At 37.5% G+C, this 72,089-nt stretch overlaps 4 protein-coding genes across 7 annotated transcripts in view; 2 read left to right on the forward strand and 2 right to left on the reverse strand.

Moving 5' to 3' along the window:
• Positions 1 to 1,755: 1,755 nt before the first annotated feature.
• Positions 1,756 to 19,904, reverse strand: LOC133638667 (succinate dehydrogenase assembly factor 2, mitochondrial-like). The gene is made up of 4 exons (XM_062031507.1): positions 19,771 to 19,904; positions 12,328 to 12,551; positions 4,187 to 4,296; positions 1,756 to 2,274 (listed from the first exon to the last, which is right to left on the reverse strand). The coding sequence occupies exons 1-4, from the start codon at positions 19,795 to 19,797 to the stop codon at positions 2,147 to 2,149; spliced, it is 489 nt and encodes a 162-aa protein (XP_061887491.1). The 5' UTR covers positions 19,798 to 19,904; the 3' UTR covers positions 1,756 to 2,146.
• Positions 19,905 to 19,969: 65 nt separating this feature from the next.
• LOC133638633 (cleavage and polyadenylation specificity factor subunit 7-like) lies at positions 19,970 to 38,654 on the forward strand. 2 transcript variants are annotated; one of them, XM_062031437.1, is made up of 9 exons: positions 19,970 to 20,169; positions 20,517 to 20,600; positions 22,382 to 22,582; positions 30,902 to 31,005; positions 31,088 to 31,233; positions 33,206 to 33,527; positions 33,640 to 33,728; positions 35,784 to 35,928; positions 36,004 to 38,654. In XM_062031437.1, exons 1-9 carry the CDS (start codon positions 20,152 to 20,154, stop codon positions 36,176 to 36,178), a joined length of 1,284 nt encoding a protein of 427 aa, XP_061887421.1. In that variant the 5' UTR covers positions 19,970 to 20,151; the 3' UTR covers positions 36,179 to 38,654. The 2 variants fall into 2 exon arrangements, with proteins under 2 accessions (XP_061887421.1, XP_061887412.1); XM_062031428.1 differs by having other exon boundaries at positions 19,972 to 20,169; positions 36,001 to 38,654.
• A 145-nt stretch (positions 38,655 to 38,799) lies between these two features.
• On the reverse strand, positions 38,800 to 43,421 carry LOC133638644 (DNA-directed RNA polymerases I, II, and III subunit RPABC5). Of its 2 annotated transcripts, none has more exons than XM_062031458.1 (3): positions 43,269 to 43,421; positions 41,517 to 41,622; positions 38,800 to 39,053 (listed from the first exon to the last, which is right to left on the reverse strand). In XM_062031458.1, the coding sequence occupies exons 2-3, from the start codon at positions 41,609 to 41,611 to the stop codon at positions 38,945 to 38,947; spliced, it is 204 nt and encodes a 67-aa protein (XP_061887442.1). In that variant the 5' UTR covers positions 41,612 to 41,622; positions 43,269 to 43,421; the 3' UTR covers positions 38,800 to 38,944. The 2 variants fall into 2 exon arrangements, with proteins under 2 accessions (XP_061887442.1, XP_061887433.1); XM_062031449.1 differs by having other exon boundaries at positions 43,263 to 43,411.
• A 19,709-nt stretch (positions 43,422 to 63,130) lies between these two features.
• The window catches only part of LOC133638650 (diacylglycerol lipase-alpha-like), an 84,817-nt gene continuing 75,858 nt past the window's right edge, over positions 63,131 to 72,089 (forward strand). For both annotated transcript variants that reach the window (XM_062031472.1, XM_062031480.1), the window contains exon 1: positions 63,131 to 63,650. The gene's annotated coding sequence lies outside the window, so the exon portion shown is untranslated. The remainder of the gene's footprint in view (positions 63,651 to 72,089) is intronic.

Consider the following 72,089-nt stretch of genomic DNA (forward strand, 5'->3'; position numbering starts at 1 on the left):
TCAGCTTGACGGCATCCCTCACCGCCGGTGTCCACCAACGGGTTCTAGGATTACCGCCACGACCGGCACCAACTACCTTGCGGCCACAGCTCCAATCAGCCGCCTCGACAATAGAGGCGCGGAACATGGTCCATTCGGACTCAATGTCCAGCACCTCCCTCGTGACATGTTCAAAGTTCTTCCGGAGGTGGAAATTTAAACTCTCTCTGACAGGAGACTCTGCCAGACGTTCCCAGCAAACCCTCACAATGCGTTTGGGCCTGCCAGGTCTGTCCGGCATCCTCCCCCACCATCGCAGCCAACTCACCACCAGGTATCGATGTAAAAGACGTGTTCAAAATAAATGTTTTTTTGAAGAAATTCGATGGGAGTAACACAGAAATGTAGAATATATAATATAATACATGCAATTGTTTGAGCAACAATGAAGTCAATGGTGCAAAATGAGTAATATATATATATATATATATATATATATATATATATATATATATATATATATATATATATATATATATATATACACCTGTAAGCCTGTTTCGCAGGTTTCCCTGCTCGTCAGGGGATTTTATTGAAGTCCCCTGACGAGCAGGGAAATCTGTGAAACAGGCTTGTAGGGATGATATAGCCTCTGTGTTTTTTTCCTGACCTAACGTGTGTGTGTGTGTGTATATATATATATATATATATATATATATATATATATATATATATATATATATATATATATATATATATATATATATACACACACACACACACACACACACACACAGAGTCCGGCCCCCGGCGACATTTGTTTAACCCAACGCGGCCCCCGAGTCAAAAAGTTTTGGGACCCCTGTTCTAAACAATTTATACATATAACACTATCAACAATGTAAAATGAGAACTCAATTTAACAAATAAGCAAGATGAAAACTGACATATATCCCATCACACAATATTGATCTGATACTACCAATATTTAGATGTAATCACCCACCACTAGTTCTACTGTGAAAGTAATAAGGTAAACGTGTTTTTGTATCAAATATCCCAACTGTGTTGTTTAATAGAAACCAAGCAAACCTATCCTGGTGTATGCTGTTTATATTAAGACATGCAAATTGAGGTGTGCAAAAGAATGCCCTGTGTATATTTTGCAGCGTTAAAACACCTTGACGTACTTGTTTACATTGTCATTCCACAGGCACACAGAAGCAGCCTTGATCTAATTTAATCAATGTGCACATCTGCCCAGAAGGCTTTTCTCCTCTGCTCTCACTTCAGGGTTACAATGATGAGGTGTGAGGAGAGAGCCATATGTATGTGCCTCTCAGCAAACATTTATGAGCTTCACATGGAAAGACATGCACTTTCGGTTGCGCTTTAGATGCAATATTAAAAAAAACACTTTCACATCCATAAAATATATATTGAATGATCACGTTGGTCATGCTTTAATGTTAGACTTTGAGGATGTTAGTCCAAATAAATAGATTATTTGGATAAATCATTACTTGCCTCTACCATTTGAATAAAGTGGACATTAACCAGACAAAACAACTTCCATTCAAAAGTACCTAGTCGCCATCTGGTGGTTGTAAGTTGACACTGCATTAACACTTGCCTATATGTATACCAAATACTGTATGTATACTCTTCACAAGAACAAAAATGGCTGCCATACATCTTGAGAAGGACAAGATGTCTAAGACTAAGCCCTCTTGTAATTGAACAAAAAGTGATGAGGCTCAGGAGATGAACATTTTATTAAATAACATCACAATTGCGGTTGGCATATCATAATTACAGCACACAAACAAGCTCACCATGCAAGTGTAATATTTTACTAATAATTTGTTTGATGAATTCCTCCAAATTCCTGTATTCATCTTCCACATTCCATTTTTCATCCAAAAGTCAATCTAAATATATACATCACTCCCTCAGCGAGTGCCAGATGATAGTGTCCAGGGCTTTGATAACAATATTTGACAACAATGAAGTGTTACATTGTAACCCACCTGCACACTTCGCTGCATAAAACTGGAGAACTTGATAGAACTGAGTATTCTGCAAATAGGTTCCGTAAATCACCTAGCATAATAAGCACCCCATTTAAAAAAAAAAAAAAAAAGGCACAGGTCATGGGGCGTCCAATTCAGCTTTCTTTTTCCAGGTATTCCAAGCTGGGTGCGTCCAACCTCTGTTCCTGATCGCGATTCTTTGTGAACTCTTTCAGCATTTCTATGACATCTCCTTGGTAAACTTCTGGGGTCGGCTGAGCTTCTGCAAGCAAAAGATGGACTGAGTTTCTCCATTTCAAAACATTACACATGCCCTGTACTGTATTATTTCATCACTAACAATTTACTAACTAAAATATATAGACCGGTTCAAGACTGATCGATCAAGAGGGTTTTTGTTTATGACATGCTTAAGGTACATTGAGGAACGTCACATAATTACACTTGCACAATTCAACAAGTCCAAAAAGGAGTAGGAATTAGCAGAGCTGATGTTGCTGGTATACTTTTAATATGTATATTTAAAAAAAATGTTTATGGTAATATGCTGTTTCATATCATGAGTTTTAAATAGGACTGTCCCGATTCCATATTGATATTGGTCTGATATCAGCAGAAAAATCTAATTGCATCTTAATTTCTCCGATATAAACTACAATACAAGCAGTCCTGGAGCATGTTTACATGTGCAACGCTGGACAGCCAGTTAACTGTCCCTCCAATAAGCACACGAGGTTGGTCTTTTTATCTATTTTAGTCATCTCATTTACAAAAGGTAAACATGGTAGGCTACGGGTAGCTAGCAGCTACACAACAAGCTAAGAATGTAATACAAGACTTTAATTGAACAATATTACAGTCTAAAACATGACATTTGTCAATGTAAAGAAGTATCAAATAATTATAGTTGCACATTACCTACACATACAAAGTCTCCAAGGCAGAACCTTATTAGAAAGTATCCAGCAACAAACGTGTCTGCATCATTCAACTTACTGCATCATGAACTTAATTGATGTGGCCAAAAAAACCAAAACCCTATTACCATTCCACTTCAACCTAATGACAGCATAAGTCGATTTCAAACAGTTAATAATAAATAGGTTAGTGTTGTTCATACTGTTTGAGATATTTCACTTTATCAAGCCTTTTCTAACATTCCACCGTACAAAATAAAAGTATGTATGATTCGTGCTGATATCGTATCGGATTGATACTGGTATCGGCCAATACTCAAGTCTCCAATAACGCTAATGTATTTGAAGTAAAATTGACAATAAAGACTCTTTGATGAGTACTGAAAATTACTAAACTCCACGTGAGCTGGTTTAATAATTGGATACATTAATAATCTAGGATCACTGGGCCTTTTTGTGAGAACACTGTACTATTGATGTTATCTTTATCCTTGCTCATATAGTAATTAATCTGGTTTTAGCTGAGTTTTTTTGATTGATTCCATTTTATCTATTCTTATTCTGGTTTAATTTAGTTGTTCTTTTTATCCACACTTTTATGTCTTAAATTTATTTAAAGTGTGTGTTTTTTTTTTTGTTTTTTTTTAGCTGTATACTGTAGTCTTCTTTAGTTTCGAGGCCTTTTATTATGGGTATGGTGTTACTGTAAATGTATGCATGTTTAAAATAAACTATGATACATCACATTTTTCCAGTTTCTCATTACAGCATGTCCGAAAAGAGGTAGGAAAAGCAGAGGTTATTTAATCCTACCCCTTTTCGTATCATAGCAGTTTTTTAACACATTTGTTTGTACTCAACAGTGAATAAATATATAGACAAATGAGTAAGTAAATAATTGTTAAATACAAAAGTAAACAATATACAAATTTTTCATAAATAAATAGTTATGTAATTTATAGTTATATAAGATGATTTATTATGTCCTTTAAAAATTATTCTGTACAGAACTTTGGTCCATTTTTATAGAATGCTCTACAAATAAAGTTGGATTAGATTGGATTGGTTATGTGTTTTTTGAAAGAAAACAGTAGTTGATAGTAATGGATTATTTTTATATGTCCTTTTGGGACTATGTTCAGAAGCAAATAGACCTCGTTGCAAGACACTACACATGCATCCTTGTAAAAAGGACATACGATGGCAGACAATACCACATTTCGAACAAGAGAGTCGTTGATGAAAAATGTATTTTACCTGTTGCCCAGTAGTAGATATCCCAGTCATTGCTTGGCTCGTTGATCAGTCTGTCATACTGCTTCAGCTGGGTCTCAGTCATTGTGCTTAGGTATTTTTTGGCAAAAAGGCTGCAAGGGACAGAAAACCTCATTTTTATTTCAGTTAGTGTAATAAATATACATATAGTATGTAGGAACTTTCAACAATACAGTTGGTCATGTAATTAATGGTTAAAGTATTCAACCATGCATGAGTGTAGAATGTGTATAGTATATGCATGTACTACACACATATACATGTACACATGTATATGTGTGTAATACATATGGAACAACATACACAGAAGCACCTGCATAAATGTATTGTTACATTAATATCTGGTCAACAATGTTATATTTTGTAAAGTCAGAATTGTTCTGAATTCAATATATTATTTGGTATGTAAATAATAATACAATAATAGAACTATTTCACAACATGTTACAAGGCTCCTAATTTGGCTAGTAGTAGTAGTAGTAACATATTAAATAGTGTACAGTTTTTGTTCCATTTATTTATCTATTTGCTAATTTACATTTATCTGTTTACTTTCTGTTGTAACATGGTTCTATCTACAATTATGTTGAAATGAAAAAAACGTATTCTTCTGTTATTTGATACTCAACATTAGTTTTGGGTGATACTACCACTTTGGGTATCGATCCAATACCAAGTAGTTACAGGTGCAGTATCGGTCATACCAATGTTGATAATGATACTTAGAAAGTTTTGAAGATCAATGAGTGATTCCATTTTTGACAGACAAAAACACAGGATGTAACAATATAAATTTAATATTCACATTATTTCCTACTGCTCTGATTTAAATCTTTAGTTTCTTGCCCTTGAAGTCCTCCTGTGTCCAGGGACTTATTTCTTGAGTTTGTGAACACAAACAAAATCGACAAAATATTTTTTGGGGAATAAAAAATATGACCTAACCACTGTAGTATCGACAGTATAATGATATAATACTTAGTATCATTACTGCCGATATTTGAATCTTGTAGCTCTGCGATTATTGCTCATTTTTGTTTTTTCGTTATGTTTTACTTTTGTAGCTGTATGTTGAAATGGCGCTTGAGGTTTGATTGATTGATTGATATATTTTTATTTCAAATATGCATAAAAACAAGAGCAAGCCTGATCCAATACAGTGCTATAGCCTTAACAGCCATTATAACAAAATGAAAAACAATGGAGAATAAAAAACAAAAACAAATGAGCATTGGACTGTCTTTTTCTTTTCTTTTTTTTTTTCCTTCTTTTTTTTTTACATATTTGAAAAGGAGTGAGAAGAAGTTTACACTTATTTAATCCCACCCCTTTTCTTTAAATCATAAATTACTCTGAGCTAGAACTACCTGTTCACTCAATGTACAAACTCAAAGAACTTGTATATACTGTACATACATCATAGATATATACATACATATGCACACTACACACATACATAGCCACATCATTACCACTAGTGATCATGGAAATGGTATGATGCCACCACAACAACACCACTGCCTCAATGGGCAGCCCCACACTCTTCTGTAACACAAACAACCCAATATCAAAGCCCTTCTTCATCTCTGTACCTCTGGAATACCATGTACTTATACTTCTTTTTAAACTGGTTTATGTTTGGACATTGCTTTAACTCATCCTTCAAACCATTCCATAATTTCACTCCACAAATTGAAATACAAAAACTTTTAATGGTCGTTCTATAACTAAGCATTTTGAAATTTAAATTCCCCCTTAAATTATAACCGCCCTCTCGTGTGCTGAACAATTTTTGAATGCTTCCTGGGAGTTTATTTATTTTGGCTTTATACATTATTTGTGCAGTTTGATACAAAATAATATCATTAAATTTCAATATTTTTGACTGTAAGAATAGTGAGTGAGTATGGTCCAGATATCCAACCTTGTTGATGATCCGTACAGCTCTTTTCTGAAGTATAGTTATTGAATTTAATGAGCTTTTATAATTATTCCCCCAGACTTCCACACAGTAGGATAAATATGGTAAAACTAATGAACAGTAAAGAATGTGGAGTGATTTGTGATCCAGAACCTGCTTTGCTTTATTTATTACTGAGATGCTTCTTGACAGCTTAGATTGTACATGTTTTATATGTGATTTCCAGTTAATTTGATCGTCAATTGTAATTCCAAGGAATTTTATTTCAAAAACCCTTTCAATATCCACTCCATCTATTTGTATCTGCACCCTTGTTTCACGTGTCCTCTTTCCAAACAGTATTAACTTAGTCTTAGTCAGGTTTAATGACAATTTATTATAGTCAAACCAAGTTTTTAGTTTACTCATTTCTTCCATAATGACTTCCTGCAACTGATTTAAGTCATCCCCTGAACAAAAAATATCAGTGTCATCAGCAAATAACACTAATTTCAATAATGTAGACACTTTACATATATCATTGATATACAGGATGAACAGTTTTGGCCCCAACACTGACCCCTGGGGGACACCACAAGCAATATCCAAACATGATGAACAGCAATCCCCCAACTTCACAAACTGTTGTCTCTTATTTAAGTAGCTTTTAAGCCAATCCAATACAACTCCCCTGATTCCATACTTTTCCATTTTATTGATTAATATATCATGGTTAATTGTGTCAAATGCTTTTTTTAGATCAATAAATATTCCCATTGCATATTGTTTCTTTTCTATGGCATTTGTGATTTCCTCTATTGTTTCAACTATTGCCATTGATGTAGATCTGTTTGATCTAAACCCATATTGACAGTCAGAGAGTAATTTATGCTTTTCTATAAATGCATCTAACCTGTTATTGAATAGTTTTTCTAATATTTTAGAGAATTGTGGAAGTAAAGAGACGGGTCTATAGTTTGTGAAGTGGTGTTTGCTCCCAGTTTTAAACAGAGGTATAACTTTAGCTATTTTCATTTCATTTGGAAATGCGCCGGTTTGAAATGACAAATTACAGATATATGTTAATGGTTTTGATATCCCTGTAATGACCTTTTTCACCAATGCCATACTAATGTCATTGGAGTCAGTGGACATTTTGTTCTTACATTTGTTTACAATATCCAACACTTCTTCTTCACCCACTGCATTTAAAAACATAGAATTGGGATTTCTCTCCAACAACCCCTCCATATTTTTACCAGTTGTCCGTGGATCTGGGATTTTTTCTGCAAGTTCAGGTCCAATACTTACAAAGAATTTATTGAAGGCATTAGCCACATCTTCAATATTATCATTTTCTTTACCATCATTTGTGAAATACGTTGGATAGTTATTTGAAGAGGTACTGTTTCTTATAATACTGTTTAATAAATTCCATATTCCTTTGATATTGTTTTTATTATCATCTAGTAATTTCTTATAATAATCTCTCTTATTTGACCTTATAATATGAGTTAATTTGTTTTTATATTTTGTATATTTATTTTCTGCTTCTTTTGTTTTCAATCTTATAAATTCCCTGTAAAGAGTGTTTTTCTTTTTGCAAGCATTTTGCAATCCCTTTGTGATCCAAGGACAATTGGTATATTTTCTTCTACTGGTGCATTCTTTTATTGGGCAATTTTTATCATATAATGACCTAAATATTCTCAAGAATATATTGTAAGCACTATTAACATCACCATTTTCATAAATTACATCCCAATTCTGCTGCAGTAAATCATGTTTAAATGAACTAATGGATTCCTCTGATCTCGTTCTTCTGTATTGGGTTGGCTTTTCTAGTTTTTTTGTCCTGTAGTTTCCATTAAATATCAGAAAAACTGGGAGGTGGTCAGTGATATCTTTGATCAATAGCCCACTTACGGTCTTATTCTCAATATCATTAGTGAATATGTTGTCGATTAGAGTGGCAGAGTGAGACGTAATTCGACTGGGTCTGGTGATTTTGGGATATAGACTCATACTGTACATTGTGTCAATGAAATTATCTATATATTTAGTTTTACTGGGATTTAACATGTCAATATTAAAGTCTCCACAAATGAAGACAGCTTTACTAACGTTACTCTCCTTTGAAAACAGGCATTCCATCCAATCTGTAAAACGTTCTAAGCTTGTACCTGGCGATCTGTATACACAACTAATAATGACATTTCTACTTTTTTCCATACAAATTTCAATTGTTAGACATTCAAGTAGGTTATCAACCACAGTTGTCATATCATCCAGACGTTTGAATCTCAAGGTGTTATCCACATAGATTGCCACCCCTCCACCCCCCTTGTTTTGTCTATTCATATTAATAAAATCATAACCATCCAGTTCAAAATCTGTCACTTTTTCACTGTTAATCCAAGTTTCAGATACTGCAATTATGTTAAATGGTTGTGAAAAGGTGTGTAAATAGTCCTTGATGTCCTTGAAATTCCTGTTTAGGCTTCTACTATTGAAATGGATAATGGACAATTTGCCTTTAGTAATAATATTCTGGTTGTACTGTTCATTGGTGTAGTAGCAGCAGTTCTCATTGATATTGAGGAGGAAATTATTGTCCGGGTCTATATCATGTTCCAAGTCTTGTAGGTGGTGCTCAGTGTATTGAGATGCTTTCAACTGTACATTGTCATATTCACTTACCAACTGAATTATGTGGCTAGTGTCATCTTGCGTTTTGTCAATGTGTGTCATGATTGTGTTTAATCGCTTTTACCTTACATTCCAGTTCATACGTCATATTCGTTCAGATCTTCGATGTTTCTAATCAGCAGCACTTTGGCGTTCTCCGGAGTGCCGTTGAGTTTGATGAATACTTTACAGTTCGCAGTCCAAGTTTGTAGAATTTTCTTCTCTCTCCTCATTTGGCGTGCTTTTCGGGCTATATCAGCATTTCGTTTGGTCAAATGGTCGTTCATGTATACGTTTGTTCCTTTTAGCTTCCTTCCCTGTTTTAGCAACGCGATCTTGTGCTTTCTGTTGACAAATCTCAGAACTACGCTCGGCTTGTCGTTTGTTCCTCTCCTGGGCAAAAGGTGACATGCTTCGATGCTGTTACAGTCCAGTTGTATGTCCTTGGACTGCATGAAGACCGCCACCTGTCGCTCCATCGAAATAACATCCAACTCCGCCGGCTCCCCTCCATTCGCTGGGGCTACTGCTCGTGCGTAAGACCGGGGTTTGATGCTAAGTCCGGTGATGAACACATCATTGATCCTTGTGTACTGCTCAATATCAGCAACTCTGTTCTCCAGAATTGCGATTTTCTTGTCTTTCTCCAAATTGTCAGCCCTCATCTGATCCAGCTGCACAACAAGGGACATGATGGTTTTCTGCTGCTCCTTGATCGTAGCAACTTCCTCGATCAGAGTGTCGATTGACTTTTTAAGTTCGCTATAATCAGCCTTGGGCGCCATCTCGTCTTTGTAACAGCGCACCGGCTATTCACTCCAGACATTCACTTGTTAAATTAATTGCAAACTTTCTCCTTACATTATTAAACTTAAATGTTTGGAGTAAAATTCGCGAGCGCCGGTTCAGCTACCGGAACAGGAAGTAACACAGTAGGTAATTATTATTGTTAGTCATTATCGATAGTGTTATTTATATTGTTGTATTTGTAGTGCAATATTGTTCATTGTCATTTTTATGTTATTACTCTCTGCTTCAAGAACTGGTTCTTTACTATAATTTTTTGTATCATATTTGTACATATCGTATTTGCTGATGTTCTGTTGTTGTCTCTCTGTCTTATCCCCCTCTTGTCCCCATTTTCTTCTTTCGATCCCCTCCTGCCCAGGTCTGGCTGTGCCAAACATTAAATAAATCAATTTAATAAAGTCAAATACAAATAAGGCAACAAGAAAAGTATCCCACACTTCTCTTTTGTAAAGTAAATCTGTACAGCAGATATGGGCATCTACATCAACAATATGATTTATCTGAGTCGTTGAACAGGACAAAAGAATAATAGAAAATAAATGAAGTGATAGCTAATTGCATCAGCTCTCCTTTAATTTATTTTATGTCCTCTGTGCTCTCTGATGTTTCCCTCTTGTTTTCATGCGTTTTTTTTGTTTGTTTGCGATCTCGACAGAGACAAGCGGTAGAAAATGGATGGATGGATGGAAAGTCTACCCTATCCTAGCTTATACTCCAGCGTTTGTTTGCGATCCCGACAGAGACAAGCGGTAGAAAATGGATGGATGGATGGAAAGTCTATCCTATCGTAGCTTATACTCCAGCGGTGTGTAGTGTAGCATGTTTAGCAATAGGGCTGCAACTAACAATTATTCTGATAGCCAATTAGTCAACAATTATTTTAATGATTCGTCGACTAATTGGATAATAAAGCGTACACATATCTAATGGCTCTGATTTTTCAATCCAATGCTAAATGCAGCTTAAGTTATTTTAGGCATGTGCTTACTAACAACAAAGATGATTAATTCATTCATAAATATTTAGTTATACTGCAACTGTGTTGCTCATTCAGCGGTCACAAAAATTTAAATGACTGATAAAATATTGTCCATTTAAAAGAAAGATAAGGCAAAGTGCTAAAAAAAACAATTAACCTTGATTATGTATTTTTTAAAAAACTGTTAAAATAGAAGCAATAAAAACAAACAACAAAACACAAACCTAACTTCCTCGAAAGAAAAAGCATTTTATGATGTTTAAAGGTGACATAAGTAATAATTTCATAGCAAGTCATCATTAAATGGCCCTGATATGTCAAAAGGCAATAATAAATCATGTTGTTTTCAAATACCCCTATAACTGGTAAAAGTAGTTCAGCCTGGATAAGATCATTTCAAAATTAGATTTACAGCCCTGAAATCTTGTTATTGTTTTCATTTCGATGCCCCGCCCTCCACCGTTTGACCAATTAGAAAGTCTGTGAGTGTGACATCCAGGTTGCCAGCTACGTACCGCCCTCTTTGTCTAGCTACTACCATTGGTAAAGTTACTAAACATGTCAGACCTTAGTAAATCTAAAAGGCGTCATTATGATTCTCAACTTATTCATGACAAAGCCAGGAACAAAACGAGGATTTGTATCGGGGATGCCTTTGAAAGATGGAGACGATTGAAGGCCGAGAAGATTTTTTCATCTGACGCCAAACTTGCTCATTTCCTCCTTGATGGATAAGTAAGGCATTTATGTTTTCTTATTACTTGTAATAAATGGAAATTGACATTTTGTATGTAAACTAATATTGTTCAATACAGTCATAGATCTTGTCTAACAAAGCTAGTATGTTCATGCAACCAATGCTTTGGAGCGAAGCCCCATGCTAAGCACGCTAGCCCGGTCAATGACACATCCACATATAGGCTAATGTCGTTATACAACTAATTTTTTTATTTTCATTACTGTCACAAACTTTTCCATCTCTCTGTCAGCTCTGTACACATGTTCCTGTGCACTTGATACTTATACTGGGTAGACCAAGGAGCATGTTGATTAGATTGAGCACTGCTGCCATCTAGCTGCATGGTTATGTATCGTTGTAACATGAATACTAAACTGTAGACATTTCTCCCCTGCTGCTTGCGAGCCCCCTGACACTTTACTATTTGAGAAACACAGTATTGTAGGTTTACAGCCGCCATTATTGCATATCAAACTACCGTATTTTTCGGACTATAAGTCGCCGTTTTTTTTCATAGTTTGGCCGGGGGTGCGACTTATACTCAGGAGCAACTTATGTGTGAAATTATTAACACATTACCGTAAAATATCAAATAATATTATTTAGCTCATTCACGTAAGAGACTAGACGTATAAGATTTCATCGGATTTAGCGATTAGGAGTGACAGATTGTTTGGTAAACGTATAGCCTGTTCTATATGTTAGAGTTATTTTAATGACTCTTACCATAATATGTTACATTAACATACCAGGCACGTTCTTAGTTGGTTATTTATGCGTCATATAACGTACACTTATTCAGCCTGTTGTTCACTATTGTTTATTTATTTTAAATTGCCTTTCAAATGTCTATTCTTGGTGTTGGGTTTTATCAAATAAATGTCCCCAAAAAATGCGACTTATACTCCAGTGCGACTTATATATGTTTTTTTCCTTATTTATTATCCATTTTCGGCCGGAGCGACTTATAGTCCGAAAAATACGGTACAGTATAAGTACATAATAACCTGAGTAATATGCAGTTCTCCAGCATTCCTCTCTTACGACTCTCGTAGAGCAAGCGCCGTCTCTTCGTGTGCGTGGACTCTCCGGGTCTTTCCTCCCAAGGTGGCAAAGGGATCTCAATCAGGTCAGTCTTGACATCATCAGGTGCTTCGCCACGGTAACAGCGAGAAGGTACCAGCCCGGTCAGAGCAGGTCTCCACGCCGTCCGGCACATTCCTGTAACCAGCTGACAGGAAACCAACGTACAAAGTGAGAAAAAAAGAACTGTTTAGCAAAAAAGATAAATATATGTGTATATATTTAACGTGACAGCCACACAATCATACAACACACAATTAAAATGACTTTCCCCTTGAGGGATTAATAAAGTTGTTTGAATGTAATTATCACATTCACACTTGAATGTGAAATTTCACTTAGCTGCCTGTCTGAACCCTGCATTTCGCTTTTTATTGGCTATTGGATTACTTTTTTTAATAGATTAGATATATGATTAAACATTACACTTACTGGCTGTCACCTGTGGGACAAAGCTAATATCTAGGGGTGCACGATAATTATCGGGCTGATGTTAACATTTTTTAAGTCCAAGGATAATCCGATAGCCTCTAAATATAAATTAAAGAACACTCTAATGAGACAAGATTATCTATACTGTGCTGTAGGTGTGTTCGGATGAACAAATCAAGCACTTCTACCTCATTGGCGGTTCCAAACTGCCCCTAAACTCACCGGACCTCACAGTGTAAACAAATATGGCTTAGGCCGTGCTGGACTTTTTTACTTCTTCAGAGAAAGATATTGCGCATGTCGCATCAACCAAATGCCTTGCAAACACTCCGCAAGGAGAAAAAAAACCAAACACCTGGCTTTGACACGTCATACCTCACTGGCAACCCAACACCACCAGCATCCATGCCCCAAAAGCCAATGAAGATTAGCCATGTGCGCTCTATTGCAGCAGTCGTACGTGAGATAAATCCTCGTATTTAAAGTTCTGAGCACTCCATGCGGTGTAGATTTGATCCATTTGTATTAGTTACACTCGTTAAAAGCAACAGAATACAAAAGGGCATTTTTCTAATCAAATGTATCTAATTGTTGCAGCCTTTTATGCACGTGTAGGTAGTAATGATGGTAACAGCGTATGTTGCATCATAATTTTGAAGATAATGTTAACATTTCCAAACGTCTTAATTATCCCAGACGAGGCAATTTGTGTATTTTGGGTTTTGCATCCCTCCACACACACTCATGACTGTAAAATACTTGACTTTGTATTTTATATATTTTTTTACATTTGTTATACTGTTTGGTAAATAGTTAAAACTTGTTTTTGTGTTCATCTTATCTAATTTGCTTTATTTACTCAGTATATTATGAAAACAATACTAATATATAGTTTACTTAGGTTTTAGTACAGATGCTTTAAAACTGGCACAATAAAAACCTTTTAAAAATGTTGATTTTATTTGAGATCGGGCGATAGCAAAAAAATTATCGTGATAATTAGTTTTGCTACATAGTCCATTTCTAACTTCAACTGTTATTTTACAAACTGCATACGTCAGTTGCAACTCCCCTTAATGCTGCAACATAGTGAGATATTAAATGTACAATGACGCTCACTTGTACAGTGCACAGGACGCATCATGAATGTGCCGTTGTTGAGTGTCTGTGCTGTCTAGAGCTCGGCAGAGTAACCATATAATACTCTTTCATATCAGTAGGTGGCTAATTGCTTTGTAGATGTCAGGAACATGGTTTGTCGTGATCACAATATGCGAGAGGCAGCGTGCAGGTAAAAAGGTATCTAACACTTAAACCAAAAATAAACAAAAGGCTTCTAAGAAAAGGCATTAAAGCTTAGGGATGGCTATGCAAAACGAAACTAATAGAACCTTTATTTAACCAGATAAGAAAACCCATTGAGATCAAGATCTCTTTCACAAGGGTGACCTGGCCAAGAGGTCAACAGCACATGTCACAGAACAGTTTCAAAATAAATACATTAAGACATACATTTTAAAATACATAAGAGAACTGTAAAACAACAGAGATTTACATCTTTAAAAACACAGGCACTGTGCAAACGTCTCTCGCTGTTTGTCCCTCAGGACAGAACGGAAGGCTCCAAATGGAAGTAGTTCTGTAAGTTTCAGTTTCGTCTGCAATTCATTCCATGCCATAGGGGCAGCAATGCCAAAAGCTCTTAAACTAAAACCGAACTGGCTGCAAAGTAAAAAAAAAAAAACAGAATGCTGGACAGCAAAGACTTACAGAGTGTGGAGCAGACGGCGTCCACAAAGTACATCCGTACATGACATGACAATCAACAATGTCCCCACAAAGAAGGATAGCGCCGGCACAACTTAAATAGTCTTGATTGCGAAAACAAAGCCGGTGCGGGGAATAGCGTTCAAGGAAGACATGAAACTGCTACAGGGAAAATACCAACAAAAGAGGAAAAGCCACCAATATAGGAGCGCAAGACAAGAACTAAAACACTACACACAGGAAAACACCAAAAAACTCAAAATAAGTCCTGGTGTGATGTGACAGGTCGTGACAGTACACCTACTTTGAGACAAGAGCTATAGTGATGTGTGGTTGGTTATGGTTTGAATTAATATCCAACAATTGCGAGAATGACTTTTTATCGAGGCATCGAGTAATTGTCTCTGGCCCCCTGCCTGCGAGAGGCAATGATGAGAGATATAGCAGATTAGTCTCGCTTAACAAGTGGTTGGCTAGCTACTGTAGGACGCAGGGACTAACGTTTATTGATAACTGGCCCTCTTTCTGGGGCAAACCAGGCTTGCTGATGAGAGACGGCCTTCACCCTAACCAGGAAGGCGCCATCATCCTGTCTAGAAACATAGACTACTATTTAAGTCTCACTTGACTGACTACACTAGAGCAAGCCCGGTCACAGGCAATTACAATGTCTGTTAGTCCGGGTGAGGAGTCAGTTAAGCTAGAACTAGCCAGCGCCAGGCTGGATAATCCATGTACGCATAGCAATTCTCTTAGAATAATACACAATTCACATAATGTTTTTTCTGTTGTGTCTGTGTCAGAGGTGGACATGCATTCTACTGAGGTGGCAAATTATGATATGTCCAGTCTATTGCAGCACCAAGCAAACAATCGGAAAATTCCCGTCATATCAATTCCTAGATATGGTCGAAACTATTTAAAGTGCACTACGCATAATAAACGCAACATTGTTAATATTGCCACTACGGATAATCTTAACAAAAACTCGTCAAAACAGCCCAATACCTATAATATGGGCTTTTTAAACATAAGATCATTGTCTCCCAAGGCGTTATTGGTTAATGAGGTCATTAGAGACAACAATCTTAACGTCATTGGTCTTAGCGAAACCTGGCTCAAACCGGACGAATTTTTTGCGCTCAATGAGGCATCTCCTCCTAACTATACGAATGCGCATGTTGCCCGCCCTCTTAAAAGGGGAGGGGGTGTCGCACTAATATACAATGAAAATTTCAACCTTACCCCTAACCTAAATAATAAATATAAATCGTTTGAGGTGCTTACTATGAGGTCTGTCACACCGCTACCTCTCGACCTGGCTGTTATCTACCGCCCCCCTGGGCCCTATTCGGACTTTATCAGTGAATTCTCGGAGTTCGTTGCTGATCTAGTGACGCACGCCGACAATATAATCATAATGGGGGACTTTAATATCCATATGAATACCCCATCGGACCCTCAGTGCATGGCGCTCCAAACCATAATTGATAGCTGTGGTCTTACACAAATAATACATGAACCCACGCATCGCAACGGTAATACAATAGATCTAGTGCTTGTCAGGGGTGTCACCACCTCCAAAGTTATGATACTTCCATATACTAAAGTAATGTCCGATCATTACCTTATAAAATTTGAAGTTTTGACTCTTTGTCAACAAGCTAATAATAATAATAACTGCTATAGCGGCCGCAACATTAATGCTGCCACAACGATGACTCTTGCTGACCTACTGCCTTCGGTAATAGCACCATTCCCAAATTATGTCGGCTCTATTGATAAACTCACTAACAACTTTGACGATGCCTTGCGCGAAATTATTGATAGTATAGCACCGCTAAAGCAAAAAAGGGCCCCTAAAAGGCGCACCCCATGGTTTACAGAAGAAATTAGAGCTCATAAATTATCATGTAGAAAACTGGAACGCAAATGGCGCGCGACTAAACTTGAGGTTTTCCATCAAGCATGGAGTGATAGTTTAATAACTTATAAACGCATGCTTACCTTAGCTAAAGCTAAATACTACTCAAATCTCATCCGCCTCAACAAAAACGATCCTAAATTTCTGTTTAGTACAGTAGCATCGCTAACCCAACAAGGGACTCCTCCCAGTAGCTCCACCCACTCGGCAGATGATTTTATGAATTTCTTTAATAAGAAAATTGAACTCATTAGAAAGGAGATTAAAGACAACGCATCCCAGCTACAACTGGGCTCTATTAACACAAATACGACTGTATATACGACGGACACTGCCCTCCAAAATAGTCTCTCTATTTTTGATGAAATAACATTAGAGGAATTATTACAGCGTGTAAGTGGGATAAAACAAACAACATGTTTACTTGACCCACTTCCTGGGAAACTTATCAAGGAACTGTTTGTATTATTAGGTCCATCAGTGTTAAATATTATAAACTTATCACTTTCCTCCGGCACTGTTCCCCTAGCATTCAAAAAAGCGGTTATTCATCCTCTGCTCAAAAGACCTAACCTCGATCCTGACCTCATGGTAAACTACCGACCGGTCTCCCACCTTCCGTTTATTTCCAAAATTCTCGAAAAAACTGTTGCACAGCAGCTAAATGAACACTTAGTGACTAACAATCTCTGTGAACCTTTTCAATCCGGTTTCAGGGCAAATCACTCTACGGAGACAGCCCTCGCAAAAATGACTAATGATCTATTGCTAACGATGGATTCTGATGCGTCATCTATGTTGCTGCTTCTTGATCTTAGCGCCGCTTTCGATACCGTCGATCATAATATTTTATTAGAGCGTATCAAAACACGTATTGGTATGTCAGACTTAGCCTTGTCTTGGTTTAACTCTTATCTTACTGACAGGATGCAGTGCGTCTCCCATAACAATGTGACCTCGGACTATGTCAAGGTAACGTGCGGAGTTCCCCAGGGTTCGGTTCTTGGCCCTGCACTCTTTAGTATTTACATGCTGCCGCTGGGTGACATCATACGCAAGTACGGTGTTAGCTTTCACTGTTATGCTGATGACACTCAACTCTACATGCCCCTAAAGCTGACCAACACGCCGGACTGTAGTCAGCTGGAGGCGTGTCTTAATGAAATTAAACAATGGATGTCCGCTAACTTTTTGCAACTCAACGCTAAGAAAACGGAAATGCTGATTATCGGTCCTGCTAGACACCAACATCTATTTAATAATACCACCTTAACATTTGACAACCAAACAATTAAACAAGGAGACTCGGTAAAGAATCTGGGTATTATCTTCGACCCAACTCTCTCGTTTGAGTCACACATTAAGAGTGTTACTAAAACGGTCTTCTTTCATCTCCGTAATATCGCTAAAATTCGTTCCATCTTGTCCACTAGCGACGCTGAGATCATTATTCATGCGTTCGTTACGTCTCGTCTCGATTACTGTAACGTATTATTTTCGGGCCTCCCTATGTCTAGCATTAAAAGATTACAGTTGGTACAAAATGCGGCTGCAAGGCTTTTGACAAAAACAAGAAAGTTTGATCATATTACGCCTATACTGGCTCACTTGCACTGGCTTCCTGTGCACTTAAGATGCGACTTTAAGGTTTTACTACTTACGTATAAAATATTACACGGTTTAGCTCCAGCCTATCTCGCCGATTGTATTGTACCATATGTCCCGACAAGAAATCTGCGTTCAAAGAACTCCGGCTTATTAGTGATTCCCAGAGCCAAAAAAAAGTCTGCGGGCTATAGAGCGTTTTCTATTCGGGCTCCAGTACTCTGGAATGCCCTCCCGGTAACAGTTAGAGATGCTACCTCAGTAGAAGCATTTAAGTCCCATCTTAAAACTCATTTGTATAATCTAGCCTTTAAATAGACCCCCCCTTTTTAGACCAGTTGATCTGCCGTTTCTTTTCTTCTCTCCTCTTCTCCCCTGTCCCTTGCGAGGGGGAGTTGCATAGGTCCGGTGGCCATGGATGAAGTGCTGGCTGTCCAGAGCCGGGACCCCGGGTGGACCACTAGCCTGTGCATCGGTTGGGGACATCTCTGCGCTGCTGACCCGTCTCCGCTCGGGATGGTTTCCTGTTGGCCCCGCTGTGGACTGGACTCCCGCTGATGTGTTGGATCCACTGTGGACTGGACTTTCACAATGTTATGTCAGACCCACTCGACATCCGTTGCTTTCGGTCTCCCCTAGAGGGGGGGGGTTACCCACATATGCGGTCCTCTCCAAGGTTTCTCATAGTCATTCCCCGACGTCCCACTGGGGTGAGTTTTTCCTTGCCCGTATGTGGGCTCTGTACCGAGGATGTCGTTGTGGCTTGTACAGCCCTTTGAGACACTTGTGATTTAGGGCTATATAAATAAACATTGATTGATTGATTGATTTATTGTCAATATCGGCTATTGAGTTTCTTTTTTTTTTAAATGTTTTCTGCTTGTGGTGTGCCTCAGAATTTTTTTGTGCCTTGGCTCAGAAAATGATGAAAAACACTGCAGTACAGTATTTACAATGACTTCAATAATGTGATGCACTGTAGACAAAAAGGGCAGCACGGTGGCAGAGGGGTTAGTGCGTCTGCCTCACAATATGAAGGTCCTGAGTAGTCGTGAGTTCAAATCCCGGCCTCGGGAGTTTGCATGTTCTCCCCGTGACTGCGTGGGTTCCCTCCGGGTACTCCGGCTTCCTCCCACCTCCAAAGACATGCACCTGGGGATAGCTTGATTGGCAACACTAAATTGGCCCTAGTGTGTGAATGTGAGTGTGAATGTTGTCTGTCTATCTGTGTTGGCCCTGCAATGAGGTGGCGACTTGTCCAGGGTGTACCCCGCCTTCTGCCCGATTGTAGCTGAGATAGGCTCCAGCGCCCCCGAAGTGAATAAGCGGTAGAAAATGGATGGATGGATGTAGACAAGAAGAAGGCAGCAAAGCACACTTGCATAACGTCTCATTCTGCCCTATTGCACAACACTCCTTGGAGTTGTTCAACATTCTTGCTGCATAAACTGCTGGAGTTGGTTCAATGCCTATTTAGCTCAACATACTGGCATTCACAACACCCACTACGGTCTTTTTCCTTCACTAGTAAATGACATATTAACCAATTCAAAGTTAATTAGCTGGTAATGCTAACGTCCAAGTTTATTTCCACTACAAACGCGCCAGGAGATGAAAACGTTTTTTCCGAAAAACTCACTCTTTTGGAAATGACCGAAGACAACATTTGGATCCTTGTCTTTATACGATGTTGACCTCTGTAGAGACGACCGCCGATGTGGACAACGTCGGAAAAGAAAACGTCCTACCTACGTCACACCGCGCTGTGATTGGCGCACGCAGACACGTGACACCCCATCGCTGATATAACTGTGGGTTTTAACTGTTAAACTGTTAATAACACCGCCATATGTACATGTAGAAAAGTTGTTACTAAACCAGCTCGTTTTTAATCAGATACATTTTAATACTAACGTATATGGTATGTTTACTAGTAACCCTTTCCACCATGTTTGACCCATGAGGCTCATGGGAAAATAAACGAGTGGTTATTTTGTTGCGAGCCGGTCACATTTCGCAGATGCACGTGACCAGTCAGGTAGGTTAGCAACAATAGCATCAGCGGACCATAAAAGCGAAACTGCAGAATTGTAAATAACACGTGCTTGTTTTCATTGAGCTGCTTTTTCTCAATTTGTCGTTAGGTCGTGTTAGGCTTACACTAATTATAACGCCTATCTATGTCAATTCACCGCCGTTTCTCCATTAATTCCAGTGTAACGTTAGCTACCGTTAGCAAATGTGCTACAATTTAAATCGTGAGCTAGCATTGTTTATCGTTCCCCAATGCGCCGCGAGTGAATGTGCAAGTCTAACTTCAACCGCTTCTCAATAACATTTAACCAAGAAAGTGCATTAGCAACATCGTCCGTTGAATGATCACAGGCCCCGGGGATGGCTGCAGCCGGGCCGAGTACATCCAGAAGGGGTGCCATCGTTCTCCACTCTGACGCCAATCCGAACGACGAGGTAATACTAGCTTTTGCTGCAAGTACATTAACCAAACGTTTTTTGTTTCTATCTGTGTACAGCTCTGGTAATGGGTACATTCGCACCCACCCGCACAAATGTACTTCAAAATGTAACAATCAAAAATAAATATGACATTTTTTTAGTTTACTAGGGCATGCATATAAAATATGCATAAGTTTGACCATTTAAAATCAACGATGATTAAAGCTGCAAGCAGCGATGGACGGGACCGACTTTGAGGGCTCATACAATCCAAACCGGAGCAGTAAATGATAAATGTCTTTCATCAACTTTTAATCAGAAGGGTTCAATCGCTCTCCTGTACTAATTACTCAACTTTTGTTTTGAAGGGGGAATTGCAAACTTCCTGTTGATTTTTGCTGGGGGTTGTCAGTGTATGAAATATGGGTTTAAGTGAAACCTACATAGAGGTTTTTGTTTCATGTCTCTACGACATTCCTACTGGGAGTTAGAGGCAGTTGTGTCTGTGTTTTCTTCCTAGGGGGCGCTAGAGCGCAATTTTGAGTTTTGGGGTTTGGTTTTTTGATTAGATCGCAATTTTCGCCAGTCCTGATGTGTGTGTCCAATTTGGTGAGTTTTGAAGCATGTTAAGGGGGTCAAATTACAGCCCAAAGAGGCGGCGGTATAATAATAAAACGCTAGAAATACAATAGGGTCCTCTGTCCCAAAGGGACTCGGTCCCTAATAAAAAGGAGATGCTTGGAAATAGCATAAAAATGCCCCAAAAACTTGGAAAAACACGATTCATAGTGTTACTTATTGGTGTAACCATCATGAGCGTTCTGTTCAGGTATATTTCTTTTATATTTTGATAAATTATCATATTTATGTGTACAGCTCCACTAATGGACAGTGGAGTGTTACTTTCAAAGGCAAAATGTAAGTATTGCTAGAAACATAATTTTATATGGGACTTTGTTGTATTTTATGTATAGTACATGTTCCAAAAAGCATAAAACACCACCAGAATTAGAGATATTACAAGTCAAAGTGATGAAGCTTAGTGTTACGCTCATGACTTGCTGTAACTAAACATTACCCTATAAGATGAAAGCAATTGCATTTTATTGATATTTGAAATGTATTCAATGTTTATAAATTAATATTTAAATATACTAAATGTAAAAAAGGTAATAAATATTAAAAATAAGATCATTAAATGAAATCTAGTTTGATTACGCCATCATGAGCGCAACACAAGGTTGTAAAAGTTTCAACTACAATTCTAAATAAGATGATACACACAGCTTAAAGATTGATCAATACCTATTTAAATTTAGTAAAACATAAATATGATGATTTATCAAAATATAAAAGAAATATACCTGAATAGAACGCTCATGATGGTTACACCAAAAAGTAACTCTGTGAATCGCGTTTTTCCAAGTTTTTGGGGCATTTTTATGCTATTTCCAAGCATCTCCTTTTTATTATCGTTGATTTTAATTGTCAAACTAATGCATATTATATATGCATGCCCTAGTAAACAAAAAAAAAAAGTCATATTTATTTTGATTGTTACATTTTGAAGTACATTTGTGCAGGTGGGTGCGAATGTACCCATTACCAGAGCAGTACACATCTGGAAGTAAACGTAGTGCAAATGTTTATATGGAATATTTTTCTTCATGCAAAAAGAAAGCATTGGAATTATTTGATCCACTATAAGTCTTAAGAAAATGTGGACCCTAGTAATTTATACTGCACATAAACACAAGATGACTCAAATGTCTTTTTTCTCCCGAATTCCATTGCAGGATTTTGACAGAATTGATGATCTGTTTGATGAGGCCGTGCTTCCGGATTCAGTTGATAAGGATGAGGACATGACATCAAATGCAGATGCTGGAAGGAAAACGCCAACAACAGCGGAGAATGACGGAGATAATGTCAAGACGGGCTTAAAGGAGCCAAATGAGCCGCAAAAATTCCCTTTATACGTAGGACCTTTTTCCTGGGTGAGTTACACATCACGATGTATATTAACACAAGCGGATGCATTTTCACGGTAGCCACAATACTATAAGGAATGTGATGTACTGTAAATAAAAGCGCAAATTGTTGATTTCGGTCTCAAGAGTAGGTATGTGTACCGAATTTGGTACTTTTATTGGCACCGACCTAATTCCGAAGCTGCAACCGGGTGTTGATTCACATAAAATACATTTTCTGTGACAACAAAGAAAGTATGCCTGATAGATGACACTAAAACCTGGCGGTTTCAACACCTCCAAATTTGGTCATGGAAACTACAGCTAAGGTGCCTGTTACAGTTAAACAGCTGGTGTGTACAATACTTACAGTACAAACACTTTTTAAGGCGCAGCAAAAGACTAGATTCAGCTTCATGGAAAAGGCTACTCCCTGAGTAGGCAACACATCTAACATATTGAAATTGCAACAGCATGGAAAGTGTACTACAAAATACTTGCAAATGAGACTTAGAACAGTAAGAAATCAAGATATAACGACGAAACAGCACAATTATCATTACCATTGTAAATATAAAATTACAACATGTAGATTATAATAAACAAATTAATTTACACGTGAATACATACAGAAGTACCGTAAATTGGTACAGATGAGTACCGGTGTCGATTTTCAGGTACTGTATTGATTCAAATATGAAATGTAACCATCCCTACTCAGGAGACCAATTTGTAATAAAAATTGTACCTAGAATTCAGTTGGAGTATGTACAAATGGGTATTTTAGAATTTTATAGTTGAAGATAATTAGTGTATAACAATGTACATGGTATATTGATTTATTAATAATTGTCTTTTCACATTCCGTTGTAAAAGGGCCATTACACTGAATCAGTGGCATTTGCGTCCCATAGAAATGAAATGTAGAAATGCATGACAAAATTAAATGTAAAACAACGTTTCATTAAGCCAAGTGTCCTGCACAGTGATCTCATGACATATTTATTAGTAAATTAAATTTAAAACATTAATATAAACTGCTTTGAACTTTGGGGGAAAATAGCATTTGTTGCCTAGCCATGCTTCCTAAAATTAGACTTTACCATGAAATATAATAATTTAAATCCTTCTGAAATGTTTTTTTTTTTTTGCATATTTATATAACTTGTTATCCCAACTATACTTAATTTTCTTTAATTAAAAAATTAGTTTATCTGACTTATGTTCACGCGTGCCTGGGTTTTCACCTGTTAACATGCTTTAAGCATAACACCATGTGGTTATAATTTATTTGCTAATTCTATGCCATAAACTCAATCCTGTTGCTTTCAGTTCTGTTACTCGAATAGGTTATCTTTTAAGGAACCTTGAGCAAAAATTAAATAGTGGCTCGAGATTCCCTAATACACAGGTTGAGTAGTTCAATATTTGTATTATCGATATTAGAGTTGAGAAAATACAGAAATTAAGTTTAATTTAAGACTTTAAGACGTATATATGTTATATTTTATATCGCTATATTTAGTCTATTTATACTGCATTGTCCTTTCCATCCTTACACTTTCCATCATTGTAACTGAGCTACTGTGTTGAACAATTTCCCTTGTGGATCATTAAAGTTTGTCTAAGTCTAAGTCTAAAACAACCAAAATTCAGTGGAATGACCCCAAAGTTTTACTGATCAGGGGCCGTACTTATCAAGCTTCTTAGAGTGCCATTTTACACTTAAGTCCTGAGAATTTGCGAAATTTAGTCCTACTCTCAAACTTAAGAATAAAAGCTTTTTATCAACGTTCTTAAGTCTAAGAATCACTCCTAGTCTCCACGATATTTAAGAGACCTTCAGAGGTGTCTTAAGTGGTTAGGAGTTGCCAGCAGTGGATGGCACTGAGGCGAGAGAGACGTGTGCGAACGTTCAGGGAGCGGAACGATGTCCTGGATTTGTTTGATGACGAGCAGCTGATCAAACGGTATCGTTTAGACAGAGCGGGTATTATTTTTGTCACAGATTTAATACTTTTCGATTCCTTGTTGATTTCTGCATGTGGCTGCAGTGGGCTAGTATATATAGAGCCACCCACACCAGTTTCAAATTAGTTGCCTAATTAATGAATTGGAAAGAAAATTTTATGAGAGTAGCGAATGTGTGTGGCCGTGAGGTGAGTGACGTCAGTGAGTGTGTGGGCGAGACAAGAGAGGGAGCGGTAGCGTGAGTGCCGGTGGGGACTAGTTTGTTTAGTATTATTTTGTAGTTTATTGTCAAAATATACACTCCCATTGTCCACTTAAATATTTCCAAGATATTTCTTTATTCTTAGACAACGGATTCCCTTCCGTGATTGGTCATTTCTATGGACACAGAAATGACGTCACCTAAAATTACGTTTACGGCACATAGTAATGTCGTAATTCAGCTCTGAGTGTGACACTTAAGATTCAGTCCTACACTTCGCTGAAAGTGTGAGTAAGACGCTTGATAACTAACTTTTAAGTGCAGCTTTCAGCGAAGAATTTATTTACTCTTAAGTCAACTCTTAGCAGACTTCTTAGGAGTAATTCTAAGAAGCTTGATAAGTACGGCCCCTGATCATGAAGTCCAGGATAAAAGCCGTCTATTTTTCATATCAAATTCCAAATATTCATACTGTTTACGGGGGCAATACCTGAATACCAACACATTTTCATGCTTCATAAATGGGTTGCTCGGGTTTAAGTATGGTTAACACATAAAATGTGCCTCTGGCAAAACTATTGCGATTAGGGGGAAAATATATATAGCGTCAAGACAGTGCCAAAATTCTCAAACTAATTTTACGTGCGCCCTGACTCATTAAACGCTTGCGTGTCCTTGTATAAACATGTATATTTAATGACAAAATACACTAATATTGGGTTATTTTGACTAAAGACTAAACTTCTTCAGAAGTGACACACAACAATCTTTATTCATCCCACAATGGGGAAATAATGTGGTTGCAGTGCAGATATAAAAAGTCCACAAAAATAAGGTAAATACAAACCCCGTTTCCATATGAGTTGGGAAATTGTGTTAGATGTAAATATAAACGGAATACAATGATTTGCAAATCATTTTCAACCCATATTCAGTTGAATATGCTACAAAGGCAACATATTTATGTTCTAACTGATAAACTTTTTTTTTTTTTGCAAATAATCATTAACTTTAGAATTTGATGCCAGCAACACGTGACAAAGAAGTTGGGAAAGGGGGCAATAAATACTGATAAAGTTGAGGAATGCTCATCAAACACTTATTTGGAACATCCCACAGGTGAACAGGCAAATTGGGAACAGGCGGGTGCCATGATTGGGTATAAAAGTAGATTCCAAAAAATGCTCAGTCATTCACAAACAAGGATGGGGCGAGGGTCACCACTTTGTCAACAAATGCGTGAGCTAATTGTTGAACAGTTTTAAGAAAAACCTTTCTCAACCAGCTATTGCAAGGAATTTAGGGATTTCACCATCTACGGTCCGTAATATCATCAAAGGTTTCACAGAATCTGGAGAAATCACTGCACGTAAGCAGCTAAGCCCGTGACCTTCGATCCCGCAGGCTGTACTGCATCAACAAGCGATATCAGTGTGTAAAGGATATCACCACATGGGCTCAGGAATACTTCAGAAACCCACTGTCAGTAACTACAGTTGGTCGCTACATCTGTAAGTGCAAGTTAAAACTCTCCTATGCAAGGCGAAAACCGTTTATCAACTACACCCAGAATTGCCGTCGGCTTTGCTGGGCCTGAGCTCATCTAAGATGGACTGATAGAAAGTGGAAAAGTGTTCTGTGGTCTGACGAGTCCACATTTCAAATTGTTTTTGGAAACTGTGGACGTCGTGTCCTCCGGACCAAAGAGGAAAAGAACCATCCGGATTGTTATAGGCGCAAAGTTGAAAAGCCAGCATCTGTGATGGTATGGGGGTGTATTAGTGCCCAAGACATGGGTAACTTACACATCTGTGAAGGCGCCATTAATGCTGAAAGGTACATACAGGTTTTGGAGCAACATATGTTGCCATCCAAGCAACGTTAGCATGGACGCCCCTGCTTATTTCAGCAAGACAATGCCAAGCCACGTGTTACATCAACGTGGCTTCATAGTAAAAGAGTGCGGGTACTAGACTGGCCTGCCTGTAGTCCAGACCTGTCTCCCATTGAAAATGTGTGGCGCATTATAAAGCCTAAAATACCACAACGGAGACCCCCGGACTGTTGAACAACTTAAGCTGTACATCAAGCAAGAATGGGAAAGAATTCCACCTGAGAAGCTTAAAAAATGTGTCTCCTAGTTCCCAAACGTTTACTGAGTGTTGTTAAAAGGAAAGGCCATGTAACACAGTGGTGAACATGCCCTTTCCCAACTACTTTGGCATGTGTTGCAGCCATGAAATTCTAAGTTAATTATTATTTGCACAAAAAAAATAAATTTTATGAGTTTGAACATCAAATATCTTGTCTTTGTAGTGCATTCAATTGAATATGGGTTGAAAAGGATTTGCAAATCATTGTATTCCGTTTATATTTACATCTAACACAATTTCCCAACTCATATGGAAACGGGGTTTGTACTAGGGCTGTCAAAGTTAACGTGATAGTATTGCGTTAACTGTCATTTCCTTTACTGGCGCACATTTTTTTACTGCACGATAAACGCATGTGCATCCTGTCTGACCCTCAGTCCATTCCATAGTGTGGGAAAATGTATCTGCGTTCAGTTACTGTTGAGCCACAAGCGGGGGGGAAATAGTAAGCAGAAATGGAAAAAGAAAAAGTACATTATAGAAAGCCCATGTCCAAAGCCACAGCAAGTCGTTCTCCCTAAACAAGACCCATTTTCATCCAGGATCGCCGTGAGCCATCATCACTGGAGCAAATGCCTGCTGCAATGCTTGCATTCGGAAAGGCAAAGTTTCACTTGTATGTTTGGATTATAGATTAGTGCAATGATAACAAAAAATATAGATTCTTACTGTAACTGGTTTAGTAAGATGGGATACAAGCTAAGAAGGAAATAAAGACGGTAGGCAGGAAGTCAAGAGGCACTTTTTTAATTGTCATATTTTTATTGTTATCAAAACGTGTCAAGACCCCGCTTGTCAAAATAAAAGCGCTACTTATCACATCTGGTCCAACTAGTCCAACTAAAATGAAAGATGTGCTAAATGGTAAATGGGTTATACTTATATAGCGCTTTTCTACCTTTAAGGTACTCAAAGCGCTTTGACACTATTTCCACATTCACCCATTCACACACACATTCACACACTGATGGCGGGAGCTGCCATGCAAGGCCCTAACCACGACCCATCAGGAGCAAGGGTGAAGTGTCTTGCTCAAGGACACAACGGACGTGACGAGGTTGGTAGAAGGTGGGGATTGAACCAGGAACCCTCAGGTTGCTGGCACGGCCACTCTCCCAACTGCGCCACGCCGTCCCCACATTACATTATCATCATGCTTTGTTTGAAAATATGTTTTGTAAGGTAATCTGTGATAGTTCAACCTAAATAAAGCCTAGTACATCAGTTGAGAAAAATTGTCTGGCAGGCTGAAATATTGTGTATATTTGTTTATAACCCATTCTGGTTGATAGTCCTCAGAATGTTTAGCGGGCTGAATATTTTTAATTATTAAATAGCCTGCTCAGTGGCCTTGTGGTTAGAGTGTCCGCCCTGAGATCGGTAGGTCGTGAGTTCAAACCCCGGCCGAGTCATACCAAAGACTATAAAAATGGGATCCATTACCTCCCTGCTTGGCACTCGGCATCAAGGGTTGGAATAGGTGGTTAAATCACCAAAATGATTCCAGAGCGCGGCCATTGCTGCTGCTCACTGCTCCCCTCACCTCCCAGTGGGTTGAACAAGGGGATGGGTCAAATGCAGAGGGTAATTTCACCACACCTAGTGCAGGGTTTCCCGCAGCGCTTTGTTGTTAAGGCGGCTGCCTTAACAACAAAGAGCCACCTCCTAAACTAAAGTCGTAACAAGTTGCTCAGCTTAGTTCTGCCTCTGTCACCCAGCTTTGTCCCACCCACAGAACCATCTGATTGGTTACACGCAGAGCGGTAACAGCCAATCAGCAGTGTGTATTCAAAGCGCATGTAACAGCCAATCAGCAGTGCGTATTCAGAGCGCATGTAACAGCCAATCAGCAGTGCGTATTCAGAGCGCATGTAACAGCCAATCAGTAGTGCGTATTCAGAGCGCATGGAGTCAGTGCTCCTGCGGTGGAGTGAGCAGATAGGTGTTCAGCAGGTAAGGCAGCGGACTCTCCCCAAATTACCGTATTTCCTTGAATTGCCGCCGGGAATATAGTGTTCGCCTGCCTAGAATTACAGCCGGGTCAAACTCGTTTCGCAAAATAATTAGCGCATGCTTGGCACTTCCGCCGGGTCAAATATGAGTCATTAAATGACTCCCGCCTCCTGGTGGTAGAGGGCGCTAGTGATCCTTCTTGCGACTACCAGTACTGCAGAAGACCGGTGCTGCAGAAGAAGACAACAAGCAGCATGCGTGAGCCGAGATCGTTTGCTTGCACTTTTACCATGGAGGATAATATCTAAAATAAAACAGTTTTCTAAACTGGACTTTCAATCGAAGCAGGAGGTAATAATTAAAGGAATATCTCCAGAGACTTTTAAAACGGAAGAAAGATAAGGAAGACTGCCTTTGATCGGAAGCAGCTGCACATGGACATCATTTATAACTTAAAGGTAAGACCATATTAACGTTTTTTTTATTAAATGTGCTTTTCATGATAAGGTAAGCGCCGGAGTGAGAAGAAGTTTTAAAATAATTAGTGCATGCTTGCCCATCCCGCATGCTTTTGGTAAGCGCAGGAGTGAGACGAGGTTTTAAATTAATTAGCGCCCCTGCGGCTATTCAAGGAAATACGGTATAATAAACACCTCCCAGTCAACTACGAGTAACATCACTATGAGCCCGTTGACGTTCTAGAAATATAAGCGGCAGCTCAGCTCGCTCGCAGTCCTTGAGGTGAAGGCTAATTAGCTTTTAGCATAACGTTAGCTCTGTGTGTGTGTGCGTGCGTGTGTTACGGACAGCAAAGCCCTGTCTGTCTGAGAGAAAGACAAGCATTATTGACCTACAGTTAACAACTAAGTTATTTCACTTTACCTTTTTCTGTGTTGATTGAGCTGTGTTGAAGCAGCAAAAAACGATATGTTAAATGAAGAGTTTCCTGAAGCTTTCTCTGATAGTTGATATAATAATGTAACTGTATCATACAGCCTACATGAACTCCATGGTGTTCAGGGATGAATAGTCTCTCCTATTGCTATTGTACTATTTTTTCAGCTATAGTTACATTAATCATTAGTAATGGAGCAGCCTAGTTTTGAATGGCAGGGTCCCTGCCATCACATGTTGATAAAAATATAACCTTTACATAATAAAAATCAGCTACAGGCTTCCCAAATGCTGTAATAAATTAAGCATGATGAGTTGAACATACTGTATGTCTCAGCATGTGGCCCCACTTTTAACTCTTTTTTTTCAAAAGCTTTTTGCAAACGCTTACTTACAGTATGTCATTAATTTGACTTAGTAAGTCATTATCTTGACTTACTAAGTCATAATAATGACATACTTAGTATCTCAGGTAACTAGGACTGTTTTGTTTTTACTTTACAGAAAAAATATCGATATATATATATCGTATATCGTCATTCAGCAAATGGAGCGGAAAACACAACCAAAAATTGTAGGCTATTTCACGCGACAAAGCCGACCTATGTCACCACAGTCTGTAGTCTATTGCCCCCCAGGCTATGGTGGCAGCGACGAGGTGGAGACGTGATGGCGACAGTCCGAGTTACACCGCCGGAGAGACACCACCTTAACTAACACATTTTCTGGGGGAAACACTGTAGTGTGTGTGTGTGTGTGTGTGACTATCAGTGGTACTTTAACTTTAAATAGATAAATAAATACTACTTTGATGTCATCTAACGTGTCCTTCAACAGATCCCGGTATTGTGACCAAAATGGTCAGTCCTTCTGCCCAAGGAGTTTGCTGGCCTATTTGTTTATTTTTTTCCTTAGGCGTTTGTTGCAATAAAATGGCGGGGAAAAACTAAAGTTGCATCAAATTCTTCTTTTCAAAATGGCACAGATTCAGTGGAATGGCATTGCTATTGTCCAAATACCACTGTCCTTTACTTTATAGTTTGTTTTCCCATGGGCAGGTTTGGAGCTTATTAACCTTTGACTTCTAATACTGTTTATACAAACAAATCAATAAAGGTAAACAGTACTTATGCTCTTCTCTTTCCCATTTCCCCATCTTTTTGTACCATTTAGTGGACATCTGACGAAGACGTCTTGTCTGTGGCCCAAAGGTTAGACGTAAGGGATATCGAGGAGATCAAATTTGCAGAGAACAAAGCAAATGGCCAATCAAGAGGGTATGTAACAAGTAGATGTTCACACTTAGTTCACTTTCATGACCTCAAATATGTATGTTTCTTTTCATCCTCTCTTTTATAGCTATGCAAAGTTGGTGGTGACTTCAGGAAGGTCCGCAAAAATATTGTTGGATAAAATACCACAATGTACGATGGATGGGGAAAAAATTGACTGCCGCCTTGCCACTCAGCAAAACTTAACTGTGTTCGAGTATGTTGCAAACAAACGTAAGAGTGCCACCATTTTCTCACACTAACAATGACCCTTTTTACACTGACCACCAAATCTGATTTTTTTACCCCTCAAATGACACAGATCTGATTTTTTTTGCCAGTCTAAATGCACCAAAGTGCTTCAAATCAGATTTTTTTTTCGCAACAGATTCAGGCCACATCAAGAGGTAGTCTGAATCTGATCTTTTCAAATGTGACTTCAGTCTAAACAGCAACGCGACCTGAATACGACTTTTGCGTCATCTTTGGGCAAACTACCAGGGGTGTAACGGTATTGTAGATACCACAGTATTTCAGTTTCAAAGTCTTTGCAATATTACTGTGATGCCTGGCGGTATCAAACAAAATTTGGTGTGTAGTGTTTTTTTCTGGCGCTTTGGCCAGGTCTGGAAATAAACTACATCTCCCAATATCCTTTGCGCAGCGCCCAAGTGTTTGTCGTCGATGAGAGGAATTATTTGGGGGTTTTTTTGGGCATTCCCTGAAAACTGTCATCAAAATCTATGTATAACTATTTGAGTTATGTTGCTAACAAACAGAAAAACAAACCCTGGCGAAAACATAAGCTCTTTAGCTGAGATAAGAAACTCTGCGTTTTGCAAAGCAATAGTTTCGTCTCGAGCGTTTCCAAGGCGACACACAACCAGACAGTCATATCGTACCGTACGGAGGTAATCACCAAAAAAATGCTCAATGCGGAAAATATGAGGAAACTGAAAAACTACTTGATAAATCCTCAATTCATCCATCCATGTTTTCTCATCAACTGTCATACAAAAAATATATTTGAAGCCAGCGAACCAAAACATCAGTTTGTGTTATTTACAACATTAAAAGTTAAATTTGTAATTAATTTTTCTGAGAGACAGCATTTTCCAGGCTTATATAAACATGTCTCCTGTCAAGTATACTGCCTGTCAGAAAGTAAAAGTTGAAAGACAATGAAATGAACATAAGTGTTGTACACTGGATGTTTACATTGTCACTTTAAAGAAATGCAGCTGTAAGTCTTTTTTTTTTTTATTTGCTTGAAACGGTGGACGTCCCGACACAATTCTTTGTGCTTAAAAAAATCATATTTGTATTCATAAGATTAGATAATTTTAGCATTATGTTTATGGTTAACTTACAGTAAGTGTGTTTATCTTAAACATTTCTGCCAATTCATTTTACACACTAACATTTTTAAGTCTCTTTTATTTTTTTGGACATATGCCACAATAATATCATACCGTGGCCTTAATACCATGGTATTATCGTACCGTGAGATTTTGATATCGTTGCATCTCTTTGAGCTTCGTCATTTGTGTGCACGGTGAAGGACGCACCCTGCCAGCGGATGTGGATACTACATCACAACATCTGGTTTCGATGAGCAAAGTCTTTTTTCGGTGGCTGAATATTTTTAAGACCTATATTTTGATTCCAAAGAAATAGCGATTGTTGAAGAACTGGAGTTGACGTTGTGGCGTATTTGCTTATAGGTTACATATATTGCGTAAGTTGTTTACGTAAGTGAGTTGAAGAATAAAGCTAACATGGATTCACGCTGATGTGTTGCCTCTACTTAACAGCTCTAAAAAGATTCAAACTCTCCCAAATATATTACATTATATACATCCATTCATACATTATATTACGGTACTTGTATTTATTTTTACGTGAAGAAAACACACATTTTTAAGGTGTGGTGACTTATTTTATTTAGTAGTAGCGACTTTCTTGTTCATTTACGGAATCTGGTCAACTTCCTTTGTTTTCTCACTTTATCAAACTGTGCATACAAGTGATGTCGAGGCCACTTTGGGGCCTGTACATGTTCATGGTGGAATCTGATAAAGATCACATTTTGCTTGCAGTCTAAATAGTCAGCTGGAAAAAATATTTTCCAGCTGACTATTGACCTGCAGTGTAAACGTAGTGAATGATATACTGTACATCCACGTGACTTAAGTGCTTTTCATAGGCTTCCCAATGCGCAGTAATTCCAGGGACTGTGATTCGCTGGAGAGTACGCCATTACCCCGGAACAACCACCCTCCTCGCAGTATACCCCCTCACTTCCCGCCGCATCCCCTCGGCAACATATTTCCCTCACATTCCAGCCCTTTACTCGCCCATCCACCACCTCCCTTCCCACCTGTGCCCCCCAACATCTACCCCCCTCCTTTGTTTCCTCCTCAACTTTTCAACGCTCCGAGACAGCCGTCTCCAAGTCTGCATATCAATCCAGCCTACATCTCACCACCACCAGAAAGACACAGCAGGCTTTCTTACAATATGCAAAAGTGAGAATGCGATCAATTTCACACCTTTGATAAAGTTGTCTAAGACACAAAAATTATTTGTTTGATTAATTTGTCGCTGTTGTAAAAATATCTTTGTATTTTGCTGACAAAGGGGAGACAGGGATTATGAGGAGCTGTTGAACAGAAATAGGGCTGTGGCTAGCAGCGCCATTACCAAGGCCGTGACCGGCGCAACAACCGGTAAGTACACCTCATCATATTTAGGTTATGCTGGAAATTACTCTCATATTCTTCAGTCTCTCATTAACGCATCAAATGCCCATGTGTGCAAGCACGACGCTAACAATACTTGGATAAACTGCCCGGAATGCGTTGCAACAGATGTTTCATGGATTTTGAGTCATTCTTCTCTGCTTATAGATTGTGTTCACATTTTTGTTCAGATTAATGAGAATGGATCAATCCGCATTGTTTTTGATACATTTGTAAAATTTGCAGGAGTTTACAAAAAAACAACAAAATAAAAACTATTTAAATAGCCCGACCCATCTCACATTGAATAATTTAGAGTACGGCTGTATTTAGACCTGGATCGATATTCAATAAGTCAATTAACCGACTCTAAAAACTCTTAAAAGACTCTTGAACACATCATAGTAATCCCCTCAATTCCCCCCAATAACAGATTACCGTATTTTTCGGATTATAAATCGCAGTTTTTTTTTCATAGTTTGGGGTGCGATTTATACTCTGGAGCGATTTATGTGTGAAATTATTAACACATTACCGTAAAATATCAAATAATAATAATTATCTCATTCACGTAAGAGACTAGGCGTATATCAGCAATCGTCACACACACACGTCAACCAATAAAAATTTGCCGGGGGCGGGTCATGGCAGAAGTGCATTGTGAAAAAAAAGATACTACCTGCTCCTGCTTCCGTACCTATGAAAATTGATCATTTCAACATTGGCGGTAACTTATAAAAACTGAGAAGGGCTGAACAAAAATGGCACCGAAAAGTAAATCATATACTGCAGGTTACAAGCTGGAAGTAATGAAATATGCAGCAGAAAACTGCAATCGAGCAGCAGAAAGAAAGTTTGGAGTAAGCGAGAAACTTGTAAGGGACTGGCGAAAAGCGGATGCTACTCTTACTGAAATGAAGAAAACTAAAAAAGCTAATCGCGGGCTAAAAGCTAGGTGGCCACAGCTCGAGGAACGAATTCACAAATGGGTGTTTGAAAATTGCCTTTCAAATGTCTATTATTGGTGTTGGATTTTATCAAATAAATTTCCCCCAAAAATGCGACTTATACTCTAGTGCGACTTATATGTTTTTTGTACACTTTAAACACAATATAAAGTCCTATACAGTCCTGTATATTAAAGAAACATAAGTGGGTCATGGATCAACTTTCTATTTAATTACAAAATCAGAACAACGAGCTAGACTGTCCTCATATAATGATAAATAATAAATGGGTTATACTTGTATAGCGCTTTTCTACCTTCAAGGTACTCAAAGCGCTTTGACAGTATTTCCACATTCACCCATTCACACACACATTCACACACTGATGGCGGGAGCTGCCATGCAAGGCGCTAACCAGCAGCCATCAGAGGCAAAGGGTGAAGTGTCTTGCCCAAGGACACAACGGACGTGACTAGGAAGGTAGAAGGTGGGGATTGAACTCCAGTAACCAGCAACACTCCGATTGCTGGCACAGCCACTCTACCAACTTCGCCACGGCGTCCCAATATGCAGCTGCCCTGCCAATGCGCACACACTCTAGTCCTGTGGTGCACTCACGGTTTGAAATCACAAAACTCATTAACTTTGTTAGCTGGTCAGTGCAATGATTAGGAATAAAAAAAAAAAAAAACACTTTACCTTGTTGGTTAATCTTCTTGGTGTGCGACAAGGGAGGGCGAAGGATGGAAGGCATTGTCGACAACACTGTGGATACTTCCTGAATGTTTCAAACCACACATTCCTTGATCCATTGTGTTACTTTATCATTACAAATACATTTCATGATTTATTTAAATGTCACAAAATTTCATACAAATCAAAAAGCTTTTTGGTGCATGTTTTCCATTTTTTAATGTACTGTTGAAGCATTAAAGAATATTTCAGAAAAAATACATTGACATAAATAAAAGTAGGTTGTGACATGACTGACTGATGGAAAACTATTTTATAAGGGTTTTTTTCTACCTCAATATGTGTGAGCTGCATATTTCAGCTGTTTGCTGCATGTGTTCATTGCCGACATTGTCTAATGCAGGAGACCTGCGGGTAGCCATGGAAACGCTGTTAACGGCCATCGCCATCATTAAGCAGTCCAGAATATACGGAGATAAGCGCTGCCAAGCCCTGGTCACCTCCCTCAAAGACTGCCTGGTGTCCATCCAGGGAGACTCTGGCCACAGGTTTTTCAGCGCCCCAACACAATCACATGACATGAATCACACACAGTCTAATAATCCCTGATTGATTTCCAGCAGGAGTAGCAGTCATTCAGACACCCGGGTCAGAGATCGGGAGCGCCACAGAGAGGAGTTGCCTAGTTGGGAAGGAGCCGGAACATCCCGGAGGCACAGGGAACGTTCCCGGAGTCGAGAGAGGGAAAGGGAGCGCTTGCGGGACAGGCACAGGGATCAGAGAGACCGCTACCGCTGACTCGGTAAGATTGTATCGTCACAGCTTCGTGGTCCACTTTGACATCGCAACACATAAAACGTCACATCCAACCCAGAGGAGACTCCCTGATGATGCTGTCTGTTAGCATTTCTCTCACAATAGCCTTTCACTTCTTTCTTCTTTTTAAGACCATGTTGATTGCAGAACGTATTGACAAACTGATACGCCTACTTTCTGGGGTCTACTCATGATTCGGTAACTAACACTAGAACAAGGGCATTTGTTTTTAATCGACACTCCTCTTAAAAAGTGAGGGATATTAATCTGGAATTTCAGGATGAAGCTACAATGTATGTAATTAATTTGGAATGTCCAACTGTTCAAAGTTTTAGTATTAGTTTTAAAACTCGCTGATCTCTAACAAGGATGGCAAAATCCCTACAAGGTGTCTGATCCTTGAATGGATCAATGATCAGTGTAGGTTTTTTGCTTTGGAATTTTATTTCATGATTGGGAATTGAAAAACCAAAAAACATTGGATTACAGTCATCCCTAGTCTCAAATATTGTCTTCACTACATATTTAAATTTTTAAAGCCTATTGTACAATTTCTTGTTCCTAAATTAAGTCTTTTAAAGCCTAAAAATGGCTAAATATACAAAAAAATATCAATACAGTAGTAGTATTGGCCACGAGAGGAGAGCACATCTACCAGAGTGCATTGTCTAGTATTGTGGCTACTGATTGGCTCAGCCTCAGGCAGCATTACTATATTGGCTTAAAAGAGTATAAAGGTAACTAAAGGGCATTAATTCATGTCTGGAGGGCTTTGATGTTGAAAAATGGATCTTGAATGTCAAACAGTTTTTTATACTCTACTATTAAAACATTTTGGTAAATTGGTAAATTATACAAACTTCGCGGAAATTAATTTATCACGGCCATGTTCGGATCCAATTAACAGCCATAAACAAGGGACGACTATTTAAATTTCATTTTGGGAAAGAAAAAGTATTAATTTGGGGGTGAAAAGCGTTTTTCTATTCCAGTGCCGAAGAGCAATAACAAGATGTAAAAATTTGTAATTTGACATTTTTATTTATTAAATATTTATATCGACATAAAACTGAAAAATTGACCAAAAACTTTTTTTTTATATATTTTGACACCAGAACTGGAAGTTGGTCATCAAAAATTAGACCATGGACTGGCCTGTAGGGAAAAAACAGTTTGACGTTGTATTGTTTGTCTAAAAGATCATGGATCAATTTTTTTTTTTTTTATATACATTAACACAGGATACAGTTAAGGCTATTATTAATTGTTTAGTTTGATTAGGAAAAAAAACTTTGATTTATTTTCTGTTGCTTCGAATAATCGTTTAACTGTATTTATAAAAATGTATCAAATTCAAAATGTAGTGTTCGGAACTTTAAAAGCTTAGTGTCATCAGCATACACTGAGAGACTGGAGGTGCCTTTCTGTAATAAATGTATTGATCCATACATGTCTCACACACCTCTTATTACCGTTCAGCTCCTTGTTAGAGAACAGCAAGTTGTGTAAAAAAATATAGTAGTGAAACATTTGGGCTTAGAAAATTCATACTTTACCTGTAAAGGTTATAGTGCTTTTTAGATTCATCCTGTATTCAATATCCCTAACTATTTGTGAGTAGTGTACGTCATAAAGGTTCCTTGAAATTATTTAAATGTATAAAATGCCACCAATGATTAGTTTTGAGAACACTTATGTATCGTGCTTTCACAAAGTAATCGGACTACTTCAATTTTGGTCACATTTATGTTGCATATTTAAACAAAGCTGTAAGCATGATTTTTTTTTTTACCCTTTAAAACCAAATAACTAGACCTAATAAAACAAAAGATGTATTTTACTTTTTTGGCAATCTTTGCAATGACTTAAAATTGAACTCAGCCAGCTGTTTTATCATGTTTACACTTTGCATGGAGTTAAATCCAGTTCAAAGGTAGTGCACAATTAATGTGAAAAAATTGAGTGACGTCTGAATACTTTTTTTTTTCTCTGTAATATGTTCCTAAATGTTTTTAGAAAATATACTTTCCCCCTCTAGACACTGCTGTTGAAGTGTTCAGGGGAGTTTTCTTTTTAGTTTCTGCACAAACTTGTAAATAGACTTAAAAATGTTGAGTCTGTAATTGTTTGTCAACTCTTCACAGGATATGTTGTGTGTAGGTTAATTCAGATTCCAATCATACCTGCCAATATTTGCATTTGAAAATACTGAAACGCACCCTGCAGACTACACCGCACTGACGTTTGTGCCGGCCGCTCCAACAATGCCCAAGTTTTTTTTTTGTGGAAGTAAAACGTGCACAAATGGGAGGACGGCAGGTCAAAAAATATGGAAGTTTCCTGGAAAAACATGTGTTGCCAAGTATGATTAGAATCCTTGCATGTGCAGAGACCTGCAAATGTATATAACATGTCATGTTCATCATTCTTTTGTAATATAAAACATCCCTAAAATGTACCCATGTTTTATTTTTATTTCTCAGTTTTAAATTCTTTTTGGTTTGGCAACCCGAAGTTTTACCGAAAACTCAGAATTTTGAATGATACTTTTCCACAAAAGAAAATGTAATTGACTTTGGATATACAACTGACTTACACAGAAATAAATGTGAAATTTACCATCTTTATTCAGAAAAACAATATTTCAATGTGTATACTGTAGTTAAAGCAACATTCTTGTCATTTGACATCAAAATAAAAATAAGACATGTCCAAGCGCCAAACATACATAAAGAAAGCAGTTTTTAATTACTTTTCCAGGGGAGCATAATTCAACAACTTCTCAATAAGATCCACATGAGAGAGGAGCATCCTTCGACAGCAGTATCTCTTCAAGCCCAGGGCATCTAGAGCATCACTAAATGGGTGGGAAAGAAAAAAAAAAGTTTACAATCGCTGAGAGCAACATAATGTTAACGAAGCAGCCGACGAACAATACTAGCGTCCTTATATAAATAAAACAAGTATCGCAAAGTTAATTTGATCAGAATTGCACAATGTTTACAAGAAATTCTTAAAAACACTAAATTTCGTTCATTTCACAGCAACCAGGTGAGTACTATTTTTAAATGCATTTCACAAGTGTTGGAGGCAAATTATAGACTAGGCCAGAAGTGTCAAACTCATCTTCATTGAGGGCCATAACGGGAGGGCTGTCTTAACAGTGAATAGTATACAGTATGAATATTAACAGTTATTAAATAATTGCCTATGTTCACATACACTGTAAAGATCTGCAAATTATGCAATGAAAAACAGACCGCTCTGTTGCCAGAATTTTACCATAAAATCTACGGTTGTTTTTACGGTGTATTACTGTAAATGAAAAAATAGTACCAGTTTACAGTAAATTTAGAGCAACTGAGCTGACAGTTTTTACCGGAAAAACTATGGTGGTGGGTTGTACAATGCATTACTGTAAATTAAAAAAACGGTACCAGATTTGTTACAGTAAAATCCTTTGTCATTTTTAAGGTGTACTATTTGGTGGATAACTAACTTTGAAATCATAAGTCAGTCAGATGATTTATTTTCATTTTAACAAGCTTTTTTGAAAGTAAAATAAAATATCTGTAACAGATACAGTCATGGCCAAAAATATTGGCACCCCTGCATTTCTGTCAGATAATGCACCACTTCTCCCAGAAAATTGTTAAAATTACAAATGCTTTGATGTTTATTTTGTTTGCATTGAAACAACACACAAAAAAGACAAATCTGATATTGTACATACGGTAACTCCAAAAATGGACTGGACAAAATTATTGGCACCCTCAACTTAATATTTGGTAACACACCCTTTGGGGGGAAAAAACTGAAATCAATGGCTTCCTGTAACCGAGTTTCTTACACCTTGCTACTAGAATTTTGGACCACTCTTCTTTTGCAAACTGCTTCAGGTCTCTCAGATTTGAAGGGTGCCTTCTCCCAACTGCTGTTTTTAGATATCTCCACAGATATTCTATAGGATTTAGATCTGGACTCATTGATGGCCACTTCAGAACTCTCCAGCGCTTTGTCTTAAGCCATTTTGTGTGCTTTTTGAAGTATGCTTTGGGTCGTTGTCCTGCTGGAAGACCCATGACCTCTGACGGAGACCCAGCTTTCTGACACATGCCTCAAAATTATTTGGTAGTCCTCAGATTTCATGATGCCATGCACACAGTCAAGGCATCAGGTACCAGAAGCAGCAAAGCAACCCCAAAACATCAGTGAACCTCCACCATGTTTGACTGTAGGAATGGTGTTCATTACTTTGAAGGCCTCATTTTGTTTTCTGTAAACAGTGTGATGATGTGCTTTACCAAAAAGCTCCACTTTAGTCTCATCTGTCCACAGGACGTTCTCCCAGAAGGATGTTGGCTTCCTCGGGTACGTTTTTGAAAACTCCAGTCTTGCTTTTTTGTCTGTGTGTCAGCAGCAGGGTCCTCCTGGGTCTCCTACCATAGCATCCCTTTTCATTGAGATGGCGACGGATAGTGCGAGCTGACACTGTTGTACCCGCCGGTGTCTGCAGGTCAGCTTGAATTTGTTTGGAATTGGATTGAGGTTCTTTATCCACAATTCTAACAATCCTTCGTTGCAGTCTTTCATACATTTTTCTCTTCCGTCCAGGGAGGTTAGCTACAGTCCCATGGGCTTTAAACTTCTTGATGACATTGGAACATTTAGATCTCTGGAGATGGACTTGTAGCCTTGAGATTGTCCATGCTTTTCCACAATCTTGGTTCTCAAATCTTCTGAGAGTTTTTTGCTCTTCTTTCATTTCTCCATGCTCATTGTGGTACACACAACACAAAGGTTAAGTCAACTTTTTTCCATTTTTAACTGGCTGCAAGAGTGATTTATATATTGCCAGCACCTGTTACTTGCTACAGGTGAGTATAATTACAAATTAAAGGAGCATCCCATGCTTAGAATACAACTATTTCTTAAAATTTTGAAAAGGTGGCAATCATTTTGTCCAGTCCATTTTTGGAGTTCTGTGTAAAATAATATAAGATTTGGCTTTTTTGGGGGTGGGGTTATGTGTTTCAATGCAAACTAAATAAATAAACGCAGGGGTGCCAATATTTTTGGCCTTGACTGAAGGTGTAAAAACTATATTTTCGAATGAATCGCAATACTCATTTGTAACTATTCTTAATTGATAAAAAAATAAAGAACATTTTTAAATAAAGTGAAACATTTTTTAATGTGTCCTGTCCTTACACAGTCAAAATGGGCATTTTATTCGAGCAAGAATTACTTGGCACTTACTACTACTTAATACAAACGTATTACACATTATGGAACATTTCAAAATGTCGTAATGTCTTACCCTTCTGTGTACTCAGCCTGGAGCAGACCAAGGTACATCTCCCACTTGTTACCCACGATCTTTCCACAGGTGAAGCACCGGACTGGGATGATCATTTTTAAGATCCCTGAAAACAAGCACACCTCCCCCAACTCAATACATACGGTAATTAAAAAGTGGACAGGAGACACTTCACATGCACAAATAATTATTGAATTAACAGCCAGTCAGTCATGTATTTATTGTCCAGGGTGTACCCTGCCTTCCGCCCGAATGCAGCTGAGATAGGCTCCAGCACCCCCCGCGACTCCAAAAGGGACAAGCGGTAGAAAATTGATGGCATCTATAATTTGCAATGCAGTACAATTTTATGTTAACAACCCGCATGCGGCTCTTTAGTGCCGCCCTAGTGGCTCCCTGGGGCATTATTAAAAAAGGATTGAAAATGGAAAGAGATGGGGAAACATATTTTTTTGTTTTAGTATGTTATTTGTTTGAGGACAAACATGACACAAATCTTCCCAATTGTTAGAAACCCCACTGTTTAATATGTTTGTGTTTATGCTTCACTGATGAGAGTATTTGGTGAACATTGTTTTGTCCTAATTTCGCCGGTTCTTGAACTCGCATTAGTGTGGACTGTGACGCAACAGTTTACATGTAAAATCTTCCACTCGTTTGTCTCATTTTGTCCACCAAAAGTTTCATGCCGTGTGTGAATGCACAAAGGTGCGCTTTGTTGATGTTATTGACTCGGACTGCTAATCAGGCATATTTGGTCAGTGCACGACTGCAAGCTAATCAATGCTAACATGCTATTTAGGCTAGCTGTATGTACATATTGCATCACCATGCCTCATTTGTAGGTATATTTGAGCTCATTTAATATAGACATAGACAAACTTTAATGATCCACAAGGGAAATTGTTCCACACAGTAGCTCAGTTACAATTGATGGAAAAGATGGAAAGGACAATGCAGGTATAAATTAGACTAAAAGCAATATAAAATAACATATAGACGTAATATTTAAATATATGTAAAGTATAGCATATATACTGATATTATGTTTATATCATATATATAACAATTACCATGTACAATACTACAGTAATATCCTTTACTTTTATCCTCTTTGTATATAATTAACTTTTCCATGTCTCATGACACATTATCATATTTGCTGCATTTCTGATAGTTGTTTGTGTGCCATGTTGTTCCAGACCACAGCAAACATTACCTCCATTGCCAAAGATTGTAATAATTATATTAAAAGAAGGCAGCCTTAACTTGGACACACACATGTATACCTTTGGCCATTAAAAGCCAGTAATTTCCAAGAGTTTTCTCACCTTGAGTAGCTTCTGATTTACTAATGGTTTCTTAATGTTGTAAAAATGTGTAGAATAAATATTAAATGTCTGTCAACGAACATTTGCTTCAGCCTGCGACACAGTTATTTTGATAGTAGGCTAATATAGCTAATATAGACGCTTACGTCATGTGTTGACTTCATTATAAGACTTATATAAGGCTTTTAATTATTTGCGGCTCCAGACAGATTAGTTTTTTGTATTTTTGTTCCAATATGGCTCTTTCAACATTTTGGGTTGCCGACCCCCGTCTTACAGCGTGTTGCTAACATGGGTTACCTTGTGTTTAGCTAACAACAACCCACGCTGCTGTTAGCACGAACGCAAGCGTTATCTCTTATCAAATACCCCTAAACATCTGTCTAAATAAAATATAACCCTTTACTCGACTCACCCTCACCGGTTCAGTTGCTCTCCGCCAAATAAATGACAAGAAAAGTCAGGATGTATGATTAGCAATTCGGACTTCACGGCAGGAAACTTGTGTTTTTAAACACATCACGTGACCGGAAACACTTCCGGCCTGGACCTTCAGAATATTTTTTTTTTTTTTTTTTTACGATACATTCAATTATTGTTACCTAATGATGAATTTATTTGTTAAAACAAAAACCTGTAAAGTGACCTTTTTTCACTATCACCCTCACCGGTTCAGTTGCTCTCCGCCAAAATAAATTACAAGAAAAGTCAGGATGTATGCTTAGCTATTCGGACTTCAAGGCAGGGAGCTTTGTGTGTTTAACTACATCATACTTCCGGTCTGGACCTTCAGAATAAAATATTTTTTATTTTTACGATACATTCTATTATTGTTACCGTAATGATGAATTCATTTGTTAAAACAAAACCTATCAAGTGACGTTTTTTCACTATCACCCTCATCGGTTCAGTTGCTCTCCACCAAATAAATGACAAGAAAAGTCAGGAGGTATGATTAGCTATTCGGACTTCAAGGCAGGGAATTTGTGTGTGTTTAATCACATCACGTGACCGGAAACACTTCCGGCCTGGACCTTCAGAATAAAATATTTATTTTTTTACGATACATTCAATTATTGTTACCTAATGATGAATTCATTTGTTAAAACAAAAACCTGTCAAGTGACCCTTTTTCCACTATCAGAAATATCCAATACAAATTTGAGGTTGGTTCACTTCTTTTAATTAAGGCTGCATCACAACCACGTTCTTTGTATACACTACTATAGGGGAAGAGTGGCGTAGGCCTAAACAATCTATTGTTTTTTAAAAATATAAAAATATATCCACACATAGCCATCATTATCATTACAGTCACCATGAGCACACAAATGCTATCATTTCTAACATCACCGTCATTGCCTTTTTTAAACATCATACATGACCATCAGCAGTGTTACATCATTATTTATTAATACTTTGCTACAGCACACTATATGTGCCAACTGAGGAATCCTACCTGAATTATTGCATTTATACGCTGTTGAAGTTATTAAAAGAAGATTTTTTTTTTTTTTTTTGTACACTGATTTGTACAATGTCAGGTGAAGTTAGTTCTACTTTTTGGTATTGCATCCTTAGAATGAGCTATAGGGGTGTAGAATGTACTGAATAACACACACAAACAAGATTAATGATGACAATCGGGGTTACAAATTGTTAACAAAATAAAAAAAAAGTGTTTTTTTAACAGGGCTTGTGGATGACATAAATGATGACTGATCGACTGAACATTTCTAAGCTCCACTTCCTTTGCATTAGCACTTAAGAAAGCTCCTATATCCATACTTAGTTATTAATAAGCTTTTCAATGGAATACACAGAGAGCACAGCACAGTGAAATGAAGCCAAGGTTCAACGGCAGCCGATGAACCTGATTGATACCGGACCTCTAATGACTGCACTAAGCTAAGTATTTACGATAAGAAGTGAACATACCGATGCAGAACACGGTGTTGTGTCATTTGACAAGAACATTGTTTGTTATTCTACATAAAGAAATAACTTTGCAACACTAGTCTGCCATATACACACTTGAACATATATCAATCATATCGTAGCAGTTTCCTCAATTTCTTTCAAGAACATAGCATCAGATCTAGATCAGAGGTGTCAAACTCGTTTTCGTTGAAGGCCACATCGCAGTTATGGCTGCCCTAAGATCGCAGCTTGAAACAATGAATAAAATATAAACGCACTAGGATTCGCCTCATGATATTATTACGCAATTCCCTTTGCAATTAATTATTACTGCCCGTGTTTGAACCGTAAAATCTACAGTTGTTGTTTTTACAGTGCATTACTGTAAATGAAAAAGCGGTACCACTGTTTTTGTACGGTAAATTCCTGGCGGCTGAGCAGCACGTTTTTTACTATCAAATATTTTTACATTCACATTTAGTAAGAAAAGAAAGTGTTTTATTGACTAATAAAGGAATGTAATGGTCTTGGTTTTTGTGGCCAAAATTATTGCAGTTATCATTGTTATTGTCGTATTGTTGTATGTCTTCAAAAAGTACTCATAGACACACTGACATTTTTTGACCTAGTTTTTTTTTGATAACTAAAATAATTAGACACACTGGTAGAAAGCCATCTAATTTACATGTTTTTGTCACTTGAGTGTCCTGGCGGGCGCTGTGGCGTCCTACTCTATTCAACTGTCCTTGAACTACGCTGTAAAATCACCTGTGTCTTGTATTCCTCTGAGTAAATATCCATCACCCTGATAGGTTCAAGTTAAATATCTTCGTTGCTCAAAGAGCAATCTGTTTGTTTATTAAAGTTTAGATTGGGGGTGTGTCGTTTTCTTAACAGGGAAAGACGTTAATGCCTCTTGTATTCATGTTAGTATTTAAGCGAGCAAGCTTAAATACTAACTGTCTGAGAGTTTATCAAGGTGCGGTTATCAATCACGGTTTTTCGATCATTTTGAATTACAAGGGTTTTACATACCGCGGTTATCGTTGATATCGCTTATCGATTCATCCCTTAGACCAGTGCTTCTCTAATAGAGGGGCAGACCCCCACCCCTGTGAGGTGTTAATCAAAAGGCTCAACCAGGCAATATAACTAAGCATACGTAAGTATAGGATAAAGTGAGAGAAGTGAGAAAGACAATCCACAAGTCTTCAGCTTAGTGACATGTAGGTGCTGGTGACAGCAACTCAGAGAGTGGCTTTTAAAGATAAATAAATAAGTACATTATATATATATACATGGCATATTATTTCTAGGCTTTTGCAGACCATTTAAAATTATGTGGAATTTGACACCTGTAATCTAGATAATTTTTCTGGAGCGCTTTGGAAAATGAAACGTTGCTCAATATTGCAAACAATAAAGCAAATTTTTTAAAAAAAGGCTACTTTTGGAAAGTTTGTATACTGAGCACTACAGTGTAATTTTTTTTGTTTTATAGAGGGAATGATACATTTCATTTCATGCATATTGTTAGAATGACTATACACGTCTAAAGGCCGAAAAATAAATAAGCTTAGTGACTCCCCGCCTCTTATTTCAAGCGTGGCGACCTGTGAACCAACTCATCAGTCCCATTCTCGTACGTCGAAACTTTTAGTTTCTCCTCGCCAGCAGGATGGCCCCCAACAAAATGGCCCCCACTGCAACGACGGCGCCGCCGATGAGGAAGGGCTTCAGGTGCTCCAGACAGTCCGTGCTGCAGGCGTCTTCCGCCGCCCCATCCTGGGGAGGTGGAATCTCCGGTTCGGGCGTTGCCGGGGCGGGTTCAGCCTTGCGCGGGGCTGCTGGCTCCTTCTTCTCCGCTTTGGACGGCCCTTTGGGCGTCGGAGCTGTGGGCTTGGTCTTGGCTTCCATGGATTCTGGGACTGAAGTGTGGTCTGGTCAGGACGAGTCTTTATAAGGTCAGCTCTGTACTGCTTCACTGGGGGGGGGGGGGTGTAGCAAACAGACAATGATAAATGGGTTATACTTGTATAGCGCTTTTCTACCTTCAAGGTACTCAAAGCACTTTGACAGTATTTCCACATTTACCCATTCACACACACATTCACACACTGATGGCGGGAGCTGCCATGCAAGGCGCTAACCAGCAGCCATCAGAGGCAAAGGGTGAAGTGTCTTGCCCAAGGACACAACGGACGTGACTAGGAAGGTAGAAGGTGGGGACACCGAGATAATCCTGATCATTTGGGCTCAGACATCAGTATCCAGTATTCACAGCACTTCACTTTTCCCACATTTTGTTATGTTATAGGAGGGGTCGGGAACCTTTTTGGCTGAGAGAGCCATGAAAGCCAAATATTGTCAAATGTATTTCCGTGAGATAATATTTTGGTAACACTTTAGTATGGGGAACATATTCACCATTAATTAGTTGCTTATTAACATGCAAATGAGTAACATGTTGGGTCTTAATTAGTCATTATTAAGTACTTATTAATGCCTTATTCTGCATGGCCTTATTATACAACCAAGAAGCCACTAAAATTCGTTCCATTTTGTCCACAAGCGATGCTGAGATCATTATTCATGCGTTCGTTACATCTCGTCTCGATTACTGTAACGTTTTATTTTCGGGCCTCCCTATGTCTAGCATTAAAAGATTACAGATGGTACAAAATGCGGCTGCTAGACTTTTGACAAAAACAAGAAAGTTTGATCATATTACGCCTATACTGGCTCACTTGCACTGGCTTCCTGTGCACCTAAGATGCGACTTTAAGGTTTTACTACTTACGTATAAAATACTACACGGTTTAGCTCCAGCCTATCTTGCCGATTGTATTGTACCATATGTCCCGGCAAGAAATCTGCGTTCAAAGAACTCCGGCTTATTAGTGATTCCCAGAGCCCAAAAAAAGTCTGCGGGCTATATAGCGTTTTCTATTCGGGCTCCAATACTATGGAATGCCCTCCCGGTAAAAGTTAGAGATGCTACCTCAGTAGAAGCATTTAAGTCTCATCTTAAAACTCATTTGTATACTCTAGCCTTTAAATAGACTCCCTTTTTAGACCAGTTGATCTGCCGTTTCTTTTCTTTTCTTTTCTACTCTGCTCCGGGGTGGACCGCTAGCCTGTCCATCGGATGGGGACATCTCTACGCTGCTGACCCGTCTCCGCTCGGGATGGTTCCCGCTGGCCCCACCATGGACTGGACTTTCGCTGATGTGTTGGACTTTCACAATATTATGTCAGACCCACTCGACACCGAGGATGTCGTTGTGGCTTGTACAGCCCTTTGAGACACTTGTGATTTAGGGCTATATAAATAAACATTGATTGATTGATTGATTGAATTACCTCAGAAATATTGCTTATTAGTAACCCTAACCCTTATATGTTCCCCTGGTGTCCAAATAACTCTAAATTAAGTCTTTGTTACTGAGAATATGTTCCCCATACTAAAGTGTTACCAATATTTTTTACACTAAATACAACTAAATAAGTGCATTTTTAAGTAAGACTTACATTTTTAGAGTATAATAAGTCTTTTATTCTTTTTAATAACATTGTTATTCTGAAGCTAACCAAAAATAATTAAAATATTAATGCGACTTCTTGAACAGGTGCGATAGAACGCGGATGGATGGATTAAAATGCATGAGAATGTTTTTAATTTTGAATGTTATTTTTAACACTGTGATTACCAGCGGAATCATTTGTTACTTATCGTGTTAAGCAATGACAGCTAAGATTTATCTGAGAGCCAGATGCAGTCATCAAAAGAGCCACACCTGGCTCTAGAGCCATAGGTTCCCTACCCCTGTGTTATAGCCTTATTCCAATATAGAATAAGTTCATTTCTGTCCTCAAAATTCTACAGACAACACACCATGACAGTGTAAAAAATTGTTTTTCATTTTACAAATATATTCAAAATAAAAAATCACAAGTACATAAGTATTCACAGCCTTTGCTCAATACTTTGTTGATTCACCTGTCATGATCCGTTGCACGGATCATGTTTTGTTTAGTTTGGTATTTTCTTGGTTGTCGATATAGTTCTGTTTCCGCACCTTGGTTTGTTTTAATTGTTGCCATGGGTGCTGATTAACGTCACCTGCCTCTGATTAGTGGTCGGGACGCTAACCTGCTCCAGGTCACTAATCAGAGAGCTATTTATTCCTGCCTTTCGCGCAGTTACATTGGTTCTTTTGCTTCTTGTTCTTGTTTTGGCTTGTTCTTAACTTTAGCTTCCCGTGCCATAGGCACTCTTTTGTATTTTGGGCTTGATTTATTGGAATAAATCATTCCTGCACGCTGTTTCCTGACGTCCACACTGCAAAAACTGAAATCTAAGTAAGATGAAATATCTCAAATAAGGGTGATGTTTGCTTATCTTCTGTCTGATAAGATAATTCTTCTCACTAAGCAGATTTTATGTTAGAGTGTTTTACTTGTTTTAAGGGTGTTGGTCCTAAATTATCTCAGTAAGATATTACAGCTTGTTGCTGAGATTTGATGACCTATGTTGAGTAAAACATGCTTGAAACTAGAACAGTGGTTCTTAACCTGGGTTCGATCCAACCCTAGGGGTTCGTTCGGTGAGTCGGGCTCAGGGGTTCGGCGGAGGTCAAGACACACCCGACTCATCGTGTAAATAAAAACTTCTCCCTATCGGCGTATCACGGATACGGCAACAGCAGAAGTCACACTGATTTGCAAGTGTGTAATTTGTTGTGAGTTAATGCACTGTGTTGGTTTTGTTCTTTGAACAAGGTGATGTTCATGCACGGTTCATTTTGTGCACCAGTAAAAAAACATGGTAACACTTTAGTATGGGGAACATACTCACCATTAATTAGTTGCCTATTAACATGCAAATTAGTAACATATTGGCTCTTAACTAGTCATTATTAAGTACTTATTAATGCCTTATTCGGCATGGCCTTATTATAACCCTAACCCTCTAACCCTGACCCTAACCCTCTAACCCTAACCCTCACCAAATAACTCTAAATTAAGTCTTTGTTACTTAGAATATTTTCCCCATACTAAAGTGTTACCAAAAACATATAACTTTGTCTTGAATTTGAAAAAAAAACATTTTATTTTTCACTAAAGAAGGGTTCGTTGAATGCGCATATGAAACTGGTGGGGTTCGGTACCTCCAACAAGGTTAAGAACCACTGAACTAAAATATCAACTGATGCAAAGCTGTGTCATCAACACTCACTAGTATAAAACTACTTTTATTTTAAGTAGTAATTTCTTACTTCAAGCATGAAAAAAAAAATCATGATGCCGAGCGCATATCACTATGTCAAGATAATGGCACTAGCATTTACTTAATTTAAGAATATTTTTCAACATATTGAGCAAAAAGGTCTCTTTTTTTTCTTACCAAGAAAAGTGCACTTGTTATTAATGAGGAATATACTTATTTTAAGGTATTTTCGGGTTCATTGAGGTTAGCTAATTTGACTTGTTTTGGAAAGTCTTGACAAGCCGAATTTTCTTGTTCTATTGGCAGATAATTTTGCTTAGTTCAAATAAAATACCCCTAATTTTTGTAATTTTTTTTCTTGTTTTTGAACACTGACTTTTTGCAGTGCATCTGCATCTTAGGGAAACGACCAGCACATAAACATGCGACCAGGACGTGACAGCACCTTTGGCAGCAAGTGCAGCCTCAAGTCTTTTTGAATACGATGCCACAAGCTTGGCACACCTATCTTTGGGCAGTTTGGCCCATTCCTTTTTGCAGCACCTCTCAAGCCCCATCAGGTTGAATGGGAAGCGTTGGTTTTCATCCAGGATATCTCTGTACATTGCTGCATTCATCTTAGTCTAGTCAGGGAGGTGACCAAAAACCTGATGGTCACTCCGTCAGAGCTACAGCATTCCTCTGTGGAGAGAGGAGAACCTTCCAGAAGGACAACCATCACTGCAGCAATCCACCAAAACAGGCCTGTGCGTTATAGTGGCCCGTTGGAAGACATTAGTTTGTAAAAAATGTAAAATATTCTCACACCATGAGAAACAAAATTCTCTAGTCTGAGACAAAGTTTGAACTCTTTGGGAGACTATAGTCAGGATAGAGGGAAAGATGAATGCAGCAACGTAAAGAGACATGCTGGATGAAAACCAATGCTTCCCGTCCAACCTGATGGAGCTTGAGAGGTGCTGCAAAAAGGAGTGGGCGAAACTGCCTGAAGATAGGTGTGTCGTCAAAAAGATGCATCAACAAAGCATTGAGCAAAGGCTGTGAATACTTCTGCACTTACCGGTATGTGATGTTTTAAATGTTTTAGTAAATTTGCAATTAGAAAAAAACACTAATCTTTCCCATTATAATTATGGGGTATTTTTTGTAAAATTTTGAGGACAAAAATGAATTTATTACATTTTGGAATAAGGCTGTAACATAACAAAATGTGGAGAAAAAAATGACGCACTGTCAATACTTCCGAATGCACTGTTAAAACATGATCATGGAACCAGCATCCTCTGCAGGGGACGTTTGTGTCTTTCATATCTTGGGCTTTTTTTCTTCTTCTTTTTTTTATACACCAAACACAAATGTCCACTGCAGAGGACGCAGGTTCTCACGAGGATTTAGCAGCCATGTGGAAGCAGGGCCTTAACTATGACCTTGAGGAAATATTGACAGGAAGCGTACATGATTAGTCTAAATGCATTGTTAGTATTTTGTCTCATGCTTTGCTGGGGTAAAAAAAAAAAAAACCTGTCTCACTACAGCACTGCGTCCTTTTCAGTAGACGAAGACAAGTAGCTTGTGTAATATGCAACACCACTGCTGCTGCAGCTGCGGCACTTATTCATGGTCACTGTCTAAATATTTGATTTAAGTGTGGAACCCTGAAGCAATGTAGTGCAGATGTGATCTGTGCTTCCTATCTAATTGTCAAACTCCATGAGTCATGCATGGGACTAGAAATGGAGGACAAGATGGAGGAAGGACATATAGACGGGCCTGATTTCTATTCAGAGCATCAGTGAAAGTTCACATGAGCTCCCTTATGAACTGACATCAGCAAATGTGTGAGGGGAAATTAGTATTGTGGACACATAAGATTAAAAAAAAAAGCCTACTAATACATCCTGCTGCTGTTTATATAGTGAGAGACAAAATGGACACAACATACCTCTCCTGCAGCTCCCTGGCAATTAGTGGAATAATGAACGTATGGACGCAACGCAGCGGTCTCTGGATGCCCTTAATATAAGAAAATGACAGAAAGCAGAGAGATGGAGGACACTGGAGGGAGGAGGGAGAAGAAGAGCAGAGGAGGGATGTACCATCTGGCGCTCAAGATGGGGGGGGGGTCTATTTTTGGAATCCCATCCATCCAACCTGTTGTATTTCAGTGAGGCAGAAAATACAACAATATATGTTTTTTCCATATGTGTGATTGTTTATAGCAAGGGTGTCCAAAGTGCGGCCCGGGGGCCATTGGCGGCCCGCAGCTAATTGTTTACCGGCCCGCCACCCATTCTGGAAATGCTATTGCAAACATTTTTAAATAATTTTAAAAAGTGGAATGAGGTGAAATCTCACGAGGGAAAGTTGCAATGTTGATACAAAACTGCCATGCAGGCTGTTTTTTTTCCCCCTTTTGTCTTTATTTTTCTTTTTTTGCTATTGTTCCCAAAAAAAAATTTGTTTTTCAAAAATGAATGTTATAATGAATTATTGGCCTATTCAAGGCTTCAATTACTTAAAATATTTCATTTTAAAATGTTTTTGTGGAAAATATTGCATATGTGGTTGCGGTATAAAAACAACGTTTTCTTTGACAAAAGAGCATAAAACAACCAAAATAATAGTTCAAACGTAAAGTCGACAGATATATCTGAGGTCGATCTCGTAACTTAAGTGTTAAAAGTAAATCAAATAATGACAAAAATGTATCACTTTATGAGTGGGGGACCTTTTAGATCCCAAAGATATTTAGTGGGATTTTATTTATCTTTTCACTGTGACTGACTACTCAGAAATTATAATACATTTAAATCAATGGTGTCCTGCATTATTGATCTTTTGAGGAATCCAATTACTTCACATCAAACATTGCTTTTTGCTGAATGTTTTGGGCTGTGGGGGAAATACTGCATATTTCAGTTTTACTATGAAAAACAAAATTGTCTTGACAAGAAAAGGCATAAAACCTTTTTTTCTTTTTACTTTATATCAACCTGAAGTTGATATAGAGATTTACTGTAAGCGTTACATTAAAAATTAAAATAATAATTTGACTTATTTTTAACATGTTAATGACGGAGACTTATGGTCCCCGGGAGCCCTAAAGGTAAAAACAAAACAAAAAATCCATATATTTTGTTATGGTTTGAAAATGAAAAATATCAAAACGGCCCCCTCATGCTTGAATTTTTCCGTGTGCGGCCCTCAGTGGAAAAAGTTTGGACACCCCTGGTTTATAGCTTTCATCATTAAATGGAGAAAAGCCACACAATGTATATAAATCAATGCCAGCACAAACCTGGACTATTTGCATGAATATGTTTGTATTAAAACTATTATAACATGTTTTTAAATTGCTAAACATATGAACCATGTGATCCTTCACAGCCAGCTATCGATGTGTATCAACACCAAGAGTCTGGATCAGTGATGGAGATCAATGGGGTCAAGATGTTCAGTTACATATTTGTGTTTGAATATATATTTGTTTTGTATATATATATATATATATATATATAGGGACGGCGTGGCGAAGTTGGTAGAGTGGCTGTGCCAGCAATCGTAGTGTTGCTGGTTACTGGGGTTCAATTCCCACCTTCTACCTTCCTAGTCACGTCCGTTGTGTCCTTGGGCAAGACACTTCACCCTTTGCCTCTGATGGCAGCTGGTTAGCGCCTTGCATGGCAGCTCCCGCCAATCAGTGTGTGAATGTGTGTGTGAATGGGTAAATGTGGAAATACTGTCAAAGTGCTTTGAGTACCTTGAAGGTAGAAAAGCACTATACAAGTATAACCCATTTATCATTTATTTATATATATATACGGTTAGGTCGGAAAAAACACAGAGGCTATATCATCCCTACAAGCCTGTTTCAGCAGGTTTGATATAGCCTCTGTGTTTTTTCTGACTTAACGTATATTGTGCTCTACCCCAGTATTGAGCACTGTAATATATATATATATATACCTGTGTATATATATATATATGTATATATATATATATACACAGGGCTGTGAATCTTTGGGTGTCCTACGATTCGATTCAATATCGATTCTTGGGGTCACGATTCGTTCAAAATCGATTTTTTTTTTCCGATTCAACGCGATTCTCGATTCAAAAACGATTTTTTTTTCCCGATTCAAAACTATTCTCTATTCATTCAATACATAGGATTTCAGCAGGATCTACCCAAAAAACGATTTTTTTTTCCCCGATTCAAAACGATTCTCTATTTATTCAATACATAGGATTTCAGCAGGATCTACCCAGTCTGCTGACATGCAAGCAGAGTAGTAGATTTTTGTAAAAAGCTTTTATAATAGTAAAGGACAATGTTTTATCAACTGATTGCAATAATGTAAATTTGTTTTAACTATTAAATGAACCAAAAATATGACTTATTTCATCTTTGTGAAAATATTGGACACAGTGTGTTGTCAAGCTTATGAGATGCGATGCAAGTGTAAGCCACTGTGACACTATTGTTCTTTTTTTTTTTTTTTTTAAATGTCTAATGATAATGTCAATGAGGGATTTTTAATCACTGCTATGTTGAAATTGTAACTAATATTGATACTGTTGTTGATAATATTCATTTTTGTTTCACTACTTTTGGTTTGTTCTGTGTCGTGTTTGTGTCTCCTCTCAATTGCTCTGTTTATTGCAGTTCTGAGTGTTGCTGGGTTGGGTTTGGTTTTGGAATTGGATTGCATTTGTTATGGTATTGCTGTGTATTGTTTTGTTGGATTGATTAATTAAAATAAAAAAATAAAAAAATAAAAATAAATAAATTTAAAAGAATTAAAATAAAAAAAAACGATTTTTAAAAAATGAGAATCGATTCTGAATCGCACAACGTGAGAATCGCGATTGGATTTCGAATACATTTTTTCCCACACCCATAATTTTTCTACCTTCAAGGTACTCAAAGCGCTTTGACACTATTTCCACATTTACCCATTCACACACTGATGGCGGGAGCTGCCATGCAAGGCGCTAACCAGCAGCCATCAGAGGCAAAGGGTGAAGTGTCTTGCCCAAGGACACAACGGACGTGACTAGGAAGGTAGAAGGTGGGAATTGAACCCCAGTAACCAGCAACACTCCGATTGCTGGCACAGCCACTCTACCAACTTCGCTACGCCGTGTATATATATATATATATATATATATATATATATATATATATATATATATATATATATATATATATATATATATATATATATATATATATATATATATATATATATATATATATAAATATATATATATATATATATATATATATATATATATATATATATATATATATATATATATATATATATATATATATATATATATATATATATATATATATATATATATATATATATAAATTGTTTTTATTTTAATATTTATTAGGGACTATGGACGAAAATGAGCAGTTTCTCTATAATCTGGCATGTTTACAGAGATATGTATCTCTGTACATTGTTGTGTGTCCCTATCTTAGAAATACATGTCGAAATAAATTTGGTTTTTTTTCACAATGGTGGACACATGAAGGGTTTGAAAGGATTTGAGTGACAGACAACAGTTTTTGTTTATTAATTTTGCTCTGGTAATTTTCTTTTTTGCTCACTCAATCGTATGGATTAAAAATTGATTAATAGTAACAGGATTTATTGCCCACCCGTATCATCGTACTTGTCTAAAAACGATCATTCTAGTCACAAAGTCAACATTGTGGACTGTAATCTAGATGTAAATGTTTTGATTTTTTGTGTATTTCATTGAATGTAATGACGCTCGTTTGAATGTTTTTAATAACCTTTCACCCCTCCACGCCCAGTTTATGTTGCATCAAAGAACAACTGTGAATCAAGATAAATCCCGAATCGATTAAAGGCTGTACGGTTACATGGCGGTGCATCAAAGCCCTCAATATTCTATGAATGTATAAAGTTCCATTCTTTTTATGTCTATTGAAACCAAATTGTGAAAGCTAAAGATACACAGCAGCTAAGTTACATCATTTTTATTTGAGTGATATTACGGTTTTGCAGGTTATTTTGTGGGCAGGGAACTGTCTTGCTTGGGCTCAATGATCTTTGTAGGAATAGCCGACTTTTTGACGTTCACCAGGGGTGGGCGATACTAAAATATTTGGTATCGATTCGATACCAAGTAAATCCACGCACAGCATTGCCAATTCCGATATTTTTACCTGGAAAAAATACCAAGAGCGTAAAAGGATTTTTGTGATTTGGCCTTCAATTTTTTGATCACACTCTAATCAGAGTAAAACACAGAAAAAAATATTTTAGGCAGAGAAAGATACTCGAGCCACTTTGATATTTACATATGTATGTATTTGTTTAATTTGTAAAACAGGTACAACAATGTTATTTATGCCTAAAGACAAAGCTTCGTGTTATTATTAATCATTGGCAGTGATAATAATGACAAGTGTGCTGTTATCTACTAATGGATCATCTCATGATTAAATAAGTGTTTCAGACGTTGCCGTTACTTTCAATAACATGTGTTACGTCATTGTTGTCAAGGAGAGACACAGTCACCGACCCGCTTTCACTTTTGCTTTATTTAAATTACGCGTGTTAACAGCATGCGGCGAAGAAATTCCACAGGAATCTGCTGCCACCTACATCTCAAGGCTGTCCTCATCACCCTCCGCTAGAACAGTTAACTACGCTCCGGCACCATGACGTCACCTGTCAATCAACAGGCACCGCCTTTTAAAGACACACGTCGCCTGACAGCTTTGGGTAAAACTGTTAAAATGTTGAACAAATAGTTGACGTAGATTCAAATAATTAAAAAAATGTTTGTCTATGACATCATGACACTAACATTACCTTTGTGTTAAACATTTGGGGTATTTTTAAGGTTAATTAAAACTATGTAATCAAGTAACTTATTGTGATTAATCACAATTAATCCAAATTCAATGATGTGATTAATCAGGTTTAAACAAGTCGTTTGACAGCACTAGTTTTCACATTCCATATCTCCGCCCCCTCTATTTTGCCCTATTTAGGCAGGTTTTTTTAAAATTGTTATATATATATATATATATATATATACTGTATATTAGGGCTGGGAATCTTTGGGTGTCCCACGATTCGATTCAAAATCGATTCTAGGGGTCACGATTCGATTCAAATCGATTTTTTTTTTTTTCAATTCAAAACGATTCTCGATTCAAAAACGATTTTTTTTTTTTTTTTTTAATTTTTTGAAAACAATACACAACAATACCATACTAATGCAATACAATTTAATTTTGGAGTTCTGAACTTGTAATTTCTTGCAGTGTTTATTAAGTGGTAATATGTCACATTTGTCCCAATTAACTTTATACCCTGATAAACAGCCATATTCAGTGATGACATTATTGATATAAAGAAGACAGGAGTTAACATGTGACAGGTAAAAAAATTATGTCGTCACCATACATCGATAGCTTATTATACTGAGAGCCAATATTTATACCATGAATATTATTTTCACTTCTTATTTTTGCAGCTAAGGGTTCAATAACCAAATTAAATAATAATCCAGATGCAGGACATCCCTGTTTTACTCCTCTTTTTAACAAAAAAGGTTCTGAAATATGATTATTGGTTTTGACTGATGCCATGGGCCTTGTATAAAGCATCTTAATCCATTGTATAAAATTATCTCCAAATCCAAATTTACGTAATGTGCAAAACATAAATGACCAGTTTATGCGGTGGAATGCCTTCTCCGCATCAACAGTACAAACTGCTGTGGGATAAGGGAGCCTTCTAGCATAGTAAATAACATTAAACAATTTCCTTGTATTGTCAGAAGATTGTCGACCTTCCATGAAGCCAGTTTGGTCAGTATGAATTAATTTTCCTATTACATTTGATAATCGTGTGGGTAAGATTTTTGCCAAGATTCAAAAGGATTGTCTATTCATTCAATACATAGGATTTCAGCAGGATCTACCCCAGTCTGCTGACATGCAAGCAGAGTAGTAGATTTTTGTAAAAAGCTTTTATAATTGTAAAGGACAATGTTTTATCAACTGTTTGCTATGATGTACATTTGTTTTAATTATTAAATGAACCAAAAATATGACTTATTTTATCTTTGTGAAAATATTGGACACAGTGTGTTGTCAAGCTTATGAGATGTGATGCAAGTGTAAGCCACTCTGACACTATTGTTTTTTTTTATTTTAATGTCTAATGATAATGTCAATGAGGGATTGCAGTGTTATGATATTGCTGTGTATTGTTTTGTTGGATTGATTAATAAAAAAAAATTTAAAAAATAAAAATAAAAATAATAATTAAAAAAAAAAAAAGATTTTTTAAAAAGGAGAATCGATTCTGAATCGCACGCACAACGTCAGAATCGCGATTCGAATTCGAATCGATTTTTCCCCCACCCCTACTGTATATATATATATATATATATATATATATATATATATATATATATATATATATATATATATATATATATATATATATATATATATATATATATATATATATATACACAATCCCCTGAAGAGCATGGAAACCTGCGAAACAAGCTTGTAACGATGAAATAGCCTCTGTGTTTTCTCTGACCTAACGTATATATATACATATATACACATATATATATATATATATATATATATATATATATATATATATATATACATATATATATATATACATATATATATATATATATATATATATATATATATATATACACATATATATATATATATATATATATATATATATATATATATATATATATATATATATATATATATATATATATATATATATATATATATACATATATATATATATATACATATATATATATATATATATATATATATACATATATATATATATATATATATACATATATATATATATATATATATATATATATATACATATATATATATATATATATATATATATATATATATATATATATATATATATATATATATATATATATATATATATATATATATATATATATACATACACAGTACAGGCCAAAAGTTTGGACACACCTTCTCATTCACAACACAACTGATGGTCCCAACCCCATTGATAAAGCAAGCTATTCCACTAATCAACCCTGATAGGGCACACCTGTGAACTGAAAACCATTTCAGGTTACTACCTCTTGAAGCTCATCGAGGGAATGCCAAGAGTGTGCAAAGCAGTAATCAGAGCAAAGGGTGGCTATTTTGAAGAAACTAGAATACAGGAGATGTTTTCAGTTATTTCACCTATTTTTGTTAAGTACATAGATTTGATGCCTTCAGTGACAATCTACAATGTAAATAGTCATGAAAAGGTGAGAAGGTGTGTCCAAACGTTTGGCCTGTACAATATATATATATATATATATATATATATATATATATATATATATATATATATATATATATATATATATATATATATATATATATATATATATATATATATATATATATATATATATATATATATCTTTATATATATATATATATATTATATATATATATATATATATATCTTTATATATAAATATATATATATATATTTATATATATATATATATATATATTTATATATATATATATATATATATATATATATATATATATATATATATATATATATATATATATATATATATATATATATATATATATATATATATATATATATATATATATATATATATGGCCCTGCGATGAGGTGGCGACTTGTCCAGGGTGTACCCCGCCTTCCGCCCGATTGTAGCTGAGAAAGGCTCCAGCACACCCCGCGACTCCAAAAGGGACAAGCGGAAGAAAATGGATGGATGGAATTAATAAAAATATAGATTAAAAAAATACACACAAAAAAGTGGACCCCGACTTAAACAAGTTGAAAAACTTATTCGGGTGTTACCATTTAGTGGTCAATTGTACGTAATATGTACTGTACTGTGCAATCTACTAACAAAAGTTTCAATCAATCAATCAAAAAGTACTGTACAAACATTCAACAATGTGATTAATGTAAAAATACAAAAATAATGATATTACTTCTATTTATTACATCATTTTTTGTTTAGAAGAGCCAATCGTGAAAAAACAAATAGACAAAAGCAATACTGGCTCTCATTTAAATCATTTTCCCCCTTTAAGCCCCAAACGTATTCCCTGTTTTTGTCAACAACATGTAACAATATCGACATTATGAACGAGACAACAATAAAAAAAAAAAAACAGCATTTGTAACAAATGTACAGCTCTGATAATGGGTACATTCGCACCCACCTGCACAAATGTACTTCAAAATGTAACAATCAAAATAAATATGACTTTTTTTTGTTTACTAGGGCATGCATATATAATATGCATAAGTTTGACCATTTAAAATCAACGATAATGAAAAGGAGATGCTTGGAAATAGCATAAAAATGCCCCAAAAACTTGGAAAAACGCGATTCATAGCGTTACTTTTTGGTGTAACCATCATGAGTGTCCTGTTCAGGTATATTTCTTTTATATTTTGATAAATCATCATATTTATGTATTACTAAATTTAAATAGGTATTGATCAATCTTTAAGCTGTGTGTATTTGATTTCAGTTTGCTTTTGACATCTTATTTAGAATTGTAGTTGAAACTTTTACAACCTTGTGTTGCTGCGCTCATGATGGCGTAATCAAACTAGATTTCATTTAATGATCTTATTTTGAACATGTATTCCCTTTTTTACATTTAGTATATTTAAATATTCATTTATAAACATTTAATACATTTCAAATATCAATAAAATGCAATTGCCTTCATCTTATAGGGCAGTGGTTCTCAACCTTTTTTCAGTGATGTACCCCCTGTGAAAATTTTAAATTCAAGTACCCCCTAATCAGAGCAAAGCATTTTTGGTTGAAAAAAAGAGATAAAGAAGTACAATACATCACTATGTCATCAGTTTTTGATTTATTAAATTGTATAACAGTGCAAAATATTGCTCATTTGTTGTGGTCTTTCTTGAACTATTTTGAAAAAAAGATATAAAAATAACTAAAAACTTGTTGAAAAATAAACAAGTGATTCAATTATAAATGAAGATTTCTACACATAGAAGTAATCATCAACTTAAAGTGCCCTCTTTGGGGATTGTAATAGAGATCCATCTGGATTCATGAACTTAATTCTAAACATTTCTTCACAAAAAAGAAATCTTTAACATCAATATTTATGGAACATGTCCACAAAAAAATCTAGCTGTCAACACTGAATATTGCATTGTTGCATTTCTTTTCAACAGACATTTAAAAAAAATCTCACGTACCCCTTGGCATACCTTCAAGTACTCCCAGGGGTACGCGTACCCCCATTTGAGAACCACTGTTATAGGGTAAAAATTTCACCAAACCTAGTGTGTGTGTAACAATCATTGGTACTTTAACTTTAACTTTAATGTTTAGTTACACCAAGTCATGAGCGTAACACTAAGCTTCATCACTTTGACTTGTAATATCTCTAATTCTGGTGGTGTTTTAGGCTTTTTTCTTTTTGGAACATGTACTATACATATAATACAGGGTTGGCCAATAATTTTTACCGGGGGCCACATGAGCAACCCGAGCACTGCTGGAGGGCCACATCGACAATATTTCAATTAAATTTTGCTCAATATTATTTTTGATGTATACCGTAAGATAAATAATAATAATAATAATTAATAATAATAATAATAATACTTTCATTTAACCTAACTTAACTTTATACCAAAAGCACAGCTTTGGAAATCATTTGTACCCCTTTCAGAGATCACATTTAGTTCCCCTTAAACATCCTCATGTTGCACAATGAAATGTAAGCATAGGCTGAAGTGTGCATTCCTGTAACTTTCTCTAGTAACAGCATTCCATGATTAATATAAATAAATTAACATTAATAATAAATGACAGTAAAATAAGCACACATATGACTGAGGAGTCACAGTGTAACTTTGTGTGGTGTTTGAGTTGTCCGACTTTTTGTGTGGCCATAAACGCACCAGTGGCTTAGTGGTATGCGTGTTGGTGACAGATGACAAGTTGGTTTTGGCCTGGTTTGTACGGCAGAAAATGACTCGTTTTTCGAGATAGAAGTGTTTTAGTCATGTTTTTGGTGTGGTTATGGCCGAATATAAACAGTTTTGCTCAATAAAGTGATCAATATAATTCCTGGCCTCGAAGCATCTCGATAGACGTTACAATAATTGAACGGTGTTCAATTGAACGGTGTTGATGAACACCTTAAGGGCCGCTTGTTGTCACCGTCACTCAAAGTTGCATTGCAAAATTACACAGAATAAATGTGTTTATTTTGTTTAGAATTCAGATGGGATTTGATTTGGTGCACGGCATATATTTGCTGTGGGCAGAGGACGCTTGAGCAGTGCGCAATTGCGCAGGCGCGCACCTTAGAGGGAACGTTGCTTGGCAGTCCGTGTCTTGTTGAAAACACGGCATTCGTCATCAACTTTTCTCTTTTTAGCGTCTCGGGTGTAAACCGTGCATCCCTTGTCGCTGTGCACCTTCACTCACAGGTTACACACGGACATACGCCCATAAATAACACTTTTCAAAATAAAAGCAGCACAGTTGTATTGCGCACAACATTTTTTTCAACTTTATTTTGTAATTTGTGATTGCAGCTGTTCACATTCACTCACAATCACGCACGCGCATACGTCCACACGGAAGTAATACAAATAACGCTTTTCAAAACAAAAGCAGCACCGTTGTATTGCACACTCGACATAGATGCTTTTTTAAATTTATTTTGTAATTTATGATTGGCCTCACGCGGGCCGGACAGGGACGCACAAAGGGCCGGATGTGGTCCGCGGGCCGCAGAATGCCCAGGTCTGATATAATACAATAAAGTCCCATATGAAATTATGTTTCTAGCAATACTTAAATTTTGCCTTTGAAAGTAACACTCCAATGTCCATTAGTGGAGCTGTACACACATAGAAGAGAAGTGAAAAATATCGATCGTATTGTGTTAGTATCGATCCAATACTACCATCGGTATCAATACAGTCGCTATTTGTATCGATCCACCCACCCCTCATATTCACAAACCACCAGTGGCGCCCTTACGCTGCAATAAACGTGACTTCCGTTTAAAAAAAAGAAAAAAAAAAGCGAGTGTGGGGTATGCGCAATCAAAAGGCGGTACGTGATTTGCGCAGCGGAACGCGGAAGGGGAATCGCTTCTGTCTTGGTACGTAATTCCGAGTCGCTGTGTACCGGGGGATGGGCCCGGTTCTCGTGGAATGCTGCCCGTGTTTTCCTTGCTGGGGATTCGGGAGTCGCCCGGCGGCTGGCGGCGCACGCACACACGCCACTGTCTTCAACGTGGACACGGCTCCGTGGATAAAAGCGGCCACAGCGGAAGACGTGTTGCTCTCGAACGGGTCGGGAGATGATTAGTCCATTCATTCCTCAGCTGGTCGGTTAACGGCGAGGCGTTCACGGACTTGTCACCGCATCTCTTTTGGGGTCGGAGGACGAGGCTGACGAGGCGGTTCTCCAGTCGGAGGGCATCGACTATGGGCGAGGAGGAGGAACCGATGCAGTGGTTCACGTCCAGGCAGCGTCAAAACACAGGTGAGAATGATGGATGAAGCGTCTTTTTGTTGGTAAATTGGCACGTTCAGTCGGACTTGATTTGATGATTGTTGCCGTTGGACACGTTTGTAGGCCACATCCCACCTAGCAAGGCCTGCAGAATGACACTCTGAGCGGTTGCTCTCTTGAATAAATGCAAACACGACTGCCTGTGCTTATACTTGTTGGTTGTATTCCCATGCACACATGCTGCACACATTGGGTGCGTTAACTTCACACTTGGGCTGGGCGATATGGCTGAAATCTGTATCACCATAAAAGTTTATTTTTTCAATATGGGTTGATATCTATAATTAACGATATGGACCAGGATGAAATATATATATATATATATATATATATATATATATATATATATATATATATATATATATATATATATATATATATATATATATATATATATATATATATATATCGGTCCTCTGATTATAACCACCAGCAAGGCAGAAAAGGAAAGGACATTGCGACACAACTATGGAAAACACATAATCAATGTAAACACAATTCTAAAATATTTAACAAGAACCTCTTAAAATGAAGGTGCAAAAATAAAGAATTTGTGAGAAATGCCTAATAAAGTGAAACAAAATAGTGTGAAAATGTAAACATAGTGAAACCTAAGAAGAACAATTTTCTGCAGGTTTAATGCCAGGAAGTTATCAATCAATCAATCAATCAATCAATGTTTATATATATAGCCCTAAATCACAAGTGTCTCAAAGGGCTGCACAAGCCACAACGACATCCTCGGTACAGAGCCCACATATGGGCAAAGAATAACTCACCCCAGTGGGACGTCGATGTGAATGACTATGAGAAACCTTGGAGAGAACCGCATATGTGAGTAACCCCCCCCCCCCCTCTAGGGGAGACCGAAAGCAATGGATGTTGAGTGGGTCTGACATAATATTGTGAAAGTCCAGTCCATAGTGGATCCAACATATCTGTGAAAGTCCAGTCCACAGTGGATCCAACATAACAGCGAGAGTCCAGTCCATAGTGGGGCCAGCAGGAGACCAGGAAGTTATGTAGTCTGTGTAACATTTATTTGGTCTGTTATTCTTCTTTAAGCTTGGAAATGGTAAATGGGTTATACTTGTATAGCGCTTTTCTACCTTCAAGGTTTTCAAAACGCTTTGACACTATTTCCACTTTCACCCATTCACACACTGATGGCGGGAGCTGCCATGCAAGGCGCTAACCACGACCCATCAGGAGCAAGGACACAACGGTCATGACTATGTTGGTAGAAGGTGGGGATCGAAGCAGGAATTCTCAAGTTGCTGGCACGGCCACTCTCCCAAATGTGCCGCATTGATATCAATAATTATTGGCGATATGGACCAGGATTAAATATATATTATCGTTCCCTGATTATAATCCCCTGCCCAGCAAGGCAGAAAAGGAAATGACATTGTGACACAGCTATGGAAAACACTTAATCAATGTAAACACAATTCTAAAATATTTAACGATAACCTCTTAAAATGAAGGTGCAAAAATAAAGAATTTGTGAGAAATGCCTAATAAAGTGAAACAAAATAGTGTGAAAATGTAAACCTAGTGAAACCTGAGAAGAACAATCTTCTGCAGGTTTAATGCCAGGAAGTTATGTGGTCTGTGTAACATTTATTTGGTCTGTTATTCTTATTTAAGCTTGGAAATGGTAAATGGGTTATATTTGTATAGCGCTTTTATACCTTCAAGGTATTCAAAACGCTTTGACACTATTTCCACGTTCACCCATTCACACACCCGTTCACACACTGATGGCGGGAGCTGCCATGCAAGGCGCTAAACACGACCCATCAGGAGCAAGGGTGAAGTGTCTTGCTTAAGGACACAAGGTTCGTGACTAGGGTTGGGTATCGAGTATCGAGTATCGATTGGAACCGGGACTAACTTTCCGATTCCCCCGGTATCGTTCAAAAGTTTAAATTTCGATTCCTATTTTCGATACCCAGTCCGCCGACCGGAGAAAAAAAAAAAAAAAATGTCCGCGGAACCGGAAGAAGAAGCCGCTGAGCACCAACGAAGAAGCGCCCACCGCCGGAAGTGTTAGCATAGCCGAGCGAGTCAGTCAAGCTCAAGCATGGATAGCGTGCGTCGGCGGTCGAAAGTGTGGCTTTACTTTAAAAAAAAAAAATGAAATAACCGCAAAATAACAGAGCTCCATGTCCATCAAGAAACGAGTGGAGAGAGAGCTGCAGATGTACCAGGACGTTCCACCGATACTTATGTCTGACGACCCTGCTGCATGGTGGTGGAACCAACAAAAGACTTATCCTTTGCTGTCAGATCACACTTTCTCCTATTTATGCGTTCAAGCTTCTTCCACACCCAGCGAACGTGTATTTTCCACAGCAGGAGACACTATCTGTCCAGAACGCTCATGCATCCTGCCTGAGAAGGCGGATATGGTCATTTTCCTAAACAAGAACTGTCTCTGATTTTATACTGTACCTGCTGCTAATCTGGACTGGGTTTTGCAAGTTGTTTCTTATTGTTTATTTGCTTTTCTGCACCAGGTTAGCCCATCAGTGGGAGCACGGTAACATTTTTAAGTACCTGCAGCATCATACACTTGTGTGTGTAAATGTGTTTTCATGAGGTTTTCAAAAATAAAGCTCTCTTGAGGAAAGTGTACCCCTGGGAAAATGTATTCATAATTTATAATATTTATATTCAAGTTCATAGATTTGATATTTATATTCTAGTTGAAAACAGCCCTGTGAGGAATTTATAGTAAAGTTCATAAAAAGTTAATAGAATTAAAATTGATGGAGAATGTCAGACTATTTCATTCAGAAAGACTGTAGGTTAGCTAGCTAATTTAAAATATCCTAAACTTTTTTTTGACCCTGCCTCTTAAAAGAATCGGAACCGAGAATCGCCAGGAATCGGAATCGAAACAAAGAATTGGAATCGGAATCGTTCAAATTCAAACGATACCCAACCCTAGTCGTGACTATATTTATTGGTAGAAGGTGGGGATCAAACGAGGAATTCTCAGGTTGCTGGCACGGCCACTCTCCCAACGGCGCCGCATTGATATCAATAATTATTGGTGATATGGACCAAGAGGAAATATATATTATCGTTCTCTGATTATAATCCCCCCCCCCCCCAGCAAGGCAGAAAGGAAAGGACATTCCAACACAACCATGGAAAACACTTAATCAATATGAACACAATTCTAAAATCACAATAAACATTTAACAATAACCTCTTAAAACGAAGGTTCCTTTATTCTAGTCAGGGCTCGAGCAGCAACATTCTAGATGTACTACAGCTGCTTTACAGCTCGTTTAGAGATCCCAGTTAAAAATGCAGCTCACGAGAGTAATCTATTGCGCACATAAAGTCCTCTAAAAAACATCCAAAAACCGACAACAATACTCCATTTGCATATTGTGACCTGAATATTACCCAAGTATTAGCAATATTATTATAAGTGCTAACACAGAGGAAGTACTTTTAGTGGTGCCGAGATCACAGAGCACTAACTAACTTATGCAGCTATTGACATACTGAGCCAGTAAGCCGCTGCATCGCCACTGATTTGGTAAAAGTTAATTCTTGATTGTAAATCATGCCTCTCACTTGTATAGTAGAAGGTTGTGGCCATAAACAGAGAGATGGCGAGAAAGACATTAAAAACGTATTAAATATATTAGTGGATGATTGTAACACATCTAATAATTTAATACCCAACAAATACCCTTCCTATATGTATTCCACATGGCATGTGTGCAAATATGGTTGATATAAACCGTGATGTCAATAATTAATGGTTGACCTTTTCCAATACACACAGAAGGTGCAGCAGCAAAGTGTGGCTAGTTTGCATTTTTGTTATTTAAATAGTGTTTGGTACATGAAGCATGCTGTCTTGTTAAATGCAAGACCCCCTTCAAGGTTTTTAACCCTCGTAGAAACTGGCTGTCTCCAGGGTGACCGCACTAGTAGAATGTCTCTGTTTAGAAAAAGTGCATATTTCACATCTTCACTACCTCTTTTTTTGGTTGCCCTGATGCAAATATCCTATCTGTTTGACTTTTTGTGGTTTTTGTCTCTTTGCCAGCGTCTTAAATTCCCGAAAACGACAGATGAGTGAATTTTTTTGCATTTCTGCTCAATAGATTTTTCAAAGCCCCCCCCCCTGATTCATGCAGTCAGTAGCAAGTAAGGAAATACAACCTAAAATAATCTTTTTTTTCTTTTTTTTTCTAAACATGACCGTGCCCACAAATTGTCAATTCTTTGTCGACCAATCAGCCCTCTGCACCTGGTCTGGTAGTTACCAGGAATGGGCATAATAATAAATAAATACATGATTAAATAGTTGAGTAATTTGTATGAAATTGATTGTTGGTGAAAGACATCTTGAAGCAACTAAGACCAAAATGAGTGTTTTCTATTAGGGATGTTTTATCAGAATGCTGATTCTGATACCGATCAGCTATGAGTGAGATCGGTCGATACTGATACTGATCACATGTTCTAACTACACATTTTTCAAAGTTTTTTATGGTGAGTGCTATTGACAGTGTACCACTTATCAACACAGTATTTTACATTGTGCCTTATTTTCTTTTTTGAGCAAAACAAAGTCAATAGTACACAATATCTTAACAAAGACTATAATTCTATCTATTACTCATACAATTATTTATGTTTTTGCAGTCAAAGTACTCCCGTGTCCGTGGAATTATTTTCTAATTTTGTAAACATAAAAAATATATATATATATATATATATTTTGAGAAAAAAATATCACTCTAATCCCTCTAGTATCGATCATATAATAATACCACTCTTGTTATCGACACAGCCAATTAATGCATGTAATGTATTCATTGTGACAATGCTGACACACTTGTTGTTATATTGTCCTCTTTCTAACTCCTATTATTCTACCTATTAATTTCCTCCTAATAAATGCTTACTTCCTGCTGTAACATGGTTCCATCTACACTTCTTAAACTTTATTTAGCACTTATCTTTGTATTGTTTCAAACTAGCTTAGCGGTTAGCTTAACTATTAGCATGACTGCTCCTAGCTTGTTTAGCTTTGTCCTCCAATGATAACAATGCTTAAAATTGACGCTTAAGGAACTAAGGAATGCAGTTTATTTGTTGTAATAGAGGTGATAAATTAGCTTGGTGTTTGTGATCGGCATTAAAAGGCATTAATCAGCAATGGTGATCACATACGTTTTACTAAAATTGGCTAATACAGATAAGTGGTTGATCGATTGGCACATTCCTAGTGTTTATTTCCTCAGTTAATTTTTCCAAACAATCAATCAATCAAAGTAATTAGCTAATAAGCCTATATTTAGTGGGTACAATCATAAAAAGTGCTACAGTACAGACCAGTGAGTTTGGATTCACAACTTGTTACACTGAAATGTAATATCTGTGTACAAAGTAGGGATGGGTGCTATTCACATTTGAGCAGATATGGTAACAAATTCCCACTACCTGGGAAGCAATAGCTGTAGCCAATGGTACTACTCATTGTTGGTACTTTTGTGTGTGTTAATAAATATTAATTGTCTTTCATAAAAAACATTTTATTTATTGCGATCCTGCGCTCGGGATCTTTCTGTGTGGAGTTTACATCTTCTCCCCGTGACTGCGTGGGTTCCCTCCGGGTACTCCGGCTTCTTCCTACCCCCCAAAACTAAATTGGCCCTAGTGTGTGAATGTGAGTATGAATGTTGTCCGTCTATCTGTGTTGGCCCTGTGATGAGGTGGCGACTTGTCCAGGGTGTACACCGCCTTATGCCCGAATGCAGCTGAGATAGGCTCCAGCACCCCCCACAACCCCAAAAGGGACAAGCGGTAGGAAATGGATGGATGGATGCAACATTTAAAAATGGGCTGACTATGATAACCACTGTCCAGTTGTTATATATTTATCATTTGCCAGTATGACATCAAGTTGCAATTACAGTTGCAAGTCCAAAACATTAGATGGCAGTACTGCATAATTTATGGTGTGTTTTTTTTGTTGCGCCAAAAAGTGTTAATACTTTAGGTATTGTACTTATTATTGCGCTCCAGCAGTTTGATTGCAAGTTGCATCTTAGTTATAGTTTTAATTTACAAATGTTGGAGGGGTTGCAATCGGCTTGTAAAATTGCTAATGCTAATCAATAGCATGCCAATAACAAAGCCAATGTATATTACCATCAAGCCTGTGCATTTTTGGAAGAGTGGAGCTGCATTTTTCTTATGTTAGGGTTTTTTTCAGTCAATTTCTTTGTTGGCATTGAAAATTGAAACTTTACCAGAGGTAGTTTGGCTAAGTCCGCTCTCAGTGCTGCTAGATTGATCGCAAAATGCTGAAGTGTGAAGAGCCGGCTGAGTAGGCAATGGAGTGTGATGTCGCAGGCAACCCAGGTACCATAACATGGCACTGTTGGCTTTTATGTAACTCGCTGCCCGGTAGGACCGCCGGGATTCAGTCAGTGCCAAAAGTTGCCCTTGGTACGTTCTACTAAATTCCCTTTGATTAGTTGGTAAAGTCAAATATCAATTTGAATATGATCAGACTTATGTTGGCCACCAGTTTGCAGATGTAGCACAACTTTCCATAGCTGTGCCATTGTGTTTTTTTTAGACCAAAGTAAATGGTGACAGCCAAGTAGTGCGCTTTGTTTTGTCTCAGTTGATTCAAGATTCAATCACTTCCACCTAACCGATTAATTCTAAGTGATTAATCATTTACTATGACAATCTGTAATCTATTCCCTAGTACCATTTGTCATTGTATTGGTACACAACAGATAATCACAACAACCCTGCAGGAATCATCGCTTTATAAAGTTGAAAATATACAATACCTGTTGATTGTGATAACTTGCTCGATGAGATACGTTACGTGTGGGGCTTTTTTAAAGGCCTACTGAAACCCACTACTACCGACCACGCAGTCTGATAGTTTATATATCAAAGATGAAATCCTAACTTTGCAACACATGCCAATACGGCCGGGTTAACTTATAAAGTGCAATTTTAAATTTCCCGGGAAACTTCCGGCTGAAAACGTCTAGGTATGATGACGTTTGCGTGTGACGTCAAGGGTTGAAGCGGAAGTTTTGGGACACCCTTGCATCCCAATACAAACAGCTCTGTTTTCATCGCAAAATTCCACAGTATTCTGGACATCCGTGCACTTGATTGCATCACAGAGTTTCTCAAACAGATTCAAACAAACATTTTACAAAGTGATTGTGGCAAACACAGGCGTGGTCAGACTGTATTCCACAGGATGAGGAAAGTGATATTTTTAAGAGCCATTTGCTTTGACGCACTTTCGTTTTTTCCCGTGACTTTATTACCTTTATGAACCACTTCTTGTGGGACTCTGTGAAATCACTTTCCTATCTCTCTATTGGAACCATTGAAACACCCAAGAACAGAACAGCAGTATGGCATTTTCTACTCAAACTATACATAATCTCACCTGTTTTAATGCTACACTCAAGCTGGTTAACCATCATGGGAATCAAACCGTGAAGAAGAAAAACGGACGTAACCAGTAATAGAACAATCACCCCGTTCGAAGAGAGCACTGTGTGCATGTTCAATGTGCACAATTGAATAGCTTAGTTGCTCAGACACTAATGTGTTTATATAAGTTTAGATTTGTGAAATGTCACTTCTTAATATTGAAAGACGTTAATGGCTCTTTTTTTCATGTACCGGTAGTTTTTCGATGATGAAAATTTAAAACTGTAATACTAACCGTCGGGAATTTTACTGTGGTTATCATTATTACTATTTATTGTGAAATATATCATTATTGCAAGAGGCTTCAATATATATTGTGATATATACTATATTGCCAAAAGTATTTGGCCACCTGCCTTGACTCACCGAAGGCCGAACTTGAAGTGCCATTCCATTCCTAACCCGTAGGGTTCAATATGATGTCGGTCCACCTTTTGCAGCTATTACAGCTTCAACTCTTCTGGGAAGGCTTGTCCACAAGGTTGCAGAGTGTGTTTATAGGAATTTTCGACCATTCTTCCAAAAGCGCATTGGTGAGGTCACACACTGATGTTGGTCGAGAAGGCCTGGCTCTCAGTCTCTGTTCTAGTTCATCCCAAAGGTGTTCTATCGGTTCAGGTCAGGACTCTGTGCAGGCCAGTCAAGTTCATCAACACCAGACTCTGTCATCCATGTCTTTGTGGACCTTGCTTTGTGCACTGGTGCACAATCATGTTTGAAGAGGACGGAGCCCGCTCCAAACTGTTCCCACAAGGGTGGGAGCATGGAATTGTCCAAATTGTTTTGGTATCCTGGAGCATTCAAAGTTCCTTTTACTGTAACGAAGGGGCCAAGCCCAACTCCTAATAACAACCCCACACCATAATTCCTCCTCCACCAAGTTTCACACTC

This window comes from Entelurus aequoreus, linkage group LG02 (assembly GCF_033978785.1).
Source record: "Entelurus aequoreus isolate RoL-2023_Sb linkage group LG02, RoL_Eaeq_v1.1, whole genome shotgun sequence".
In the NCBI taxonomy this organism is placed as follows: domain Eukaryota; kingdom Metazoa; phylum Chordata; class Actinopteri; order Syngnathiformes; family Syngnathidae; genus Entelurus; species Entelurus aequoreus.

Coding starts and splice junctions, on each gene's coding strand:
- LOC133638667 (XM_062031507.1), bottom strand. CDS start 19,797: ATGTTGTCTTCGGTCATTTCCAAAAGA. Junction 4,297..12,327: donor GAGAACTGCATATTACTCAG/GTTATTATGTAC, acceptor TGTCCCTTGCAG/CCTTTTTGCCAAAAAATACC. Junction 2,275..4,186: donor TATCTACTACTGGGCAACAG/GTAAAATACATT, acceptor TTTTGCTTGCAG/AAGCTCAGCCGACCCCAGAA.
- LOC133638633 (XM_062031428.1), top strand. Junction 33,528..33,639: donor CTTTCTTACAATATGCAAAA/GTGAGAATGCGA, acceptor TTGCTGACAAAG/GGGAGACAGGGATTATGAGG. Junction 33,729..35,783: donor CGTGACCGGCGCAACAACCG/GTAAGTACACCT, acceptor TGTCTAATGCAG/GAGACCTGCGGGTAGCCATG.
- LOC133638644 (XM_062031458.1), bottom strand. CDS start 41,611: ATGATCATCCCAGTCCGGTGCTTCACCTGTGGAAAGATCGTGGGTAAC. Junction 39,054..41,516: donor CAGGCTGAGTACACAGAAGG/GTAAGACATTAC, acceptor CCACCCATTTAG/TGATGCTCTAGATGCCCTGG.